The following is a 68,736-nucleotide window of genomic DNA, read 5'->3' on the forward strand; positions in this document are numbered from 1 at the left end:
GGGTGCCATGCCGTCTCCAGGGTGACAAGAGTGTGCATCCAGAGTTATCCCGGTGGGTGCTTCAAGGAGGTCGATTTCAGAGTCGTCAGCTACAACTACCGTCCCAGCTAGGTGGCTATCTAGCTGCTTAAGAGCTGGCCGATAAAAGTATAGGATTTAATAGGATCAATGGCTGGGTCGTCCACAGTCCCATAATATATCAACCACCTTAGATTATCCTTACTTTTTTCTCTGGCTTCTAGAAGCGGTAATCTTACTGGCACTCGTTAGATCACCAATATACTTCTGCAGGAACTTGTTGTTAGTATGGAGCTTATCGTGTTCTTCGTGTAGCACCTCGATGCGGTTAAAAATTATGAGGAGGGAGTCCTGAAGCGCGTCTACGTATCTAATCCTAAGTCGGTGGTCGGTTAGCGAGGACCAACCCGTTGATGCTTGTGACCCACCTTCTTATCTCTTCTCGCGCCTCCTTGCCAATCTTATCAAGCTCCTCGCTGGTTCTCCTTGGGCTTATTGCCCTGATGTCATCTGGCCCAAAGTTAGGTTCGATAGGGCCAACAGCCGAGCTATCACGGGGTACCACCAGAGAGCCACTGCTCTTTCGAGTAGGCAATGGTGGCCGTTGGGAGATAGGCTGGTGAATGATGGGTTTGTTATAGTCTGAAGGGCTCGTAGAAGTGGAGGAATTAGAGCGCGCAATGGGATGAAGTTGATCGGAAGGGCCAATAGACTGGGTTTCGCCTTCGTTGGCCATGGTGGAGGTAGATTTGTGGTTGTAGGCGGTGATAAGGTCGAAGTCGTAAATCTCTAGGGAGGAATGAAGAGGGTCGCGCAGGCCGAGCTATATCGTCACCGTTAGATAGTGCCTATGAGATTGTTGAAACATACAGTGACCCCGTCCGAACAAGTATTAGGAGTCAGATATCAAGCGAGGGTTAGGGATTCAGGCGCGGAGGGGCTAGTGCCCTGAAGAGGGAGAAAGCGATGAAGGCAGTCGAGCCGAATAGGGTCGCGTGCAGCGATGCGACGAGGGTAAGGCACCAATGAGGGAGACTCGAGGGAACTGAAGAGGGGCGGAGCGATTCTCAATGTCAACAGCTCCTCGAGGGTCTCGATCCCGTAGTGCGGCGTCCGAGGGGGTTGCTTTTTTGGGTCTTGGTCAAGGAGTCCACACCACACTTCAGCACAGGTCGAATGTGTGTGGAGTTTTGGGTTGGAAAGGAGATTCGCGGCGACGTGGAGATTCCGGGAATATAAAGCTAAGCGGAATCGAAATCGGAAAAAGGGTCGCTGGTATACAGTATCATCGAGATTCACAGGTTTCGATAACTTCAATCGGAAGCTAAAAGAGATTATGAGTGAAATAGGTTTTGGGTAAGAGAAGCAGAGAAAAGAAATGGATCAAATGAGTGTCCTGTCTCTTTATTTGGTTTTGTGGGGGGGCGTCTCAGGGGGGAAGCTCGTGTGGCATAAGCCTGAGAAGTGCTGGTAAACTTACCTGGTCTAGTTTAGCTGGTACGGTGGGCGATGAACAATTAAGTAGGGGCTTTGGAGAATATGGGCAACGGAAACACAGCTACGGCTAAGGTAGGCAGGCCTGGCAGGGTGCACTGGGTAGGGGAGGCGCCTGCTATTGTGGAGAGGCGGGGTGGTGTGCCTATATCGTCAGAGAATGGGGAAGGAAAGAAGGCCAAAATCGAGGAGAAGTGGGAGAGGAGAAGGGCGGAAAGAAAAAAAGGTGGAACGCGACTGCACCACCTATTATCCCGTTCATTCACTGAGAGTTACAACATTTCGCACCGTCTCGGGGTTTCCAAAGGATTCCCTCGACGGATGCCTTCGGCCGAACCGATGTCATGGATCGGTAACGCCCTCCGCGTCAACGAAGGACAAGGCCAGACCCAGACAGGGGCCGGGTCAACCGTTTCCAAGTCTGTTATAGCGGTGGCCTTTGTCAAGATCCAATCAATGGGTCTTTCATCCGTCAACCCAGTCCAATACGGTGACTGTCTTCTGTAACCAAGTGTTCCCAAGCACAGTGAGTGATCAACGCATCGCCTCAATACCATTCCTCGTTGCTGAGGCATGGATTTACGTAGTAATTACTGAGCAGTGTACGGCGTAGAGGATGGGAGTAGGGAGGTCCTCCGTAGCGTACTTGTACGTTGATGCTATGGTTTGGATATCTAGAATCATCGATGAGCAGGACATGGCGCGGGGTCAGTGGTGAAGTGCTGTTTAATGTTCATTGAAGCACCGAATAAATAAAGCCACGTAAGTTGAAGGCCTGAATGAATGAAATATTCCGCTTGGGAGGACAAGCCTCATAGGACCCAGAGGTACGCTAGGCTATTTACAGTTCAAACGATTTGGCACCCATCAACCAACCAAAGCCCCACATTTCTCCACTTACAACTCCTTGCTCCCACCTTGATTTGACTTTGCTTGGCCGGCCAGCTTGAAGGCCAATTTCTCCAAGTGTTCAGCGTCCTATCTTGAGCAGCTGAAGCATGGTCTGCCAGATTGAGGCTGTCTGGTGTTAGTTCCCCTCAGTTGAATCGCTAAATGTGGATGGTTAGTAAGTTGTCTAGCCTGGTTTGCTGTGTCGACGTCAGCATGGGTCTTGGTCCCTGCCTGGATGGAGGGGCCGCCTGGTTCAGGTTAGGTTCAACTTGGGCAAGGGGCTAAGACGGCTTGGAAGACGGAGTGCTTGGCAGGCAGACTGGCGGACTAGCCAACGGTGTCACGAACCACATGATGTCACCTCTACGTCATCATGAAGGTCATTCAACAAACAGGCGAGGGACCAATGCGGGCCGCTGACAAGTCTGACCACCCAGTAGATTCGCGGGACCCTATGGCAAAGACGATAACAACAGAGTATGTGACAATGTGACAATTAAATGGACACTGCCCCCTGTGGCCATCCGTGGAGCCCCACTTCGCTGCAGATCTGTGCCCTCTTTGTTCGTTCTGCCAGGTAGCTAAAGAGCATGTTGCACCGGGCCTGCGAGATAGTCGATCCGTGTTAATATACAACAGACTTCTCACGATATCACTAGAGAATTATGTACACTAGACAAGGAAAGATTATAGCTTAGGCTATTGGTATGTCATATGCCTGAGTGTGCCTTCCACTGCGTCATAGTGCAGCTACAAGTACCACTCTCGCCCGCCTTCCATGCAATACCCCTGATTTATACCTTTCTTAGCTTCGCCTGTCTCACAGCCACCAATCCACGCCGTATCTCACCTCATCGATATCTGTAAAACCGAGGGTTTGCGAGATTGTTCCTTCAATGGTTGTTTGCCTTCCTGACGACAGGCCTCGATCACATTGCCGATGTCTGACATAGTGCTGGGTGGCACCCAGGAGGGCGGGAACGGCGCGAGCGAATTTGTGAGTAGGAATGCTAATGCATTAATATAGACCTATGTTAACATCCGCTTCCAGGTGCGCAAGCTCCTTAGGTAGCGCGTCTATTCCGCCGTCGATGGACGCTGGTTAATATAGATCCAGAATGCTTAAAGACGTATCACATCAGGATGTTGTCAGATGGGGAGAAGACGGTGAGACATTCGTTGTGTTGGACGTATACCACCCAGTCGAATTTTGACCCCGGCCATGACCAACGGCCCTAACCTCGGGGCCAGGTCGAGAAGTTCACCAGATTGGTCCTGCCGAAGCATTTCAACCACCGCAACCTCTCGAGCTTCACTCGACAATTGAGCAAATATGACTTTCACAGGGTGAGGCCATTGAGCGACAATGAATCTTCGCCCAACGCAAATGTGAGTTCAGCACACTTTGTGTGACGGATCTGAGTTAAAGAAGCATCAGTTGCTGAAATTCAAACACCCATATTTCCTGGTCGACAGTAAAGATGATATTAGTAAGATTCGCCGGAAAGCATCTGCGCCGAGGAAACCACAGGTGACGGGGGATATCACTGCCAACCACCACATCGGTGTCATATCTGAACAGCTGGCGGCCACACAGCAGCAGATGCAACAGCTCCAAGAGCTACTCGCTGCTGTGTCACAGACTAATAGACTTCTTATCCATGAAGTCTTGACTTTACGAAAGATGCTCAACACCCAGAAGCAAGCACAGCACGAGATGTTGAACTATCTCGCCCAGTGGAGTGAGGCTCATAACAGCGGACTTTTGGGCAAGTCGATAAATTGGCACGGTGCAGTGTCAACCGCCGAGGAAGATGGCCCGGTACCCGAGTTGCGAAGAGCGAGGGAGCTCCTTTCCAGCGTGACGGTCAACTCGATTGCCGACCGCGAGCTCGGTTGTCTTCACGACGTGCATGTATCCGCGGCCGAATCCGCGGCCGACCCGACTCCCATGATTATGCTGGCCTCTGTGGTGATGATGTATGATCCCATGAGTAATGGCACCGTCATCTCACAGCAGCAGCAGCCCTCGACGACTTTGGTCAACCCGCCAACTTCGCCGACGACAGACAACAATGGATAAACTATGTCACAAGGCAGGGTGGGAAAAGGATACGGGAAAACTCTTGATTTTCTACCTAGTGAATGTTTTAGGATCAGCCTTTTATAGATATAGTTTATCCTAGTATAGGAGTTATGTTGAGGAGGATATGATCCTTTTAATGGTATAGGATTGATCCCCTATTCCTTCTGATCCTTTGAGAGTATGGATAGGAGTAGTAATGGTGATGAGGAGGAGCGGGATGATGAGGAAAAGACGAAGGTTGAAGACTGAGAACGGGAGGGAGGTAGATCCATAGCGAGGCAGCGTTATTGTCCTTCCTGCCACTAGGTCGCTAGCAGGCCAGGACTTACCGGTCGAGGAAAAAAAAAAGGACGGAATGAGCCACGAGGGCAGAACCTAGATAGTAAAGGGACGGAGCGGAGGGGGAGGTAGAGAGGCCCGAGCGATTGCTGGGCGAGCGCGCGCAACCAAAATCAGTGTAAACTTCCAGGTAATGTTACGGCGGTTGGATGATGGTGTTGATGCATTGGGCGCACATTGACCGCTGTCGCGCGCACGTCGACAGCCAGCGAGATCCAGTAGTCTGGAGCACGCCACATCGTCATCGGTCCTTCTGTAGATCTTGTTGGGCGGCTCTGTCGTAGCATAGCTGACGAGGTCGCGCCAAGTTTGTCACACAGCCAAGCCTGGGCATGGAAAATGCGCTTTATGCAGTCGGGATTTCGGCATCGTCGAGGCTGATCTTGGTGTAGCAAAACTTGCAACCAAGGTCGTCGCCAAGGAATTTGCGAAACCGACTCCGACTTTTCCGGCTTGGCGTCAATTATCAAACTCTTCACCAAGCCCTAAACGCCAGGCCATTTGCCATCAAACCCAGCTCCTTAACGTTCGTTCCCTTTTGAATGTTTCGCTGCAGCAGAAGTAACTAGTCGTGGTCTCGTCCCTACCTAGCCGGACTGTACTTGTCACCAACCTATGTGTAGCAAGAGCTGCTTTGGTTCAATGGACACATGGTAGTTCTCTGTTTGTCACTTCCTGCAATTCGCCATCTCCGACATGCTGGCTTTCAGCCCCTCTCAGTGCACTGTTTATCTTATCTCTAATGAGGATAGGGTGCAACCCATGACTGGGCCAAAGCATCCCTTGACGGCTTGACCTCCCTTGTCGTCTCTGTCACAGGTCATCCCTCGGAGGTCCCAATGTGCGGGAATATGCGAAAGAGGGTTTAGCACAGGTACATCGACACAGTATTGTAACAGAAAAGACTCACCGCTTTGAAGTTTACGGACCTGTTTCCTGCGGGTAGCACCAAGACCGAGTCCTTTGACAGCGAAATCAAGTGTTGAAGCCATGCTAGAAGCGGGGTCACCTTGGCGAAGCTCTTGGCAGTCAACACAGTGCTGTAATATCAGCTCGTTCGCCTCCCCCTCTCAGTGGATATTACCAGGCAGGGTAAGAGGAATCTGGTTGGCGGTCAATTCTGCATTGAGAAAAGCAGTATACCTTCACCACCAGCAACTACAGGCCCCAGGAGTTCGAACCACCTTTACTGTCGAAAAGAACCTGAAATTGCGGTCATTTATCTCGTCCGCGAGCTGTTCGGTTATGTCGTTACAGAGATTTACCGTTCTGCCAGAACCTCCAAGCGGCCATGAGCACCACATAGACTCCAGCCATTCGAAGGGACGCGCATCAAGGAAGTGGATTAATCTATCGAGCATATGGCGAGGGCAGGCATGCATGCCGTGGCTGGTATCGAATCAGGCGAACTCTAACAAGCAAGAGACGGCACAGCTTACGTCCGAAAGGGAAGGAAGGCGCGACTCGTCAGCAACATTGGTAGAGAAATACGGCAAGTGCCGGGAAGTAGTGGGCCGTGGGAAGTTCGGCATCGTCCTCGTCTCGCTCAAGAAAAAGGAGAATGGAGTGGGCGAGGAATTATATGCGGTTAAGAAGTTCCAGCGACAGCCGAAGGAGACAGAGCGGATATACGTGAGACGGTCGATGTCAGAGTTCTGTATCTCAAGCGCCCTATTACATCTAAATGTAGTACGCACGCTTGACTTACTCACAGATGCGAAGGGTAACTACTGCGAGATTATGGAGTTCTGCACCGGTGGTGATTTGCATAGCTTGGTACGTTCGGTGGGCAAGTTGAAGTGGCAGGAAGCGGACTGCTTTTTTAAACAGTTGATGCGCGGCGTTGAGTACATACACGAGATGGGGGTGGCACATCTCGACCTCAAGCCTAAGAACCTCTTACTCACTTACGATGGCTTGCTCAAGATCAGCGACTTTGGCCATAGTGAGTGTGTCCGCTTCGCTTGGGAGAAGGATGTACATAGGGTTTCTGGGATCCCTAACCCGGATCCATACGTCGCTCCTGAAGAGTACACCGGTGGGGGGTTTGACGGTTATGCAGTCGACATTTGGGCTTGCGGCGTTATCTACATGTCCATGATCACAGGTCGTTGCCTTTGGCGCACCGCGAAGACAAGCGAGGACGCTTCCTATTCACAATACCTTGAGGCACGCCGTCATCAGGAAGGTTTTGAGCCTATCGAGTCGTTGCCCCGAGTAAGTTCTGCAACATGCCATTTGCGATTTTATCCTAGATGCTAAAATTTACATGTTTCTAGTTACACTGTCGAGATATGATATACTGCATCTTGGATCCCAACCCATCCCGCCGGATTACGGCCTCACATGTTTTGAGATCCGAATGGGGACGGGCGATCAAACTTTGCAAGGTCAGCGAGGGCTCTTGACTGTGAAAATAGATCATGCTAGACGAGCTATAAACTATATCCCTATGGCAAGGAGACGACACGGTCTGATGGCGACTAATGACGCCACATCGACAAGTCCGTTTCCGACATCTTAGAGACGGTGGAGTGTGGGGGCTGAATTGTATATAACCAAGGAGTACGCTCCAATGATCCTTTCTCTGCCCAATTGTACGTCGAGTAGGTCGACCTTAGAAGCCGTCACTTGGAAAGCCGGATAGGTCCTCACATTCATTGTCGAGGTGCAACCTAGTCCCCTGGCCTTGCTGTACTCGACCACCGTTAACCTGGCTTCAAGACAGTTGCGAACTGCCTTGATCACTCTGAGCATCCTAGCTCCCTATTGATAAGACAAGGGATAAATATATGGCTATGGAGTGGGATGATGCGACAAAGATGTCGACCAAGTCTCTTTCTAACTTTTCTAGCTTTTTTCGGGCCTGGAGATAGGTGGCGCCGCCATCGACCTATGCCAGCGCTAGAAGGCCGCCTGACAAAGTCGTATTTCTCGACCCCATTCGGACCGCAAGACTTGTGATGCCGTGATGCGGCGAGACGAATTCGGATCTAACATGCAGTAAATAACATCCCGGCAGCTTAACTAATTGATCCGTCAGCCAGTAATCTGACCGTGAAAAGGCAGACACGCTAGAGCGGAACTTACTAGGCTTAACGACTCAATTAGGCTAAACCCCTCCTTCTGACGACGATCTTTGAGATATTGTGCAAATATCTCATCCTTATCTTTCTCTGCTTTTTGCCAGAGGAAACTACCCGTGCGCATTGCCATATAAACGACACCGCATGCCCAGACATCGACTGCTCGGCCATCGTACTCCTGGTCTATGTATACTTCTGGAGCTATATATGGCCCTGAGCCGCATAGCCCAGACATCATATGGACTTCGTTCTCCCAGGCCGTGCGAAAGCAGTCGCTGTTGCCGAAATCACTGATCTTGAGTCCGCCGTGCCTGGTAAGCAGCAAGTTCTCTGGCTTGAGATCGCGGTGCACTACACCCATCTCGTGCATATACTCGACGCCGCGCATCAACTGCTTGAAGAGGCAATCCGCCTCCTGTGTCTCTAACTTCCCTGACGAGCGCACCAGTGTGAATAGGTCACCACCTTCGCAGTATTCCATCACCTCGCAGTAATTCCCCTTCGCATCCGTTAGTAGTTCGAGCGTGCGGATCACGTTGGGATGGCGCAGCTCGCTGAGGACGCAGAACTCAGCCGTCAAGCGCCTAACGTACTTATCCTCCGCCTCCCTTGACCGACGCCGGAACTCCTTCACCGCGTATAGTTCTTCGCCGGTTCCATCCTCTTTTTTCTTGTGCGAGACATGCACGATGCCAGATGTCCCGTATCCAACCACTTCCTGGCACTTGCCGTACTTCGCCAACAAAGTAAGCCCCTTCTTATCCTCCGGCGGCTGCTTCTTGCTCAGTAGTTTCCTCCACAGATCGGACAGCGGCTCTTTGCGCGGCTTTCGTTCAAGATGGTGCTCATGCCCTCCTTGCAGCGCGATGAACCGCTGAAGCGGCGCGACGTTGCCGCCGTCAAAATTAGTTAATTTTGGAACTAGGGGCGCTTCATCCGGGCTTTTGTTGGTTGGTAACGCTTTTTGAGTACGAGGTGCTAGGTTTGCAGCGGAGGTCGGCATAGGGCTATGTGCAACATCGAGGCTACTAGTAGCAGTCGGCTCGTTCTGCAGCAATGTCGGCTCGATGATGTCTTTATTGGAGAATATCCGCCTAGGTGTCTCTTTAGCGGAGGCTTTGCCCGCTCGTTGAAGCATAGTGGGCGGTGAGCGCTCCCCTAGATAGCCGCCCATCATGACCTGGGAATGGTTGCGAATATGATGCGGCGGCAGCGAAGTTCGTCCCGGCGTGCAAGCTAAGAACGCAAAAATCGGGGTGTCAGGAAGCCAAACCGAAGCGTGGTGGTGTTCGGATCGATATAAGCTTGTCAGCCATAACCTCAACTTCCTCGGTGGCAAGAAAGATGGGCCAAGGTAGAAAACTAACGTCTCTGCTCTTAAATGAGGTAGATACTTCCGTTGTTTACGCGGCGCCTCCGCCAAGAGTGGCGTCGGAAGGGTGGGCTCGACCTTTGTGCTAAAAGAAAGCTCTTTATAATACGGAGTAGGTTATATCTCTTTGACTGCGCGAAGGCTCCCATTGGGTATCTTACAGGGATCTTAACCAATTACGATCAGTATCTCTCTACCCTCACCCAAATCGAGATACAGGACTAACACATTGCCACCAAGCTAGCGAGCGACTTAGATAGTGACCTAGTAGTGGAGACTGGTACCGTGTGGGAGCCTTCGCGCAGTCAAAGAGATACAGTACAGTCCGCAGCATCTTGCTCCGCCCCGAGTGAAACCCCCCCCCGCATATGCTGTGCTGGCAGTAAAGCGGCCAACAACAATCTACTGCGTGCATCTACACTTCAGGAAAAAGCTAGTTTGCTACTTAATGGCTGCAACAAGGATGTGCGTATCGGACAGTCACTTACGACTCTCTGTGACGCCAGACGACTCTTGGCAAAAATCAATTTGAAATACTAATGCCATTGTCAAAGGGCAACGAGCCTTTGGAGACGCGAATCACTGGCTCGCGCGGGTTCTGCTTCCCACACCCGAGATCAGGTGAGAAAACTGACAAAGCCACAGCCAAAGAACTTAGTTGGCCAATGGTCGGGGAGCAATTGACCGTCAGATGACGTCATCAACTGAGTGAACTTGGCAGTGCTGGTGCGAGATAAAACATTCGAGGTATTTTTCGGTTGCCAAGGTTCTGCCAAGAACTTGGCGTATCGGTGATCACCACTACCTCTGCCAGTAGCATATTATGCGTCGAATCAAGGTATTACTGCAACTGAGTACTTCCATGCCAAGGCAAGATCAACTTCGCCAAAAAGGCCCGAGATATCGGTGAGTGCGTACTCCCACCCTGAACAGCGCGTTCCAAAATTGCATCGCATTTCTCGGCTGTCTCTCCAACGTCCCAGCTACGCAGCCTATCCCCCCCCCCAAACCTCAGTAAGGCAAGCTTTAACTCCCTTCCTAGCGTCTTCATTACCCAAACTCTTCAACAACCGCGGATCTCCCTACGATCGTGTGCTGGAGCGCATGCCAGCTAGCCGACGATACTCCCAGGCTGGTCGTCATGTCCCTCGCAGTTGCGAGACAGCAGCAGTCATCAGCATTCCTGCCATCCAGTACCAGGGACAGCCCCGAGGACCGCAAGTGGACGATGCCGCCCATGTCTACGCCCGGCGTCAATTCTAGTCGTAGCACGTCACCTTCGGCATTCTCTAATGATAATCTTTCATGTAGCTGGAACTCCTGCAAACAAAAGTTTAGCACCCCAGAGTTGCTTTATGTGAGTCTCGTCGCAGATATAGACGTGTTTTTGACCAGAGTTCTAGATCGCTTACTTTGTTAATATAGGACCACCTTTGTGAGTGGCACGTTGGCCGCAAAAATACTAGCAACCTTAACTTGACTTGCCGGTGGGTCAGATGCCCTGCTACCGCATCGAAGAGAGAGCATATGGTGTCGCACATGCGTGTTCATGTGCCGCTGAGACCTCATGAGTGCAAAAACTGCGGCAAGTGCTTCAAGCGCCCCCAGGATCTGAAGAAACACGTCAAAGTAAGAGGACTCTCTTGTTCACCGGCTGCCGCACGTCTGCTTACGCTATCCCCCGGTCCCATGCCAATAGCCCGACCCTGACCGAGCCGCTTAAGGAACCCCAAGGGGGACATAATTTCAGGCCACTGCCTCGCAATAGTATGTCCTATTTCGACTTTACCTCAGACGGGCCATTGCTGGCCTTTCCACGAGACTAATACGCGCTCAGGTCCCGCTCCCTATTATGGTCAGGGTAACCAGCTACATTGCAACGACACCGTATCCCCTCACCAAGCTGGACGTCCTGGCAACCATTACTTTCCCCAGCCCACCTCCACTAGCTGTGGTCTACACTTCATCCCGCCTGCCGTGAACAACGCCCACGCCGAGCACTTCAGAAATAGCCGCACGCCTGAAAGCTATGAGCATATGCGTACTATTGAACGGGTTGATGACTTCTTTGACAAAGTCAAGCGCCGCGAGGTTGATCCATCGTCCTATGCCGAAATCGACCGCTTCCTGATGCCTCTACGTGGATCCCTCGCCGTTCCGAGCGCTTCCGCGACCACCCCGAACCGGCACACTCCTCAGCCAGCAAACCTAACTGTCGTTTGCGGGGATACTAGCCCACGCCAGAACTCGCTGAGACAGTAATACTATATGCCCGTGTCTTACGCTCATACTCAGGAAGCTTCCACACACATTGATCACCTTAGCTAGATACAGACCTGACCTAGCGTGAGCGGAGCTACTCTCACAAAGAATAGTAGAGAAGGTAGCAGAAGGATAAGACTAGATGGCAAGGCTTAGAAGGCGACGCTGGTACGACGGTAGGTGGATCTTTCTCAGTGAAGTCTATTAGTAGAGGTTCGCCAAATGACTAACGAGAGGGTAAAAGCAGTGCGAAGTAGTTCAGGGAATCCAGAGAAGTGGCTTATTCCCTTAATGACGGTAAATATCCTAAGATCTCGTCTGTTTCTCGAGGAAATACCAAGCGAGCCGATATTGAAGGCCCTATCTTAGTTATCAAACCACCCAGCAAATTCTAGTCCAGTTAGCGAAATTTGATCTCCAGGGGATGGAAACCGGAACCCATTTCGTTAATTTGTGCTAGGCATCCCCTGGTGGAATTTGATGATGTAATCTTTAAGCTCCTTCAAGTTATTGTTAGATCCTATCTTATTCATCCCGAACTATTGTTTGGTAACGCTGTCTAGAGATGTGGAGCGGATTTAGAAAGAGTAAAGCGCTAGTACTGGGTCATCTAATCTATTAATCCCCGCTTGTTTCACCCCCAGCCTCCGTTATAATCTCTGCCACTCACTCTTTTTTTCTTTAATTTTTTTTTTCTTTTTCTAGCCATGAATTCTGGGTGGCTCCAAAGTTACATTTCTAACCCTAGGCTTTAGGGGGCCGCGTGCCACCCCATCGTGGCTCAAGATTGGTGTTGGAAAGGCTCAGCCACCAATGCCAGGCCACAGAACCCCACCCAAACGAGCCCTCAGCGCGCACCGTGCAAGTGGCCTATAATAACTGCTGCACCCCTAACTGTCCCCTGTCTTGTTTTCTCCCTGCCCCAAATAATCAGGTCTTGGGACTGTTTGCTTCTTGACGGTTCCCCTTGTCAAACCCTTGTGCTTGAGGATATCAAGCCTGCCACACGACTTGTTTTACCGCTATGTGGAAACCTTCCATAAATTTCTTCACACTACACTGTGGGTTTGCCATGCCGCATGAAGCTCACAGGCAGGCTGACAAGGGCTAATCCGCATTCCAGATGCCTATATTTTCCTGGTTGGCCTAGTCGGCTTTGCGGTGATCTTACCCTACGGTAATGTCGCTGCTATAGATGCTTTCTTCTTCGGCACCAGCGCGTCTACGGAATCCGGTCTCAACACTTTTGACGTGAAAAATCTCAAGACATACCAACAACTTGTCATCTACGTTATTCCCACCATTGCCCATATGGCTGTGATCAATATCGTGGTCATCGCAACTCGACTCTACTGGTTCGAACGGCGTCTCAAGCAAGTTGGTATTGCTATCAATGCCCGCCATAGTTTGCTTATGACACTGATGCACGCACAGCTCCGTCTATGCTCCGCTGGAAATCTTATCCAGCGCAAGGCGATCGTCCAGGTGGACCGCTCACTGCCGACTCCGAGATCCCGCTTCCCGATCGGCCTAACCCCGTCTCTTTTTCTCCAGCTCTAGAGAATACGGGGCATAACGGGGACTACCCCAATAAGAACAGCGAGGGTCCTGCAAACCCAGATTCAGCTTTGCCCTCCGAAAATCACACAGCCAAACTAAGGGAGCCGCTAGATGGCGCGTGCTCTGGACTTATCCACAAGCAGGTCGCTTTGCCACTACCAGAACAACATGCGAATCCCGATCAGAGCCTTCGCATCACTTTTGATTCGACGTTGCAAGGCCATCGGAGAGATTCCGTAACCATCTACAGCCCACCCCTTGCCGGGCGCGACCGTAGTAAGATGCATCAACTCATTAACTATTTTACCGAATTGAGAATAATCTGGGGTAGGATGCTCGTCCCCCACCGCCCGGGAAGGCCAGCGCGGCTCCATGAGACATATGGAGGATAGTACGGTAGACATGTCGGGATCGCAACCTATCTCGACAGACATTCCTGTCAGTACAGATGAAGGATCCATCCAAAAGCCTATTACCCCAACGACTAGCAGAGTGAGCAGAGACTCCCGCTGGCGCAGTCGTGAGCGCCTTAGTCTGGAGCGAGCCACCTCGATTGAGCGTGTCGCATCGTCTATTTTTGTTCTAGGCCAAACACGTAACCGCAGTCGCGAGTTAAGCAAGAGTGACCGCGATGCTTCGCGGCCCTCAGCACCACATACTCGAGTGTCTGACCTACCCCAGTTGTCTTCACAGGTCACTATTGGAAGAAACTCGCAATTTCATGGACTGTCCGCTGAGGAACGGGAGCTTTTGGGTGGCATTGAATATCGCAGCTTGAAACTGCTACTCTGGATTTGTATTGGTGAGTCTCAGACGGAAGGGATCACCCCTTCTGTAAGTTTATTCACGTGGGTGCCGAAGCTGATTCGATGGAAGGATACTTTGTGGGTTTGCACGTTTTGGGAGTCATCTGTCTCGTGCCTTGGATTCAGCATGCCCCTTCCAAGTACACCGACTACCTCGACGAGGTAGGCCAGAACAAGATTTGGTGGTGAGTCCGTTCCTCTCGCTCTAGCCCGTTCTGCGTTGCTCTGCTTTACTCATTGCAATAGGGCTTTCTATTCTGCGCAAACCATGGCGAATAATCTCGGTTTCACTTTAACACCGGATTCCATGGTCCATTTTCGCGACGCGACTTTTCCGATGCTAGTCATGACTTTTCTGGCCTATACCGGGTATAACTTCTATCCCATCTTTCTACGTCTCCTCATTTGGAGCTTCTACAAGCTTGTACCCAAGAATTCGGCCCTACGAGGACCACTAGCTTTCCTTCTAGAGCACCCACGCCGATGTTGTATGCTCCTGTTCTCAAGTCGCCCAACGTGGATTCTCTTCGGTATCCTCTTCGGCCTAAACTTTTTGGATGTACTGCTCCTTATCGTCCTAGACCTTGACAACCCATCCGTCACGGAGCTACCCCTCGCCCAGCGCATTTTAGCTGCCATCTTTCAAGCCGCTTCATCACGTCATACAGGAACGTCCACCTTCGATCTCTCCGGACTGAACCCGGCCGCACAGTTTAGCCTGCTGGTGATGATGTACATTTCTGTTTATCCTATTGCCTTGACTATACGTGCCTCCAACACGTACGAAGAGCGGGCGCTGGGAAAATACGCCCCTGAGCAGATTGACCCGGAAGAGGCGAAGACAGGCGGCAAGTACGTCATGGCGCACATGCGAAACCAGCTCAGTTTCGATCTTTGGTATATATTTCTGGGGATCTTTCTTATTTGTATTGCCGAGTCAGATAAGATCATGGATACCTCACAACCTGTGAGCATCTCACCTCTACCAACTTGCCCTATGCTTCGCCTTGAAAATATGATATTAATAGCTCTAATCGCAGGAATTTTCTGTGTTTCCTATCTTCTTCGAGGTAACCTCGGCATAGTAAGTCTTGTTCCATCCCTCCCTCATCATGTAGCCAAGGTCTGAGACTTATCTTCCCGCAGTGGTAACGTTGGCCTCAGTCTCGGCCACCCGGACGTTCAGACGTCTTTGTCTGGCCAGTTCTCCGTCTGCAGCAAGCTTGTCATATGCGCGATGATGATTCGAGGCCGTCATCGCGGCTTACCTTACGAAGTTGACCGCGCCATCCAGTTGCCAAGCGAACGCCTTGTCGATGATAACACCGAGCCACTCCCGTCTCGCAGGCCTCTATTGACTAGCGAAGTTGACGGTGAAGCCATGTAGAAAGTGGAGTTTGCAAAGGCATCTAGATGGTACATTAGAAATAGGCGGCTGCTCAAGCATATGAAGCCATAGGGTCAGTGGGCCTCCTATCGCCTGGCCATCGGTTTTCTTAGTCTCACGGAAATACATGGCTATGAAGATAGCCTTTGGGCCTTAGATAACCTTGTCTGATCGAATTTACGTTACTAGTACATGCCTCTAGCGGGAAACGGTCCTTTTTTACTTCGCCCCCCAAGTCTATGACTAGAAGATGCAAAAAATGGATTCAGCCGTACGACTGGCTGCTGCTGGGCGGATTACGGAATTCTTCACTTCTCAGCTACCATATGATGATCAGGCTGGCGACCCGTTCCACGTCCACCATCCACGCATCCAAGCCGTGGAAATGGATGGACCGTGCATCCATTTCCATCCATTCCATGGCGCTGGGCATGACATCATACATCCATCCACTCCGTATAGGGTTACGTGGAATGGGTCCGTGGAAATGGAAGCCGGGGGTGTTACCTCCTTAGGCTCCCTGGCGCTGGAGCATCGAAATCCCGCTCGATTTCCTAAGAGATGTAATGCGGCAAGACTTCTGTCACCATTAGTTGGGTGGCCAGCACCCCTGTCGTCGCACAGTTAGAAATTGACAGCTAACGGGTTAGTGGCCATGCGCAGCACCTGTGAGGCATGCCGAGCAGCTGCGAATGTCTTTTGACAACGGTGGGGACGAACACTCATGCGGTCATATTATGCTGCTATTGCCCCTGAGACCAGGCCATACATGGTATAGTCACTGGGTACAGTAGGGAACTTAGCTAGCCAATGGTAGAGGAGCAAATTAATTTGACTGTCAGATGGTGCTGCGAACCAATTCCCAAACCTTCCGGGGACCCCAGAATACTCAGTGACAACAAAGGAATCCCACCAGGCCTGCGTGTCAGCGGCGTTGCAGAGAGTGTCATGCCATCAGGTTTCCTGAGACTTTGGCGAGTCTTAGAAGGCACTTGGCGGTCTTGAAGAGGAAAGTTTGCGGAAGATCTGGCGTCTAGTTCAAATGGGATATATCCAATTACAGCATGTCATTTTGTATGGCGTCGGCGTGGTTCGGGGAGTGGAAGCTTCCCATTATTTCTGAGAGTGGTTTAAAAATCGCGCACTTCAGTGCTCCAGTCTGTTGTGTAAAAGTTCGCTGAATGTCCTGTCGTCCCCTGAGTAACTGCTGGCCTGTATATCTACTTAGAGTCAACCTAACTTATATGCCATAAAGTCTATTCACTAGGCCACCTTAACCCGTGTCGTTTGGATGCCTAGCTGGAGTCTCTCAGAGAAGGGAGAGAAGAAAACGGGGTGGGGAGCAGAAGGGAGGGACACATTTGTTTGATGATGACAGGACGGGGGGCCCCATGAGACCTCCGAAAGTCCGCTCACTACCCAAGCCGTCTTGGCAAGTCTGGGCATTTCTCGACCACGAAGATCCTGCGGCCGCAACCTTGGCAAGCAGAGTGCCCAGTGTCGATCCTAAGGAATTACGGCAAGATTAAGCCCGCCAAGAAGGCCAGCTGTCTCTGGTGTAAATTAGCCGACTTCGGAATATTCTTGGCGTCGAACATGCCGTCATATGAACATACCTTTATTTTTGTCACACCCCTTCGAACGTGCGACCATGCGACCGACCTTTCATGCATCTTTTCGACTCAGTTGAATTCCTTATCCAGCGGGTTGCGACTCGCCTCTAACAAGCGCCAGCTCCATTGTAAGCGTCGCGCGCTGGGTCAGTTGCCAGCCATCAGATGATACTCCTCGCAGCTAGAGCCAGAAATCATGCGCCGCACAGTTGCGGAGCGTCAGCAGCAGTCATCTGGGTTTCTGTCATACGTTAATGGCGAGAGAGTTGAGGATCCGAAGTTCGTCATGCCGGCCACAGCTCAACTTGGCATGATCTCCAGGAGTACTGCAACGCCCTCGGCAGTATCTAACAATGACCTTACCTGCTGCTGGAACGCCTGTAGGCAACAGTTCAACACCCCAGAGTTGCTTTTTGTAAGTCTCACTGGAGAGACAAGTGTGAAACTTGATCACGGCTCTAGACTGCTAACGTTCTATTGCAGGAGCACCTTTGTGAGTGGCATGTTGGCCGCAAAACTACCAATAACCTCAACTTGACCTGCCAGTGGGGTGTATGCCACACTGCCACAGTGAAGAGAGACCGCATGATATCGCATATGCGTGTTCACGTACCGCTGAAGCCCTATAAATGTAAAGTCTGTGGGAAGTGCATCAAGCGCCCCCAGGATCTAAAGAAACATATCAAGGTAAAGAGGACTTCCTGATACACCAGCTACCGCCATGTGTGCTTACACTAACCTTCTAGTCCCATGCCGATCCAATGGCCCTAGCCCAACCGCGCAAAGAGCCCTCGGGAGGACGTAATGATAGGCAGCTGTCAAGGAATGGTATGTATAAGCTCCTGTCTCCATTCCTGACAGACTATTTGCTCGCCCTGTTCGCGAGGCTAATATTCCTTCAGGATCAGCTACCCATCATGACCAGGGCAACCAGATGCAAATTAACACCGTATCCCTTCACCAGGCAGCATATCCCAGCGGCCACTACGCTCCCCAGGCCTTGACTAGCTGTGGTCTATACTTGATCCGCCCTCCAGTGAATAGTGCCCGCGTCGAATATTCCGGATATAGCACCGAGCCTAGGAGCTCTGACCATATCCGCACTCTTGGATTGCTTGATGACTCCGGCAATTCCAAGTGCCATCAAGTTGACTCACCGTCCCATGCTCAAATCGACCGCTTTTCGTTGCCTCTACATTACTCCTTCTCAGATCCCGACGGTCCCACGGCCCCAAGCATTCCTCAGCCAGCGAATCTAGCTGTCGCTCACGGGGATCCTATTGAGAGCTATAATTCAATGAGGCAGCAGTATCACTCGCCAGCACCTTACATACAAGAAGGCCTCAACCGCATCAACTACCTTGGCTAGGTACAAGGCATTACCTATAAAAACCACAATTAAACCACCTTTCAACAACCTCAGCGTCCTCATTCAAGGTGAACACAACCATCTGCAATTGATAGCGTAGGGATCTATGGCGTCCTTTACCACAACGCTTTCCTCACAGCATCCTAGTCACTACGTGTTAGAATGAGACAAGGATCACGATCATCGTAACCGAGTTCATGGGTATAAGAGACCGAATTTGGTCGGCCCTTTAGAAAAAAAGCAGCGTAATTTAATCATCTCTTCTGACTGCACTTATGTTGCATCAGTCTAACTTCTGATGCTATGATTGAAAAGTATTAGCGTAGACCTACTGGTATAGCTAATATAACGTCGAATTTGGCAGCCACTGGCGGCACTTGGACGTGGTTTTCCACTGATGGTGGCTTTTGTAATGACCGGGCGAGAGAGCTGGTCTAACTTGACCGGGCCGGGATTGGGTTATTCAACTGACCTGATGATCACCTCAATTCGACGGAGAGTTTCTTGGCTGATGTAAAAGGCTGCACTCACAGGCGCCATAATGGTTGTGAGGGCCAAACGCTGTTTATTATTAAGCTAAAGAGAAAGATAAGGCAACTATCACTGGAAGGGAAATGCTGCAGCTTGAAAGGACCAAGTCGTGTGGGCTCGCTTCAGTCACGAGCCGAGTCGTTCCGGCCTTTACCGCTGAAGGCCCCCGGCCAGTCATAGCCACAATCCAAAATCATCCCGCCAACTCTGATGGCGCAGAAGAGCCACGCGCAACAGAATTTGTAGCGTCTAGCTCTGGTTTCTCATATGGAGTACCGCATTGTCCAGTACCAACTAGCGCTTGACTTCCCTGAAGCTCCGCTGTCGTGACCGCATCTTTGACACTGCTCACAGGCTCAGGGTCTTGGTTTAGACCTTGCCCATTATCCGTTAACCGTTTTCTTCGCCTGAAAATAAAGCACAGTGCTACTATAACGAGTAGAACCGTTAGCGGTATAGCAGTCCCAATCGCTATTGTACTGTCTCTGGACAAACCAGAGGTGGAGCCTCGGTTGGCAGTGTCGCCCCCAGTGTCACCCGAAGTGGATGTAGAAGTAAGCCCATTTGACTAAATCAAAACTATGCGCGGAGCGGTGACTGAAATCGATTGATCGGAGGCTAAAGATGTTATGATAGTTAAAGACTCGCAAGTGTTATACGTAGAATCATACGAGACACCCGTGATGGTGACTTCTCCTCCGGTGACTTTCCGTGCGCAACCCGAGGGATATCCACCACGACAGGTATAGCCCCTAGTGATTTGGTTAGTTGATGGCTACATAATAGCAGGATCCCGCCCAGAGTTGGTAATAGTGGTAGTATGAGATAAGGGGTTTCTTAGTCGGTAGGACTAGCATAATCGATGCTCATCCATTGTAGGTTGTTAGAGGTTAGGAAAAGTGTTACTAACGAAGCACAGCACCCTATGGCTGTCTCTCCATCCTGTAAAAAGTCCCAGATAGACGTGGTCATGGAAATCCCCCTCCTCTCCCATTTCGAGTCAGACCACGGTGGGGATCCTTCCTGGCGTTCATAGGTGCAAGCAGATGTAAATCCGGCAGGGCAGAACAACCCGGGCGAATACAATGCCGGGGTGTAGGCAATTGCAGTTGGAAATCCATCGCCATAAAGATCAGCAAACGTTCCAGGATAACACGACCGCGCCAAGACTCCCTCGTCGCAGACCACTCCAAAGTACCCTCTAGTGAAGAAGTTTGCAATGTGAAGGCTGAGCGTGCTGCAGTCGGTCGGCTGGCTGAATGTGGTCGTTAGGGGACCGAGATTTACGCGAGAGCTAGCGAGGTTTGTACGGCTTGTCGTCGTCATTGCGATATCTCAAGGTGTGGCAAGAACCGCCGGAAGAGGAATGAATATATATTCTATTCAGAAAGTCGTAAGAGGCAAGAACACGGGTCCAAACCTAAAAAAGGTCTATGTCTTGGCTCTGGAGGCTTTGGACTGGATGCACACCGAACTTTATATGAACGGCTTGGGCAAGTGCGCCTTGGACGTCGAGGGATTTGCCTGTCTGTAGGACTTCATTGCAGCTGAGCATCGCACCGCATTCATTGGTTGATCACCACCTCCCCTTGACCACGCGAATGACTGTGGGAACATTTCGACAGGGGCATAAACCAATCAGATTTCAAACCCAAAGGCACACACGGATTCACGCCCAAATTGGCTAATGAGACGTATACCAAAAATAGATCGATACAAATTGCTACCTTAAGTTTATCGCAACTATCTCCTGTGCTGTGCGAAGACTACAGCAGGTCACTCGTCCCACAGTTAGAATCTTAACTGATCTTACGGGGGCACTGCATGAGATGGAGATAGAATCTTAACTTCATGAGACTTGCCACTTCACCAAAGCATAAAGTCACGAGAAATACGCTTATCTTCATTGGGTTAGATCCCTGCGAGTGACTCAGCTGTAGTCTTCGCACAGCACAGGAGATAATGCAGTCTATGCTTTTCATGATCAAGGTGATGTCGCCCGGCGGTTTTTCGCACGACCGGGCAGCGCTGTGGAGCTAGAGGACCCACACAGTCCTTTGGGGATAGTTAAGGTTACGCATTGGCCTCAGCAATTCCCCTCTGGGGTGCCTTGCTGGGTGTGTACACAGCCACCTATGCTTGCTCTGCCTTGGCTCATCACAACACGGCTTGGATGTATCTCCTCCGCCGGCTTGATCGCAACGTTAGCCAAGGTTTAGGGTAGATACTCTACTACAGAATGATGGATAAAATATGTTATATTATTCAGAGAGATTGGTTTTCCGCTCTTGAGGAATCCTCAACACAACACCAACACAACGCGTTCTGGCCTCTTTTTAACTGCGTTTTCACTATGCTTCTTGTTAAGACCTCGAGCTATAGCTACATATCTTTGCCTTACACTATCCCTTCAATTATCGAGGACCTCCCGCCAGGTCACGGCAGGGGAGAGCAGCCAATTAAAATGCATCGGATCAAAGGTACCTAATCCCTCACGTATTTAATCCTATGATAGAAGTACCAGCAATCTTTCGAGCTACAAATCGCTACATTACACCGCTCATTTTGTGGTGATAAATGACGCAACGTGTGGTTCCCGTCATGCACCTTCTTGTGTTGCATATGCCTCTACCCAGATTGTCACACGAAGTGCAACACAAGAGTCAGAGTGGTGTTACAGATCTGTTGCAGGTCCGACAGGTCTCGTATCACAGCCTCGTCTCGTCGAATATAATGAGGACGAGGAAGGACGAAGACGCCAGGAGAGAGTGGAATCAATCACTAATCTATTCTCCATCTTGAGATCATCATTCATCTTGACTGACCACCCTCGTATCCGACATCTTGATGACAGGGGTGTTATGGGGCACGGTACGGCCGGGAGGTCCTCGACAATTGAAGATCTCCTTGCCTGCGCGAAGACTGCCAACGGGTACTCGCCCCACTGCTAAGGCACTATCTAAGCGTCTCAAAAATGCTTGAGACGGCTGATATTGTTATATTGCTGCCAGAGTGGGCTAATTAAGCTACTAACCATAATTGGTTTAGATCCTTGCAAAGTACCCGTTGGCAGTCTTCGCGCAGGCAAGGAGATAGCAAGTCGAGAGTACAGCTACAACTTCCGCTACACCTTGTTGTCTCTCTAGCTGTCCTCCCCTACTTATAAATGCCTAAGTTAAAGAATCAATCGAGTTCATCTGTGCCTCTCGGCATGGTCAGTAGGTGGCTTACAAGTAGCTGCCGCAGGCACAGTTGATGCTGTAAAGAATACGAACATCAAGAGTAAGGGTCACGACCATCGAGAATAGCTTTCACGGTCAGCATGAACGTCCCACAGCAGGCAATAACCTGCTGCTTCGGAGATCGGCAGATCGAATACAAGTTTAAGAGACCGCCCTTCGTCCCTCGTTTAGAAAAAAAAACCAAGCGCTCATTTGATCGTCGTTTCCATCTATGCCTGCGATGGACCCAAAGGGCGTTCTGGATCACAAGGAAGCTAACAGCGACGGACGCGACTGGACTCCGGCAGTGCGTCTTGTCGATGGATGAGCGAAGGAGGCCTCCAACAGTCGCTTATCTTTGACAGTGGAAAGGCTCCAGTGGGCCACTTGCCCCACATGACCCCTGTAAATTTATTGGCTTGTGAGCGGAGGCAAGAATCCTACCTGCGAAAACTGGACACCCTTGGCCGCTTTGGTGCAAGGTGGTTATTTCAATACTTCCCCGTCACCTGTTTGTTGAGTGGCCATAATGATAACGTCGAGGTGACATCATGTGCCCGTTGGCTTGTCCACCAGTCTGCCTGCCAAGCGCTGCGTGCCAAGCACTGCGCCTTCTAAGCGGTCTTGCCCTGGTCAAGATGAACTAAACCTGAACCAGGCGGCTGCCCCTCCATCCAGGCTGAGACGAAGACCCATGCTGCATCGACACATCAAACCAGGCTGGACAACTTAACCATCCACATTTAGCGATCTAAGGAAGGGGAACTCACACCAAACAGTCTCAATTTGGCAGACCATGCTTCAGCTGCTCCAGATAGGGTGCTGAGCACACGGAGAAATTGGCCTTCAAACTGGCCCGTCAAGCAAAGCAAAAGCGAGGTGGGAGTAAGGAGTGCCGGTGGGGGAATATGGGGCTGTTGTTGGGTGATGGGCACCAAATCGTTTGAACTGTAAGTAGCTTGGCCTTTGAGGCTTGTCCTCCCGTGCGGAAAAAATTTCATTCAGTCAGGCCTTTTAACTAACGTGGCAGGTGTTGCTTTGTTTTGTTTGATGCCTCAACGAACATCGAACAGCACTTCACCACCGACGCCGCGCCACATCTTGCTCATCGATTATTCTAGATATCCAAACCATAGCATTAATGTGCAAGTACGCTACGGGGTGCCTCCTTGCTCCCGTCCTCTACGCCGTACACTGCTCAGCAATTACTGCGTAAACCCATGCATCAGTAACGAGGAATGGTTTTGCGTTGATCACTCACTGTGCTTGGGAACATTTAGTTACAGTAGACGGACACCGTTTTGGACTGTGTTGACGGCCATTGTTTTGGATCTTGGCAAAGGCCATCGCGACAACAGACTTCGAAACAGTTGACCTGGTCCCTCCCTGTCTGGGTCGGACCTTGTCCTTCCTTGACGCTGAGGGCGTTGCCGATCCATGACATCAGTTCGGCCGAAGGAACTTACAGTGAATGAACGGGATGACATGTGGCCCACTGAAGGGGCAATCACATTCCACTCTTTTCTTTTTCCCCCTTCTCCTCTCTTCCTTTCCTTACCCCTTGCCAGGCTCATGCCTCACGAGCTTCCTCTCAAACACCTCCCCTCGGGCGGAGAAAGAGACAGGATACTCATTTGATTCTCTGCTTCTCCTTGCGCAAAACCTATTTCACTAACAAACTCGTTTAGCTTTTGATTGAAGCCATCGAAACTGTGGGTCTCGATGATACAGCATACCAGCGACCCTTTTTCCGATTTCGATTCAGCCTTAGCTTCATTCTCCCGGAATCTCTGCGTCGCCGCGGATCTCCTTGCTAGCCCAAAATTCCACGCACATTCGACCTAGGCTGAAGTGTGGTGTGGACTCCTTGACCAAGACCCCAAAAAGCGTCTCCCTCGGACGCCTCACTATGAGATCGAGACCCTCGAGGAGCTGTTGGCATTGGGAATCGCTTCGGCCCTCTTGAGTCCCCTTGAGTCTCCCTCACTGGTGCCTTACCCTCGTCGCATCGCTGCACGCGACCCTGTTCGGCCCGACAACCGTCATCGCTTTTTCCCCGACCTAGCTCGGCCTGCGCAGCCCTCTCTTCATTCCTCCCCAGAGATTTACAACTTCGACCCCTATCACCGCTTACAACCACCTACCTCCGCCATGGCCAACGAAGGCGAAACCCAGTCTGTTGGCCATTCCGATCAACCCCATCCCATTGCGCGCTCCGATTCCTCCACTTCTACAAGCCCTTCAGACCACAACGAGCCCATTATTCACCAGCGTATCCCTCAACGGCCACCGTTGCCCACTCGAAAGAGCAGTGGCCCTCTAGTGGTACCCCGTGACAGCTCGGCTGTTGGCCCTATCGAACCTAACTTTGGGCCGGATGATGTCAGGGCCGTGAGCCCCAGGAGAACTAGCGAGGAACTTGATAAGATTGGCAAGGAGGCGCGAGAAGAGATGAGAAGGTGAGCCACAAACATCAATGGGTTGGTCCTCGCCGACCAGCCACTGACTTAGGGGTAGACACGCAGACGCGCTTCAGGACTCTCTCCTCGCAATTTTCAGCCGCATCGAGGCGGTGCGCGAAGAACACGACAAGCTCGATAACAACAACAAGGTCTTGCAGAAGTATATTAGTGATCTGACGAGTACCAGTGAGATCACAGCTTCTGGAAGCCAGAGAAAATAGTGAGGGCGATCTAAGGAGGCTGATATTGCATGGGACTGTGGACGTCCCCAGTAATCAATCCTGCCAACCCTACAGTTTCATCGGCTAGCTCTCAAACAGCTAGATGGCCACCCAGCTGGGACGGTGGTTACAGCCGACGACTCCAGAATCGCCCCCTTTGAAGCACGCACCAGCATAACCCTGGTTTCACACTGTTGACACCCTGAAGAGGGCATGGTACCCACGCCATTTGCGCAGCTACTTTTCTTCCAACACCCACACACCACACTAACCCAGCCCGTACAAGACACTATGAATGGAGAGAGCTTGTCAATGCAGACTGGGGGAGGCCTTTCGCCGCAAGTGGCGAGGGCAAATCTTCTCGAAGAAGGCGCTTGTCTTGGCAGCTCAACAAGTTATTCGAAGTCTTGGCCTATATCGAAGTTGATTGCCGTAGTCGGCGAGGGGGCGAGCCTCATCCGGTGACGCGGCGATATCTTCCTTGGAGCAGAACATATGATCCAGCGCTTTGCGTCGCTCGTACGAGCAGATTACTCTCGCGTTTTATCACGGTTGAATCTTTCGTGGTAAGCAGCGAAGTCCCCGAGATTGGGATCTTGCTTCGAGCAGATGGTGCAAGGCTGTCCAAAGGAGCGAGAGTTCAGATAGCAGCCAGTTATCGCCTCGAGGTCTAATCTTCTGCACCGTTCAGAAGTGGAGGTCTCTTATTAACTTCGAACTCGTCTTTTAGCTTTTATTTAGCGATCTTCTGTAAGGATGTGAGCGTTAGCAGGGCATCTACCGGTGTAGGCTGTATGCTATCTTCGCTAGAGCGTCGGCTTGCTCGTTGCCAGGGATGGTCGTGTGGCCCATATACCTAGCGCACCTGGGTGGTTCCGTGTGACGCGGGCAGAGCCTGAAATTCGAGGAAGACTTATTGAGAAGAGTCAGAGGGCGTGCCCCGCAGACATGTGGCCGCTGCCGGATTGTCGAGGCAGATGACAGTGTCCTGCGTCGTTATATCAGGGAGGCTGAGAGCGGCCAATATATACCCTTTCGAGCTCCTGTTGCCTTGGCATTGAAGACCTCGGTCCGGACCGAGGCGGCCTGAGCCGTTAAGGACCGATTGGCCTTTTTGGTGGATCGTGAAGCCGGATCCCGCAGCCTCCTTGGGCAGATAAGGAGCCGTCTGACTATACAACCGGGGCGAGTGGAGATGTTGACTGGAGCCATCGATGGAAGGCTATCGCTGATATTTCCTTGTATACTGTCTTATAGCGTTGCGGGATGTGGGTCGGTCACGCGCATGCTGCAAAGAGCTTATCAGTCTGTCGAAGTCGGGTTCTGACACTGTTCCGCGGTATCTGTTACCTGTGTTTAATTGCATTGTTATGGGCCGAAGGGGCTGGCGAGGCCGATTTGAGGCGAGAAGTGAAGCAGATGCGGCGAGCTTCGCGTGCTTCGAGTGGCTTGGGATCTGGTGGGTATGTTGTCGCATGACCGAGCAGCTGAGGCAAAAGGGAATGCGCACTCCACCAGTGCGGTCGCTAATAATGCCTTATGGCCTGAATGTGATATACTCTCGTAGATGTTGAAGTGGCATGCATCATGATGTTACACAGGCATGCTACTACGCTGATACCAGAAGTGTCAGAACGGCGTTACAGCTCTGCTGCAGGATCAGCAGGTCTAGTATCTTGGCCCGCCTCCTCAGATAAAGAGACGAGGAGGGAGAGCGAAGAAGGACACAACGCGTCCACAGATCAATCGAAAGACATCATGATGACCCTCAATCAGTCATTCTTGGTTCTCTATACTCCATATACACTTCTCCATCTTCTGATCATCTATCTCCGCCATTAAATAAATAAGCGTGTCTGACAGGTTGTTGGCATGGTGTTACAAAGCCAGGGTACCCGTGATTATTACTATGCCAACCATTTTATTTTGGATATTTCTGATCAATTTACTAGCGAGATCCAGATCAATACGTCCAAGTCATTAACCCACGAATGCCCGTCGTGGATTGATTTTTGATCTTAGATTGCAGTCTGGACTATTAGGAGCGCTGCCAAAAACAATGGTTCAAGAAGGATTTCCTAGCTAAGCACCCTGGCTAGCATGTTACCTTTTCGGAGAACGGGTGGACAAGCAATGATATTTCTGTCGAGTGGCGAGAGAAAGTGTTTTTACCCCAAACACAACCTGAGAATCTAGCCGATGCTCGCCTACCCATCGTCGACGGTCACGGCAGTCTTTGCCTAAGACAAATGTATGACTTCATGTTACCTAAACAACGTATACTTACTCTTTTTCCCTGCTCATGCTTCCTATATCCTCTAGCGCTTGGATCTTGGCTGCTTTCTAGTTTAAAAACGGCCTATCGTAGGCGAGCTGGCAAGCATACGCCTTTGACAGATACGACAAAGGTTGGAAAGGCAAAACTTCTCGAATTTTTTGCGAAAGCTTGACCGGGGGATATATCGGACCGTTTCAAATGTTAGAACGAGTGGAAATTGACTCCCCAGATGAGGGATTAATGTGATACAATTATGTGACTAAAGTCCGCCCCCACCTGACGCGTCCCGCATCTCCTCTCGTGATGATGCCGACTCACCCTGCCTTTTCAAATACGCATAATTCATCATAGCAATGTCTGATCCTCGTAAATTCGGTACCATTCTATCCGCAAATCATCAGAAAGGTCAAGAATGGAGTCCCATGGAGAAAGGCGCAATGATCGGTGTGCGATTTGCCGGTATGTCTCAGCGCCAAGTCGCGATGACGATGGGGACCGACCACAAGACTGCCGGGGCCATTGAGAAACGCTTTGCAGAGACAGGAAGCGTCGAAAATAAACCCCGGTCTGGGCGGCCCTGGGCACTCAATGCGGTCGAAAGGCGATACATCTTACGTCTTATTCGCAAAGACCGGGCTATCTCGTGGGCCGCGTTGTCTTCTTCAATCAATGATCGAGCATGCCTCCGGAAAATCTGGCGCATCGTTTCCTTCCATTACAAGCGCAAATGGAAAGCAATGGAGAGGCCAAGAATAACGTCTAAACAAGCGAAAGAGAGACATCAATTTGTGCGCAATTGATTGCCCTATGTCGAAGAATTGAATGAGGTATAACATCGCGAAGTCGATAGGGGTGTCGGACTGATCAACAACTCAGATGATTTGCTCCGACGAGTCTACAATCAACAACACCGCGCGCAACCCACACTCCTTTGTCTTCCTGGCGCTTCATGAAAAGTATGAACCGGATCTTCTAAATACGACGGACCATGTGAAGCCTACGATTTCGAGAATGTTTTGGGCAGGAATCTGGCGCAAATGAAGAACACGATTAATCCCGATGAAGCGCGAACCAGTAGTTCCAAAACAAGGATATTCGTCTTGGAGCTATGAAATCGCACTTCGCGATGGCCTCCTACCTTCGTACGATGGGACCAGAAGGTTTCAGCAAGATAATGCTAGTATTCATACAGTAAAGAGGATTTCCACCTGGCTCCTGAACTATCACATCGAGTTGGTCGATTGGCCAGCGAATTCGCTGGACATGAGCCCAATTGAGAACCTATGGAATATTTTGAAGAATACGTCAAAGAAGTTATTCCCAAATCTCAAAAATCTGAAGGATAACATAGCCGACAGGGCAGAATTTGATCGATGAGTATTGATCGCGTGGGAAGCTATCCCGCAATCAACGAATTCGAAGCTTATGTGGTCACTCGAGCGCCGACTGCGCGCTGTTGAAGTTGCACGTGGATGGTATACGAGATATTGAATGGCATAATCAGGGCTTCATTTCGACGTAAATAATTATTTTATTGATAATTAATTGATGATGCTATCGCGATGCAAAGATGCGTGGTTACAATGCAGATCTGGGGTCTAGGCAGGGGTGGGGATAGACTTTAGTCACATAATTGTACCGTAGAAACTCGAAAAACCTGCCTTCTTGGCATTTCCACTTTTTACTCCACTATGCACGTTAAACAGCCTGGCGGTCAGCCCCGCCCTAGGTTGCTCAAATCAGAGACACGGACGCTGTTGCTGTCTCCCTCTAATATCCAGACCAGCCATTGGCTGATCGTGAATTTGATGAGGTCCACTTTGCCAAGAAGGCAGATTTTTCGAGTTTCTATCCGTACGGTATCCGATTCATGATGAGCCTCATTGCGCTTGGCCCTAGAGGGCATAGCGAGCGGGGTGGGCGACCCAGATCCACTTTGCCAAGCCCCTGAATCTCTTGAGTTTCTACGGTATACTATTGGAGCTGTCAAAATGTCGTCAGTGGTTGTCATTCTCTACTATTAGGCTGCGATGGCTTCCGTCCAGCGCTTGCTGCATAGAAAGTCTTGCCACATATCGCTCCTGCGCCAATTCACCTCCATATTATTCCCCTCAGACTCTGTATGCACGATCAAACGCGCCACCTTTCCATACAAAACGATCCATAGAAAGACTGAAATCTTTTCGACCCCGACCGTACTATCGAGGTCGCTATGATGGATTACACGTCGGGTCTCATACCCTTGAAGCAGGTACATAAGCCACCATTCACCATCGAAGCTCCCGGATACGCGAAGGTCCCTGGTGAGACCGTCCCGCGTCGCCATCCCCGAGCCAAGGACGGTCTTATCAACCGTCCCGTCAACGACGTCTACACCGTATTCGATATCGTCCGCCGTAGCGCGCGCGTCTACCCCAACCACCGCGCCGTCGGCTCCCGGAAGCTCGTTAAGTTGCACAAGGAGAGGAGGAAGGTCCAGAAGATCGTTGACGGCGAGATCCAGGAGCTCGAAAAGGAGTGGCAGTTATTTGAGCTCTCAAAATTCTCTTACTTGACGTTCAAGGAGTACGAGCAGCTTGCACTTCAGGTCGGCTATGGCTTGCGCAAATTAGGCCTGACATCGAAGCACAAGCTTCACCTCTTCGGCACCACAAGGTATGTTTCTCCTGTGGTTAACCCACGTCGGGTTGCGCTCACAATCTCCTTAGCATAAGCTGGATCTCTATGTCCCACGGTTGCGCCTCCCAGTCTATCTCTATAGTCACCGCCTACGATACACTCGGCGAGAGCGGCCTTGAACACACCCTCCTCCAGACTAAGGCCGACGCTATGTACGTCGACCCTCATCTCCTCCAGATTGCTGCCCGACCCCTTAAGAAGTCTAACGTCAAGACCATCATTGTCAACGAGCGCTGCGTATTCGCGACTGGGGATGAGATAGAAGAGTTCAAGCAGGCCCACCCCGAGTTCAAGGTTGTGACATTCGAGGAGCTGCGAAAGATGGGCGAGGATAACCCGGTCGATCCGGTGCCGGCCAAAGGCCCCAGCCTCTACTGCGTTATGTACACCTCCGGCTCTACCGGTCCTCCCAAGGGGGTCTGCATCACGCACGAGGCGCTCGTTGCTGGAGGTATATTCGCAATCCTATCCTTACACACTACTTGTCCTATCTACGAGCTTGACTGAATCCCTTGGCTATAGTTACAGGCCTCTATACCTGTGTTGAAGAATGCGTTAGCGACAAGGAGGACGTGCTTGCCTACCTACCTTTAGCCCACATCTTCGAGATGGCACTCGAGAATCTCGTCTTGTTCATTGGCGGAACCCTCGGATATGGTAACCCCAGAACGCTCGCCGACTCCTCAGTGAAGAACTGCGCTGGTGATATGCGGGAGTTCAGGCCCACTGTCATGGTCGGGGTTCCTCAGATCTGGGAAACCGTCAAGAAGGGCGTCATAGCCAAGCTTGGCGCCTCTAGCCCTGTCGTCAAGGCGCTCTTCTGGAGCGCCTTCCGCTTTAAGACCTTCATGTCTAAAAACAAACTCCCCGGAGCTGGGATATTTGACAACATCGTCTTTAGTAAAGTTCGAGAACTGACTGGTGGCCGCCTTCGATTCACCATGAACGGTGCTAGCGGCATCTCCGATGACACCAGGCACTTCCTGTCCATGGTCCTCGCCCCTATGCTGGCTGGTTATGGCCTCACGGAAACTTGCGCCAACGGCGCCTTAGGTTGCCCACTCGAGTACTCACCCAATGCAATTGGCCCTGTCCCTGCTGCTGTTGATGTGAAATTGGTATCCATTCCCGATATTGGATACTCGACGGACGCAGAGGTTCCTCAGGGTGAGATATGGCTTAAGGGTGTTCCGATCATAAAAGAGTACTATGACAACCCTGAGGAGACGAACATGGCCCTTACTCGCGATGGTTGGTTCAAGTCTGGTGATATCGGCGAGTTCGACGACAACGGCCATCTGCGAGTCATCGACCGTGTCAAGAATCTTGTCAAGACGCAGGGCGGTGAGTATATCGCCCTAGAGAAGCTCGAGTCTGTCTACCGAGGCACCCAAACCATAATAAACGTTATGGTACACGCCGACTCTCAACACTCCCGCCCCATTGCAGTCATCATGCCCAACGAGACCGTTCTCGTTGAGAAGACAAAGGGCCTAGGCGTAGATGAGCACAGCATGCACTACGATCCTAAGGTCCGCAGCCTCATCCTCAAGGATCTTCAAAGCACCGGCAAGCGCTCTGGCCTAGCTGGCATGGAAATTGTGTCCGGCGTCGTCATCACCGATGAGGAGTGGACCCCACCAAGCGTAAGTCTCAAACAACCCAGAGCTATCTAGGTGCAGCCATATTGACCGATACCCAGGGACTTGTCACTGCCACGCATAAGCTGAACCGGAAAGTTATTCGTGAGAAGTTCAAGAAGGAAATCGACGAGTGTCTGAAGAATTCGCCCTAAAGATGAGAGATGATGAAAGATGGAGACGCGCAAAGGAGAGAAGAACAAAGACACCACCATTGTGATTCGTATCCTAGCACGGATGCTTTATGTGCGTATTGTAGCTTTAGGTGTTCGCTCGACGAGGCATGTATTAGTAACAACATGGTTCGAAGTAATAGTCCAATGAAGGACTTTCTCGCCCCATAGTCACACGTATAACGTGAGCAGAGTTGCATGACGGGATCAAGATCCATGAACACCTTAGCCACATGGATTCGCGGGATGTCGCATAACATTCGTGTGACCGGATATAACTATCCGGTTTCACATCTGGCCTGTCGCATAATCCTAACGACATGAGCTTAAATAGCTGTGCCCGAACACATGGCTGTTTGATTTCTTTTGTTCTTTAGATAATTCTCATCAATTGACTGGTGCCATCAATGATCCCTGTGGAGCCAATTGTCTGACACGGGATCCACGATCAGAGCATTTAGCGCTGGGCGATCAGGATAATCCAACGACGCTCTGTGTCACATGAATACACTACAAAATACAGAGCCTCTCTCCAAAATGTGAGATTTTGCATGGAGTATGGGGGATACCCTAAAACCAGAACTATCATGAGTACTTGAGGGGGCCTGGGGACCGACCCGGCAATTCCATGCTTGGTCTCCTAACTGCGTTGTGCCTGGATGACCAAGCACGGGGGGCACGTTGATAGGAAAAGGCCGGTTGATTAAGGGGGAAAAAAAAATAAATATAAAAATAAAAATAATACTTTTAATTACGCGGGCTTTGCATGTAATCAGAAGTCACTCGGTTATTAAGATAATCTCGTATTCTGCACTGATGATGCTGGTGATATGTCATTACCCGCTCGTCCACCTCAACGTAACTCAACCACAATAATTGCAATTCTTCATCAATTACGAATATGACTATACAATTCGAAAGCCACGAATCTGAATCTACTATATCCGAAAGGTGGATTAGTCCAGATACCGGCTTGCCCAAATTTCATCGCTTTAACTCTGAGAACCTCGAAGAACGTACGGTCGCCGCAGCAGTTCTCTTTAAGTCAGGGTTTTTCCCCCTCTGTCGCGGCTGCTGCCCGTCCCTTCCAAGTCTCATACAAGAGGCTTCTTGCGAGGGTGAAAGGAGCGAATCCACGCAGCAAAAATGGCGGCAACAACATTCTTTTTACACTAGAAGAGGAACAAGCTATCATTATATGGTGTTGGCGGCGTGTTACTCAGGGACATCACATACAATATCGTACTCTTCGTCAACATGCGAATGCGGTCCTTAGGGCCGCCGGCAGGAAGTCCACAGCTTCTCGATTCTGGGCTCGCCGCTTCATGAGAAGGCATCGTGTCACATTTGACGAGGGATTTTGACTGTGCGTTGAAGCTCTTGATTTCTAACTGAATGAGTGACTGAAGTTAGTCCGTTTTATCCTTCCTTGGATCGGGTCGTATTCATCAGCTATGACGAAGTGTTCCTTACGATCTGTTTCATCCAAGTTTTGATCCTGCTTGGTCATATAGCCCGTGTGTCAGCGGCCTTGGTGATATGATGTGACATCCATCTACTGAAGCCAAGATGTAGGGCTCTACAGGATGTTTACTGCAAACAAACCACAGTTCTCGCAAGAAGCATTGGAGGCATTGCCGCACGCCTCTTCATATGCTCCTTCAAAACGGGCCGTATCGCCTTCAGGAATCCTGGCCCGCTATGGCGTCTAGCTAACTGAGCATCAACCACGAGGCTGCAGTCTTCCCCATGTAGAATTCGAAGCGAACTGGGCAGCTGGCCATTATAGATGCTTGATTCTGCAGATGCAAGGTTGCGTCTCCATTGTACGACATTTTCAATCTTGCATTGTCATGACCCCTCACTTCCTACATCACCTCTATGATCCTGCCAGGATTACCCCTGAGAGGGCACCAGTCTCCCCGCCTCCATATTTATGACCAACACAACTCAAAACCAATATTTGCCGCAAAAGTTCCCTACTTTCGCTATGAAATTGACAGGGGTTCAGACTGGGACCAATCATGGGAGAGAGAGTGGTAGGCTGTCGAAGACACCATGCGTGGCATGGTCTCTGACCCTGGTCTTTATGGTTCCCAAGGTGTTGTCTCGGGATCGGTGAAGACATTACCATTAGGAACCTTTTCAAGTCGTTGGCGCTTTGACGGACACGACATGGAATAGCTGATGGATCTACATTTTGTCTTCCGTGTGGGCGGCGGGATTGCTCGTCGTGACATCGGTCATGACACGTTCAATATCGGCCCTCCCGGCCATATCAGCTAACTCCAACTCAGTCTGACTCACACCACCTCCGCTCCAAGCTGACGCTGACGCTGTCCTTCCCACTTCGTGGGCGTTCCTAACGATAACCGACTCTTTGGTTGTCCCCAAAGTGTCTTAAGGATTACCAATAACTTCCTCCATCGTGATTAGTTCTTATGGCTGTTTCGACCTTTCCATTCTTCAGATCTCACTTATTAACCACACCAAGATCGATGAGACTGCCCCTTTTCCGAATGTATTCCAAGCTGCTGAAGAGTGGTCTGATCATATACAGGCTGTGTCTGCAGAGATCTTCCTTCCGGGCTCTCATTTGGCTGTGGATGAGTGTATGATCCGCTATATCGGCAGATCGAAGGAGACAATGGTTGTCAAGGGCAAGCCGCCCCCCCTAGGGTTCAAGATCTGGGTTATCGCTCAACAAGGCTTCTTTATCCGCTGGCCATGGCACATCAAGGATGCAAAATACGGTACCTTTGGCGTTGAACTTCCCCCACCGAAGTCATCTACACAAGGTCGGGGAGGGCGAAGAGACGGCCGAGGCAGGGGCGCAGCCAAGGCCGCAGGGGAGAAGCCTGCCAACGAAGCTACTACAGAAGACACCACAGAAGACAAGCCTATCGCCTTGAACTCGACCCAGAGCGTCGTTGTTGCCCTAGCAAATCTACTGCCAAAAGCGACATATCATGTCTTTGTGGATAACCTCTTCTCGTCGTCCGATCTCTTCCGCAGCCTCCGCAAGCATGGCCACGGAGCTACAGCAGGATAAGGAGGCTGATGGGGGGGTGGGCTTCAAGACCACCTACGAATTCAACCAGGTCAAGAAAATCCCGACCCCTGATAATTCGGTACCAGCTTAAGACACTTCTTATATATGAAATCCTTACTAATTTATCTATGTGCCGTGCTTCTAGGTTAACCAAATAGCTTGGAAAGACAACCGGCTTGTATTATTCTTGACTACTGTATTCACCGGCCGATGATGAGCGAGTCGAGCGGAAGAGGAAGAGGCCGTCCTCACGGAAGCCCGAGGTCAAGCCAATACGCCGGTTTTTTTGGTGACGAAGCCGTCAAGGTCATAAAAATCCCGGCAGTTGCTGCTGCTTATAACGACGAGATGAACCATGAGGTCATATTATGCGCATGATCATCCCCTCCGCCGCGACCCTTAGCAGGCACTCTGTTGGACCTTCTTGATGTGGCCCTTGTGAATAGCTACCTTGCTCAACTAAAGGGGGCACAGCCAAATTGGAAGAGATATACAAATCATAGGGAGTGGCGAGAGTGCATTTATAACGAGTTATTCAACGCCTACGGCCAAGAAAGTCAGGCAAAGAAGCTTTACCGGGCCGGAGACGAGCGTGACTTAAAAGACCCTGGATCACAGCGTAAACACGCCAATCGCCAGGTCAATCATATCAACCGGAAGGTAAAATCAGATTGCCTAGCTTGTAAGGGCCTTCGGCAGGGGCAGTTAAGGGCAAAACGCCTGAAAAGAGACCCACTAGGAGAGGTCAGCGGCAACAAGAGAAGGTATCACCGGCGAGGCGGGCAGACTGTGTACGGGTGCAAGTTATGCGATGTTGCGATTTGTAACAATCAAAAGTGCTGGGACTTCTATCATCATATACTTTAGGTGAAGAATTATGTACCCTTGATTTGGCGTATTTTAATTGGACCGAACCCCTCGTCGAGACCTGTGCGGAGGTCCTTGCGCACTGAAGAGATAGGGCCAGGTGCGTTAGGCTGTGTATGGCTCTACGTTTTCGGTTCGCGTCTCCCAGAAGCCCCACATTCTTCCTCATCTGATGGTTGGTCTCGCCTCGCTCGACTCTGTGGCCGCACATAGTTGCCAAGTTGGGGAGCCAATAGTTAACTAGAGAAAAAGACAGCAACAAGGTCTTTAGCGTCAACCCAGCCACAATGCCCCAGAATCAGCTCTAAACACTTAGGTTCCAGTCATTTCATATGCAGTTCTCGAGGGGATTCAGACAGGTTCGTGACTCGCAGGAATGACATACGCGGAGCTCACAATATATCGGCTACTTTGGGATGACGATGGCAATGTCTACCTCTCCACAACGATAAGATATGTCAACTGCAAGGCCCTTAGCTGCTCCTCGAGATATTTTGAGAATCCCTGAACGGCCGAGGGAAGCCTGTTTAGTATGATGGATCAGACGAAGAGGGGCAGATATTGAGTCACTCATTGTATATTCTCTTTGTGCTAGTTGACCTCTCCTTGTTCATTCACGTCGTGAGTTGTGACCCAGGCAATGCCCGCAATACCATTCTGATTTCAACACTGTGGAGAATTCATAAGTGAAACGAAAAAACTTCAAGCTCAAGACCGAAGGAGCGACAAGAAATATACTCAGCCTTCAAATCCGTCTTGGCCTTCACAGCTCCAACCGTCCAAGACTTACCAGAGACTTCCGAGTCTCAGACTCCTCTTCAACACCAACAACCTATCCCCCGTCATGTCTTTTCAAACCCCTCAGTCATAGCCGTGGCCGTGGCCGTAGCCGCCTCGCTTACACTCGTTGGTCTAAGAGTTCCACTTCTTACCGCGGGGACATCGGCATTGCCTCTTCCAGTGATTCCAGACCATATCACCCTTGTATTTGCAGGTCTTAGAGTTCTCATGGAACTCTTGACCTTTCTTCTTGCAGACGCATCCTCCATGCTTCCAGTATGCGTCTGGGCCGCAGCTGCTCTCGCAGCGCCTGCCGTTCCATGTCTTGCCGTGAGGGCATCGGCATTGCTTCTTCCAGTGATCCCAGACCTGGCCATGAGGACAGCGACATTGCTTCTTGCGGTGATACCAGATCTGACCATCGGGGCACTTGCACTTCCTGGAGTAGGGTTCTTGAACTTGTCCGTGTGGGTATTCACACTTCTTGGTCTTGTGGTTGTAGTCGAGGCCATCGGGACAGACGCACTTCATCTTAGCGTCATCGTATTCTAGGGCCGAGTTCGTATAGACACATTTGCCGTACTGCTCTTTGGCGCCCCAGCCACAGTAGTCACCGCGAGCAGCAATGTCCTCTGTCTCCCTCGCCTCGAGACCGATGTCTTCGGCATCAGGCTTGAGAGCGGTTGTAGAGGCAGCGCTCAGGAGCAGGGGCAGGAAGAAGTTTGTGAGGCGCATGGTGGGTAAGTCCAGGGCCGTTTAAAGGCGAAGCTGGAATGATTGGGTAAAACAATTTGTTTGAGGAGTAGCGTATTGTGGTATAAAGACTAGAACGAATGTTGGAGAGCTCCCAGAGGCTGCATGAGGAGTGACGAAGGAGCCTTGATGGAGAGGATGAGGAAGGGGATTATATACAAAATGGAAGCCCTTGGACCCTTGGTTCGTGCTGGTATCTTGTGTTGATTACCAGCCCCATATCTTGGCCGACACCGACCTGAGCCGGCTCCAACCAATAGCAAGCTGCAGTTTCCGTTGATTAAATCATACCCTTCCTACAGGAGAGGCAAACCGGTCGCGGTTTGCGCAAAGGAGCCTAGAGGAACGAAGCTGGCTATGGCTGATTTCGGTTTCCTTCATCACCTCTAATCATATATTCCAGGTTCGAATCTTAGGTATTGTGAAATAGTTTGCAGTGGCGTCGTGCTGGGAAGTGCGTGCTTCGTCAATCAGCACGCGATGTAGCTTAGGATCCTACCCTAGAATATCTTACATTTCGAATCATAAATGGTTACGATCACTGAAGGCCATCCTAGACGAGCAGGCGGGTGCATGGAGACTATGGCCTGTCAGGTTTGTGGGAAAACGGAGGGGATTAAGCGATATATGGGATACAAAGCTATAGGGTACTGTGGGAAAGAGTATCAAAAGGCGGACTAGAAGGTGCACCAAAAGAGGTATGCGGCCGCCAAGGACGGGTAAAAGCGGGGGATTTAAGGTTAATGATAATGAGCTAGTGGGTTAGGCTACGCATTATCATCGACGTAGGCACCAGAGCTTAATTATATATCTTAAATGTGGAATATCCAAAAGGGAGAACGGTTTCCTATTCATATGCGCTCTTTATGGTGACAATAACTTCCCAAATAGCCTTTCAAACTTTGGATACTTCTTCCAAATGTTTATTCTTCGGAGGATAGCGGTTCCGGCTCGGACGGTTAGAGGATTCCGACATAGTAGCCGTGATCGTGTCAAGTGTAGGTGCAGGCAGATAAGTGGCTGGCGCCAGGGGTCTCATGAAGGACGCAGTGGAGGCCTGAGCCCCGGCACAGCTTGGTTCGGGCTCGTTAACAGTTTCCTGTGAGCTCGAGCTGCCGGCAGAAGGATATGTCCCCGAGGAAGGGATAGTGATCGGGGACGTCGGCGACTAGCACGGTCTCTTTATAGGCGGTATATAATCGACGCCTGAAGCTGGTCGCTTCGGCGTCGGCGAGGTGGAGAGGTAATGGTACTATATAGATAGTATAGAGAGGATAGATGGCATTAATTTGCCCGGGGTCGAAGCTAGAGTCGGGGTTACATTATGAAGAGGAGTCAGCGAGGCATATCTGCGGGCCGTAAATTTAGCCTTAATCTCCTTAAACGGCATATAGCCTAAAGATAATAGACGGAGCGTAGATATCGCAGTACCCGGCGGCGGTGTTAGTGAGATAGGCCTAGAAACTCCCTTATCGAGAAAGGTCTAGGAGTCTAGAATAACGATGAAGATATAGTCCTGCTCGAGGGTCGGCGGCTATATTATGAGATAATAGCTAAGCAGGCCGGCCACCTTGCCGGTGCAGGTCAGCAAAGTATTACTCTGGAACTAGGTATCTCGCCTCTCGGCCATCTTCTTGCAAAGCGAGGCCCACGGATTCGCGCGGATGGGGAAGATGACAAAGACCTGGAAGAGATGGAAGCCTCTATACGGCGTCTTGTTAGGATTTCCGGGGGCAAGAAATGCGGTCAGCTGGACGAAGCCGCAGCACTTGAGCTGGATATCGTCCAAGGCGGGCACAGATTCCTTATGCAGGAGGGCGGGGCCTGGGCCTACGACAGGGCCGGTAAAACTGACAATTGGGGATGAAAGAGGAAACTGATCGGTCGCAGATAGACTCCGAGGCAATATCCTACGGGTAGAGAGGTCAGAGAAAATCGGAAGAACGACCGAAAGCGGACGGGACGAATACAACATACGGCTGATAGCCTTGGTCGCGCACGATAAGAGCCGGGATGGTGTATGCAAGGAGACCGCAATCCACAGACTCCTCCAGACCATCTTGACGTTCGACCACCCAGGTCAGCGCAAATGGGTGGACACGACCAGCCATGAAAAACCACTGGTCGAACCAGTCTTCAGGAACAATCTGTTGATTGTATATGGACAAGTTGAGGCTGAAGAAGATGGATGGAGACGGATCGGCAGGATCGGTACGCAAGGATGATTAATCAGGAGCCGTAAGCCATGGAGGGGCCGGGAGGATGACCCTCGCGATGGTCTCTGCATTCAGGCCCCTGACGCGATGCTGGTCTGACGAGGCAAATCTCGAAGGACAGCCGGGTTGAACAAAGAACATGATGGACATATCGCCGCCGGCGCTCCTCTGGCTTGCCAGCGGCTTGCGAGCATGCGGCGGTCCATCGGTCGAGGTAATAGACGCAGACATTCTCGTAGACACTGGCTGGTTGTTCACGTGTCTACTTTACCAGGCATCGAGAGACGTGGGTTGGAATGTCGATAAGTGCAAGGAGAAGAAGAGAGTCGGTGTAGGTCAAAGTCCAGGGGAAAAGAAGACAAGAGAAGACGGAGACGACGGAGACGACTGACAATGTCGGCACAGCGCGCAGAAGTTGAGGCAAAGTCGAGTTGCGGTCAGTCGTCGAAGGGAGATAAAATGAGGGGGGGAATTTCATCTAGCAGGAGAGCTAGAGGGATACCGAAATCTACACGGCGAGGACAAAAGAAAGCTCACCTGTTACAATTTCTGATGGATCTGGATTATCGGGATAAAAGCTCTTGGTTTTTCTATCTAGTGAGTGAAGAAGGGTCGGTTTCTTATACGTAAGATGAATTAGGCCTCCAGGGCCGTTGTGTTAAGAACTTGCTTTTTGGGAGACATAGATGACACCAATCTCTGACTGGAAATCCGGACTTCTGGATTGCCGGTATGAACAGCCTATCTGAACAGCTGGAAGACCTTCCTTCCGGTTTGATCAAGTGTATGACCTTTAGTCTGTTGGATGTGGCATCACATAGGCGAGCCAGTCGGTGAGCTTTTGTCTCTGATGGACCTTCGCTATTGGATGCGAGCTTGGTGATCGGACGCGGGTGCGGCTTCAACGGCCGCACAAACTGTCCCGAGAGGAGTCTGGAAACGCATAAGGACGGTAAGTAGCTGGCGGATATATCCCCGCGTGGATAGGTGCAGATAGATAGAATCCAGGAGAGAGGAACAGATGGAAGAAGGCGGGGTCTAGAAGATGGATGCGATAGTGCGTCTCAGGCCAGAAGGGGGGTGGGTCAAGCATGACATAGGAGTGAGAAGAAATAGAGGTCTGAATGCTGACGGAGGAAGATAGAGTAAACACAGCGCACATATTCGTAGCGGGACAATAGGACAAAAGCAGAGAGCATCAGATTCAGGCAATTGTGAGGTCACAGCAAGTAAGGGGTCCCTTCTCGCCTCGCTGAAAGGATTAGAATTGGAAGAGCAGGGAACGCAATGATGGAACATGATGCAGACAGAGAGACCGGGTTTCTCACACCCGTAGAGCCCCACGCAGACCAGAGGCATCGTATCAGGCCAGGTGATGCAGCCGAGGATGATGAGAGGCAACAGGAGCCTTACACAGCAGTGGCTATCCCAGCTCCGACATTTCGGCCCATTTTGCCAAAGGAAGCGCGGAGGATAGGGGAAGATGAAGGGGGAGGAGCAGCAGCAGGATTAAGTAATCGCTGCGAAGAGTGGTCCAACGGACACAAACGGCAGGCCATACCCGGTCTCGTCCGTCGCACCAGGATCAGGCGAGGTCGTCCAGCGAGGAGGTCCGATGGAGATCGCGCTCCGCTGCGGCCAATCCAGCCGAAACAGTACACAGGGCTCCCCGAATCTGGGGAGCGAGCTTACCCAAGCCCGGGACCGACTCAACAGAGCTTAGGAAGCGAAACGTCCGCGGAGACCTACGAGGTCGGAGGAGGCCCCAGGCTGGAGACAGTGACCCTGCATCGCCAACCGATTGATGGTCCCCCAGCGCCGTTCGGGACTGCACGGCGTGGGTCAAGATGAGATGGCAATGCGCGACGGCCTGGGCGGGCCCAAAGAACACAAGGACGGCAGACATGGAGGCATATCGCCCCGGCTACCGGCGAGATTCCGGTAGTGCCAGAGGCAGGGCCAGAGCCAATGTCGGCCTCAAACGTGACCCGCCGAAAGAGGACAAATCAGGCCAGCAAAGATGACGCGCCCGCAAAACGGGCTCGTTCGGGGATCTATGAGGAAAAAATGGATGAAGAAAGGAGAGAGGATGTCGCCAGCGTCTTGCGCTGGTTGGAAGAAGAATTCGCCGAGAAAGAGCGGCTGTCCTACAGCAAAGAATAGTGTGTGCCCATACCGCAGGAGAGGAAGGCGTCGACCGTGCAGGCTTTTTATAGAGCATTCCATGACGCCGATACTCTGCCCCTGTGGACATGCAAGATGTGCTATCGAAAGTGTGGGAGGGGGGAGTTGAAAGATGTAAGCTGGGACGAATGGGTGTCCAGTTCCGTTGAGAAGCGTGACGACTCTCCTCTTTCCTGTCGTAACTGTTTCCCTGAGGGCAATGGTATTCCGACCTGCATGGAATGCGCAAGCTGCCTGAGGAAAGGTTATTTGTCGACTGCTGCTCAGCTACACGATCGTCTGGGATGCGAGCATATGTTTCCAGAGGAGCTGAAGGGGCTAACCCCAGTCGAGGAGAAGCTCATCGCGCTAAACTCGTGTTACGGCTTCATTACGAAGTATAGCATCGCGGATGGGCAGAGACAGGGCTTGACTTACCCCAAACATGTGAAGGGACACATCACGGTGTTCCCCAACAACGTCCAGGAACTGGCTACCAGAGTCCTGCCTCACCCTCTAGTGAAAGTCATGGAGGAGATACATGTGTCATGGCACGGTACGCAGAAGCCGGGGCCGAGCGATCTGTCGAGACTTTTGTCCGTCCGGCGCCGAGTCGTCGAGAGCGCATTGTCCTGGCTGCAGAGAAATAACCCTCTCTATAAGGATATTGAGATCGATGTGGCCGAGATGAACAGCTGGGGAGCTCCGCCTTGCGATGTGCCGTTGCAGGTCCTTCAACGCATGGAACACAACGAGCCGTCCGCCTGGGAAAAAGGCGCGCACAGCTCAGATTGTGTCGCCTGCGGAGCGCGGGATGGACGATGAGAACGCTCCGGATATCGACGAAGTCATAGCCACACTCAGACGTGGACAACAAGGAGGGGTTGAGCATCAGCCTCAAGAAGCGAGCCGCGGAGACGAAGCGCTCCTCGGTGACGGAGACGCGAATCCTAAAAGACCCGAGGCGGCCGTTCACGAAATAAGCTCCTCTGGGATGTTTGCGCTCGACGCTCATCCGGACGTCGCGGATATCGACAAGCTCCGATTCGTCTGGGAAGCAGTAGGCGAGGAAGAAGAAGAACAAGAAGTAACAGAAGCTGCCAGGGAGCAGAGGAAGAGGAGGACCTGGGCAGGATCGGCAGCTCTGCGGCAAGGATCGGGCCTAGAGCCATACATCTCCGTGTCTCGCGGTGAGGATTTTTCTGACTCCTCCGACCCTTGTTTTTTTGCGAAGACGTTCCCGACTCTGATCCCGTTTGGCTGCGGCGGCCCCCGGCTGGCGGAGGAAAGCATCGCGATCTCAGATGACAGAAGGGGCACGGGAGTGGATGAAGGCGCCGTGGCAGGAGCAGCGACGGCGGCGGAGGTGGCAGCCAGGAGTCTGCTATCGTCGCGGAACATGAGCCTCGCGACATGGGCTGAGGTGGTCCTGAGGCGGCACGGCGGTCGGTTCGCAACCCATCACGTCTTCGCCTTTCTCGTCTTCAACCTGGGCGTCAGGTCGAGGAATCGCCGAGTGAGCATGCTGAGCGTGTCGAGGAAAGAGTTTCCGGCCGTGGAGCGTATCGTACGGTCCCTGAGCAGGGAGAGGCTGGAGTTGGCTCAGAGGGAGCTGGAGCTCTCGGACCAGACCGCGGACGAGGGCATCAAGGAGCTGCTCAGAAGCATTTCCCTGTACGGATTCCGGCAGCCGATGTCGAGGGAGCATCGGCTCAGCCTGCGACGCAAAATCAAGTCCCTCATCATCCGATATGGCATCCCCGCCATCTGGTTCACGCTCAACCCGAACGACATCACCAACCCAGTGAAGCTGCGGCTAGCCGCATACCGAACACACGATCCTGAAGGTGCCGAGGCTTTCTTGAGAAGTCTGGATATGACGTACAAGCGCGCGCGGCTGGCCATATCCGACCCGGTGAGCTCTGCCATCTTCTTCCACAGGGAGATCTCGTTGTTCTTCGAGCATTACGTCAAGGTGGGAGAGGAGTCGGTCTTTGGGCAGATCAGCCAGTGTTTCGGAGCTGTCGAGGCGAACGAACGAGGAGCGCTCCACGTGCATGGGCTGCTGTGGCTGCATGGAAACATGCAGCTGAGTTCGGTCTTGGCCGACGTCCGTGGCGAGGAGGGTGCTTCGTATGGCGACCGCATCGTTGAGTACGTTGACAGTATCTTCTCGGAGGTAGACAAGTCCCTTTCGCGTTTCCAAGGCTCAAGCTGACATTTTTCGATACTGACACGCAGGACCTGGACCAGGAGTCGTTTTGCGCCGTCCGGGCGGAGAGGTCTGTAACTGCGGACATATCACCACTGCTGCAGGACAGCCAACAGTTCGTTGCAGCTTTTGACGAAGAAGCCAACTTCTGCGCCGGAGCGACGCAGATACACACGCACAGTCCGACCTGCGTGAAATACTCCCTGGGGAGGCCTGAAGGCAAGCGAGACCTTTGCCGCTTCAAGGCTCCATGGAAGCTAGTCGAGAAGACCGGGTTCGATGCAGACGGGGTGTTGCAGATCCGACGCACGCATAGCATGGTGAACAGGTGGAACAAGGCGATTGCCGTGGGCCTTCGGCACAACCATGATATCTCGTTCATTGCGACGCAATGTATGACCATGGCACTTGTATACTACCTGACGAACTACGCAACTAAGGTTGAGGATCCAATGTGGAAGCGCGTAGCCGCGGCGGCAGAGGTGCTGGGCTCGTTAGACGGTGGTGAGCCAAGGCAGGACTGTGTGGCAGCGGCGGCTGCGACTGCGACTGCGACTGCGAGGGATGTGAGCGACCGAGATGGTATCGGGCAAAACAAGACACGGCAATTCCTGATGAAAGTGGCAAATCGCGTCTTCACCGAACGACCTCTGTCGCAGGTCGAGGTCGCCGCGCATCTGTTGGGATACGAGACCGAGTTTTCTAACAGCGCGGTCTGGACGTTCTTAAACGTATCTGTGCTGTACTGGCACATCTTCCGGCGATGGCATCATCTTCGCTGTGCGAGCGGTGCCGAGGCCTTAGATCAGCCGACTGATGACTCCGTCCTCGTGGAGCAGACTGGCCGGAGAATTTCGTTCTTTGAGGCATACCATCACCGTGGTGAGGCCCTTCGTGACCTCTGTCTATATGACTACGTGTCGTTGGTCAAGCTGAAACGAAAGAGCAGTGGCAGACGGGGAGGAGCCGCCACCTGGGGGGAGGTTCCTTTTCAGGGTGGCACGCCGTTTGCGGACACGTGGGTGCAGGTATTGCGCCGTCCAGGTGAGCACGCTGTCGTCTGTCTGGACGGATACCTAAGCATGGATTTCTCTCAGGATGACGATGACGACGGCCGGGGCCATGAGAGGTACGTAACGTAAGAGTCTCCTTGCCGCCAAGAAGAATCATCATCCTCAACTTTTGCCCTTCCTTCTCTCCCGCTGACTCTGTCAATCTCGCCAGGGCCGCCGTGCAGCATCTAGCCCTGTTCGTGCCGTGGGAGTGCTTTTTATCCGAGTCTGGGGGTGATATCGGGGAAATATGGGTGAGGCACAAGGAGACTCTGAGCCGGAGGGTCTCGTCCATCCTAGACAATATTCAACTGCTCCGGCGATCGGCGGAAGATGCACAGCGCGATGCTAGACAATGGGCCGCATCGTCAGGAGAGGAGGATCACGTGGCCGGGGAGACCGGGTCGGGCGGTGCGGTCGAGGGAGACGACGAAGCGCAATCTGCGTACCGCTCCGACGACATCGGGGACGCCACGCGGCTTATTGACGTCGTGAGAAACGCGGCAGGGGCAAATCAGATCACGGGCGATTCTAAGGAGCTATCAGCGATGATGCAGCAGCTCTGCCGTTTCCAGCACGCGGCGCTGGGCTCAACGTCCGAGCTGCGGGCCAGGATCGCCGTCGAATCAGAAGGAAGAATGGTAACCTGGCCGGCAGGGCCATTCACGGGAGCCGAAGTCCCAGCACAGAGGCTGCTGAAGTCCATCAAATCACAGCAAACGAGCGCCTCGAGAGAGACGGAGAAGACGATCCAGGGGATCCAGGGCCTGACCGAGCGGAACGCGACCAGCCGCAGCGCAGCCGTAGATGGTGTGCTGAGCGGGTTTGGGGAGCAGGACGTCCAGCTGACGGCTGCAGACCCTGAGGAGAGCACGCTAGGTACTGGCCCGACGGCAGAGGTCCGCTTTGGACCATCCACGTCCTTCCTGGCGGCCGGGAGGAAGCTCGCAGACCTCTTCACGCTGAACAGAAAGCAATCCGTTGCATTTCTACTGATCTGTCAACAGCTCGACCTGATCCTGCGTGGTGAGAGGGCTGCAGGTCTAGCTACTCCTCAGCTCTGCCAGTTTGTCGGCGGAGAAGGTGGGACGGGGAAGTCGCGAGTCATCGAGGTGCTCGTGGAACTTTTTCGCAAGCAAGGGAATCTCGAATCGACTGTTGGTCACGGCGACCTCGGGGACTGCAGCGGCGCGCATCAACGGCATCACGATTCACTCGGCTTGCAACTTCTCTAAGGATGCATCACGCATGAGTGCCAACAGAGACAAAGGTGCCGATGGGATCGGGTCCTCCAACTCGTCCGATCGTTACGTCAACGGACCGTCGCGGATGGACTGGCAGGAAAAGTATCTACTGATTGTCGACGAGGTCAGCATGCTCGGCGCGCGGACGTTGTACATAGTGAACGAGCAGCTATGCAGGCTCCGAGGATCTACAAAGGACTTTGGAGGCATCCCCATAGTCTTCTTCTGCGGCGATTTCCACCGGTTCCGCCCCGTGCAGGAGAGGTCGATCCTGCTTCCCATCGCAGCCGTCGCGTGGGAACAAGATAATTCATTCAGGGCGCAGCAGAGGCACCAGCACGACAAGGCACTGTTGAGATCCGTTGCTTTGACGGATCAATGGCTATTCCGATCCATTGGTGGCTGGGATGTGGATGTCTTCTTGTCTATAGCTTTCGCTGGTTAGCGCTAGTCTTTCTTCTTCTTTAATCAACACAACATGCTCATTTCAACAGGCACATGCCCTCTGGAAGAAATTCACCACCGTCGTCATGCTGGATGAGCAGGTCCGCGCCGCCGGCGACCTGGAACTGCGAAGGCTGCTGACGTGAATCCGTCAGGGCATCCAGGACCAGTCAGACGTCGAACTCCTCAACGCCCGCTGCTACCAGGAAGGCAGGCGGATCCCATGGGAATCGGGTATCACGGTGGTGACGCCACTCAATAGGAACCGGTGGAACCTGAACATGGAAGCCACTCTGGCCTTCCAGCGGCAACACTAGGAAACGCTGCGCATCTTCATATCCAATCACAAGTGGAAGGATGGCCAGCCGACGGAGGAGGAGGCCCTCATGATCCTCAACCACGGCGACGACAGCGCCATCCCGGTGCCGGCCGTCTTCATGTTCGTTCCGGGCATGCCCGTCGTCGTCAACCACAACACGCACCAGGGCCTGAAGCTCGTCAATGGGGCCAGCTACACGGCCTTGGACATCATCGTAGACAGAGCATTTCCGGGCTACCCTGTTTCGGCCGATACCATGCTCCACTTCGGGCCTCCGGCGGGGATCCTGCTCACGGCGGAGACGACTCGGGACTTCCATTTCGTCGGCATGCCGCCCGGGACAATCCTGCTGACGCCGATGAGCATTAAGGTGGAACACCAGCGGAAACGTCCGTGGCAGCAGCACGACGTCACTCGGAAGGGGCTGCCGTGCACACCGGCCTTCGCATGCACCGACTACAAGGTCCAAGGGAGAACACTCATCCGGGCGGCTTTGGAGCTGCGCGGTACCAGGACGACGAACGTCAACGGTGAGATGGTACCCAGCCAGTGCGACCCATATAGCCTATACGTGCAGCTGTCGCGCTGTCCATCGCTCGACGGCATCATGCTCGTATCGAAAGCGCGTGAGAGGGATTTAGTTGGTAATAAGATCCCCGCTGACATGGCGACTGCGGAGGCCAGGCTAGAACTTCTCAGCGAGGAGACTGTCAGGAAAGCTCTGAGCTTGCTAAACGAGTCACCAGGCACCCACGACGAATGCGACGCAGCTTTGTGATTGGATAAGGGGACGGTTGAAGGTAGCCGATAAAATCAGCTGCTTTGATAAATACAAACAAGGCATTGAATTAATCTCTTCGTTCCTCAGAAATATAGAAAGAAAAAAAAATCAAGTGCGAAGGATACGAAACAGAGACATGAGCACATCAGGCCGTAACTTCCTGGAAGGACAGGAAAATCTTGAACGACCAATAGGGAAGCGCGGATATTTCACCAATCACTTTGGAAGACTGGAGGAAAAGGCGGGTCCTCTACCAATCAGAGAGGGGAGGCAAGCCGAGCCAATCGGAAGGGGTCCTAAGCTCAGGGGAAGAGCACAGACCTTTCATTCCTCAAGGCACTGGCAATAGAGTTAGTCAATCGTTTGAGCCAAGGCCGCCACACCGGAACCGTCTGGCATTAAAAAGATCTGCATAAGCAAACCCCCTCTTTAGGCACTTCGCTCGTGAAAATCAGGTCTCCTGACAGTGTGTGCTCTGGGAGGGAGACGAGGAACAGCCTGGGAAGAGAACCTTAAACCTGATGACGTATAGCCCGTTAAAGATAGGGTAACATAGGCGGAAGAGTGAGGTGTCCTTCTAGGCGCGTCTTAGAATAGATATCGTTGAGGTGCGCGAGATGTGGTTAGGTAATGGCGCCAGGGGGTGGCAATGCTGGCTCCACTCCGACCCGGGACCTGGGCAGGGCTGGCCCGATCATATCTGCGCGAAGACTCCCACAGGGTACCAGTCTCCACCACTAGGCCACTATCTAAGCCACTCACTAGTTAGGTGGCGATATGATAGCCTGATATCTCGATTTGGGTGAGGGGAGGAGAGGGATGCTAATCGTAATTGGCTGAGATCCCTGCAATATACCCAATGGGAGTCTTCGCGCAGTCAAGGAGATACAGGACTAACACATTGCCACCAAGCTAGCGAGCGACTTAAATAGTGACCTAGTAGTGGAGACTGGTACCCTGTGGGAGCCTTCGCGCAGTCAAAGAGATGGGAGGGAGATCTCCACGTGTGACTGCGAGCTTGTTAGATGCCTCTCTTGTCAGGTGCGAGTAGCTGATGCTAGTTTCTTTTCAACGGACCCGGTCCAAGGGGAAAAGGGAGGAAGGGGGAAATAAATAAGTTAAATGAATAAATAATTAATTAATCACAATATACGCTCTCTCGTTCGGGTCTTCATATGAGACAGCCATCATGGTGCACCGGTGGCGAGAAATGGCTGGGAATATGAGCTCAGCAGCAAGGGATATCATAGGGCTACATTCAACGTCTTGGCAGCTAAGCTAGAATAAAGTATACAAGGGGAGAGAGCATATAGCCACCAAAAGCTGTTGTAACCTTAATCTAAACCTCCATCTCTGAGCGGGGCAGGAGATAGTACATACCTAGCCATCTTCCGCGTCCCAGATACTGATGGGAAGAATACAAGGCTAGCCGTCCCAATATGTCGTGTCATCATTGTTATTGACGCCATGTGACTAAAAGGGGCGTCATTGTTGGTCAGGTAAAAAGCAAGTTCTCAGTTGTTAACTTCTTGGAGGGTCAGAAACAGTAGTTTGGTCCAACAGAGGCACGACGCGGCCATGGGATAAAACTAAAACAGTGGCATCTGGACATAACCAAAGCAATTGGACGTGCGGGTTGGCCAGCTAATTCAGGATCGGCTATTTCAGGAGGCGTCTGTAATTCAAGGTTTGAAATCCTCGCCTCTCCTCTTCTCTTCTCTTGTCTTGCTCCTTATAACGGCCATTAGAGGGCCGCGATATGCACAGCGTCGGTCGCTTAGGCAGAACTAAATAATCGTGATATGCCTTTCGGTAAGAAAGGTCTTCTTAAGCTCTGGGAGTTTTGACCCTTGAACTTCCACCCCCCTTGGCAAAATTACCGGATTAGTTTACCCGATTCGGAAGCGCAACTGTCACATCTGCCCAGGATCGGCTACCATCCTGAGATGCACCCAGCGACCTTCCTTGCTTTTTAAGATTAAGAGTGAAAACCCTCTTAGTTCGATTGATGACACCAACGAGAAAGCCTTTTTCGTCAACATTATACGTATTTTGAGTGAGGATGTCATATTCTTCGATTTTTTTGCGAATCTTCCCTCTTTAGCCACGAACAGGAGATTTGGGTCATTGACTTATAAGCTCAAAATAGGCCTTATACCTAGAGGTATTATCTGCCCTTTTGCGAGTAACATCAAAACCATTAAACCAGTTATAGCCTAGCCCTTGCCGGTAGCGTTAGACGAAGCTCTATAGCTAGTTCTTTTTAACTTCGGTTTTTGCTATATCCTACGCGAAATTCTTAATCATAGATAGCGTAGGTGGAATACCACGAGATGAAAGCTTATAAATATAAAGTAACAAGCTCAAGTTCCTATTATTTAATAGTTGAGATTTGGATGTCGAGTCGGCATCCCGTCTTGACCGCTGTTTGCTTTGATGGCGCCATCGCAAGGTAGTTTCGTCGCAACTGAATTGTCTAGCAACTTATACATAATTGATTAATCCTGCCAATTTTAGAAAATCAAGAGCTTTGTCAATAGCTTCCATAGTTATTGAGTTATAGTCAATTGAAGTCAAGTGGGTAGGTAGGCGTAAATCCAGCGGATCACCAGGAAATCCCTTATTCGTAAGACTTCGCATCAAATGAATCTATCGATTCGATTCCCATTCATAAGATATCCATCCCTGATGCAAGCTACCGCTTAGTGGAAGCTCTGGCGCAAGAACCACAGGAGGAGCCGCAGATAGCCCTCAACTTCTTCTCCCGGGTAATATCTCGGGCCAGGGCCCATATCCTTGCGACTATGCCACAAGACGTACTAGGCTAGTGCGCGCTAGGGATGAGAAATCGTTCCACAGCTCAGGGGCACTAAGGAACTTCTTTCTTTCTTCTTCATTTTTAATGTAAATAGCATCCTGGACTAGATAGCTAGAGTCCAGCTACTAGAGGCCGTTTATGACTAAAATCTAAACTCGACGCACAGAATATGCCGCCTTTGCTTATCGGTCTAAGCAGTATGGTTTATGATAGCACTCTAGTAACTAATACCAAAAGAGCCAATCTAAGCTTCAAACTCGGCCCCTCCTGATAACTCCCAGAAGGCTTTTCGTCGTCTAGTGTCGGAGTACTATCACCTCTGGCCCCGCTGTTTTGACCTTAGCAAGATAACCAGAACCTTACGAACGACTTAAACACTCACTCCGAACTAGAACTCCCTCCACCATAGTACTTCTTATACATATCCGGCGCCAGAAGCTTCTCGACCTTAGAGCACTTAAGCTCCGCCGTGCAGTATTACATCCACGACGCATTAATCGTCGACCCGGACGTGCCCCAGATCGTATCCTTCGAGTTACAAATGGTCTTACACTGCTGCGTCCCGTCGAAGCCTTCGTTATTGCATATGCACTGGGCGAATTTCGAATCGGTGTCGGCGGCGTCGACGCACCAGTCGAAGACGATATCGAGGCAGGACTAGCAGTCCGCGTCGAAGCCCGACCATAGGACGTTCGACGCCGAAATGGGCAGTACGAGGAGCAGAACGAGAGGCAAGAATCGTCGCATTATAGCGTGTTAAAGGATCAGATGTAGTTTTTGATACAGAGGTGCAAAGAGGATAGACTTCAGGGTTAATTGCAGAATCCCATCGGGCCCATTGCGAGATCTTCCCCCATTTCAATAAACTTGTTTTTGATGCGGGACTTGGTAGTAGAGGCACAGCACTTCAGCCCACCAAGGCCCGCAGCTGAGTCGGCTTGGCAACGCCACAGTGGGAGCCTGCAAAATCTCGTCCTATCATGCCTGCGATGGATAACGCCGCACGGTCTGTGCACCGCGGTGGCTACCCTTAACTTGTCGCCAACGAGTCGAACACCCGTGTGGCGGACAAATAACACCAAATTACCCCTTTATAATGCCTCGTAGTTTCTGCTGCTGCCTAAATGGTGCTGGTGCCTGCCGGCACCTTGAAGTGTCCGCTCCATCTGACCTAAATATCCTCTCCGATGTCTGTGGCCCCTGACCAGCACGTGTTTGCACGAGTCACCGAGCGCTCATACCGAGGGCAACACCTATGACTATCTCCAGGCTAAGACCAGGTATCTCGCGTTATATCAGGTTCAGGTTCAGGTTCTATTCCTACTCGGTTTTAGCCGCCATTTCCTAGCAGCCATGCCCGGTAAGCGGGGTTTAGCCGACAGCCAAAGCGCTCTAAATGTTTATCCGTTGCACCCCACTTCGCCAAACGCCATATGGCGTTTAGCCAGCCGCCTCCAGACTTCCCACTTTTTCTCCTAAAACCTCTATCTACAACCGGCTGCCAACCACTATAGATCGCGGTCATAAATACTAATATACACATCCTTTTAAGATCTTATAGGGTAAGTCATATGCCCCGTGCCTAGGTCCTTCTACCTTCTGTCTCCCCCAGCGCTCAGCTTCGTCTAGTTACGGGCTAGTCCTAAGTTACCCTAGGACCTTAGTTTATTCCATGAACTTAACGACCTTTGCTGCTACTTTGCGCTCGCTCAGTAGTTATCGGAGGTTTTGACGTCCTAGAAATTAGCCTAGCTCCTAGTTTCGAAGTATAGTATGCTTCCTATATTAAAGCAGGATATGGGCTACTATTTGCCGTCCTTCGCCGCAATTGCATCTCAGGTCGGTAACCCCGGGCACTCTTCTTTTAAAGAGGAAGTCATTCATCCCAATCTTTTCCGTTCGAAGTTGGACGTAGATGGCGCTCTGCCTCTTGCTGAAGTGCTTATGTGGCTGCAGTACTTTTGGTGTCGGCTCTGGCGTATACCTAAAGGTTGCCCGGCCCCTGGTTTCCTATTGCTAGTGTGTTTGCCATCTTTCCTTGACAACTCTACATGACCATAGTTTTAACGTGGATTTCAAGGAATGTAGTACCGGGGGTTACTATGCCCTTAGTCCCGGCGGACCTCTTTGTCGCCATCCTGTGGCTTCTTTGGCCGCTCGGTCAGCCGCTTCGTTGCCATATATCCCCTTGTGGGCCGGGATCTATCTGATCTCGACGGTCAAACCTTGTGTTCGCAGTTCCTATATTCGCTATGTAATATCTTGGAGAAGGTATGACCCGGATTTGCCTTTAGGCCTCGCCACCGACCTGATAGCTGCTTAGTTATCTATGTAAATTAAGACTTTCCTTCTACTATTGCCTCTGTCTCTATCCTCCTAGGCGAGCTATAGGGCTAAGGAAATTCCCTATAGTTCGCCGGCGTATACCGTTAATACGGAATCATCGCCCATATAGGCGTTCTTAGTTTGGTTAATAGTAGTACACACGGCAATAGCGCCAATATAGCCATTAATGCTACTTCCATCCGTATATATATATAAGGCATCTGGCTCGTTGCTAGTGCTATACTAGTATCTCGCTTGCGCTTTCTCGACGCTCTCTTCGATAAACATTTCTAGGCCCATCCACCATAGTAGGACGACATATGGGGTAATAGCCTCTATTTTCTCCAAATCAAATCCTCCTTCGTCCTATATGGCCTTTTATATTGCTCTGCGCGGGCTTATGTTTGTCCTTTCTTCCCTCGCTTGACCGGAGTTATACTAGGGTTCTTAATTCTTATTGCTAATTCTTCCCAGGCAGTTAGCATTATGCTTCTAGATTTAATATTCGATGGGGAGGAGGTATATCTCGATGTCTAGAGCGGGGGCTAATATGGCCTTATAGGCGCCAGATATTATCCTAGCTGCCCGCGCCTACAGACTCTGCAGCTATACCAGTGTCTTATTTAGATATAGCCTAGTCCGCGTTCTCTAGTTTGAGTTTAACCAGGCCGAGTATGTATACATAATCTGCGGTATCACTACCCCTCGGTAGATCTTTCGCATATCTTGCATAGTAAGGCCCTAGGTTAAGCTGCCTAGACTACTAAGGGCTAAGATTGTCTTAGTCGCCTTCCGCTATACTTCGTCTACGTATAGCTTCTATTACAGCGCCGAGTCCATAATAAGACCTAGGTATTTACATGTCGGCTTTACTAAGATCTTACCCTAGGCTATTTATAGTAGTTACTGGGTATCTATTCTGGTGTAAGCCCTAGTGAAATATATAAGCTAAAACTTGCTAGGTAAAAAAACCGATATATAGGTTTTCACCTACTGCTCAGCTATCTAAAGAGCCCCTCGAAGCTTAGTGCATGTTTCCGCGGTCGTATCTCCCTATATTAGGATCACCACATCATCGATAAACCCAGTTGCCGAGGTGTCATCTGCTAGGTTGCACTTTTTGATTAGGTCTGCGTTATAGAAGATATAGAGGATTAGTGAAAGTGGCGAGCCTTACATGGTTCCTATGCGTACTTTATATAACTCGGTTTTGAACTCGTCGACGGAGATCCTGGTGTGCCGGTCCTCTAGGAGGCTCGATATCCACCTAACCATCTTCTCATCGATCTTCCTCTTCCGCAGGTTATATAGGAGCCGCTAGTGTGATACGTTGTCGAATACGCCTGAGACGTCGAGTAGGAGTAAGCTAGCCACCTGCCCTCGGCCTCTATTCTAAGCTTCATAAATCTTATCGATGATATGATGCACGGCGTGCTCGGTGGATCTCAACTTTCTGCCTCCCACATAGGTCGAAGGCAGCAGGTTGCATGTCTCTGCCACGTAGCTCAGGCGGTATACTATTATAGCGTCCATAATCTTACCCATAGTATTTAGTAGCCCGATCGGCCGGTAAGACCCCGGGATAGTATAGTTATCTTTTCCTAGCTTCCTTAGTACCACTGTTATTAATTCCCTGAAGTACTGCGGGCAGTAGCCGAGATTGAGGCTCTGATTGAAGATTACCGATAGGTAAGGCTTAATCTATATCGCTGCTAGCTACAATGCTCTGTTCGGGACGCCATCGGGACCGGGGGCCTTAAGCGGCGAGGCTTCTTATATAGCCCTCTCTACTTCTTGTTCTGTAATAGGTGGCATCGTTATTTGGTCTGGGTAAGTCGCGTTTTCGATGTCGCTAATCTCTGCCTCCGGTGGGGAGGGAAAGAATGCTCTCTTGAAGATTTCTGCCTTTTCCGCTGGATCTGAGACCATCTGAGAGGTGTCTAGGTGCTCCAGTATAGGCGTTATCTCTGGTGCCTAAATGGTCCTGTTCCTAGCCCATTTCGCCATTTTCTAGAGAGCCTCTGGTGACTCTGAAGCTCTCTCTACCTTTTCTCGGTGCGCCCTTCTCAGTGCTTTCTTAATTACCCTGCCCTTGTGGTTTCTGGCTGCTCGGTATGCCTCCTATGTTTCTTCCGTTTGGTAGAGATTGTGGAGTCGCCTGAGGCGCTTGGCCTCAGCCAGCACATGCGTATACTCCTCATCCCAGCCGTGTCGGGATTGGGGTGACTATGTCCTTCGTGGTACTGCTGTCTCTATTGCACTCTTCAGCGCTGCGACTATTTCCCCCATATACCGATCCAGTGCGTTTCGGGTTCTCGGTCTCCGCTGCGGCGGCAGCTTGTTCAGGATCGCAGACCTGAATTTCTTTTCATCTATCGACTTCTAGTTTCTGCTAGGCTCTCTGCTGAGCTGTTTGACTGACACATCGAGGAAGGTTACAACCGGCAGATGGTCTAAATCGTGATCGAGATCACGGTCTACTTCACATCTGATAACTCGGTCGACTAGGCCAAGGGTTACCAGACAGAGATCAATCGTTGTCCGCCTGTTGTTCTCTTCGTATGTGATGGTGCCTAGTGCCAGAGTGTTTGTGAGGTTATAGTCTTCCATAATCTCGACAAGGTCTTCTGCCTCTGCCTCTATTCGAGGAATATAGGTGCCTCCCCACATCTCATGGTGTAGATTAAAGTCTCCGATCAGTATCTGATCTGCTTGCTGAGCTGAGTCGAGCACCCTTCGCAGTTGGGGTAATACGCTCCGCCTATTTTCCGCTATTTGATTGGGGTTGTAGATGTTGTGCAGCTTGATCTCTCTCATCTCATCCCTATGTCCGAATGTTATCGTGACTATGCATAGATCCCGACTGTGCGATTCGAATTGCCATTTTGAATGGTCGAGGCGTTTGTTGATGTACAGACATACCCTTGCTGGGTCGCTGCCTTCATTTTGGGGGTAGCATAGATGGAACTGGTCTTTTGCCGGGTGGTGTGTGGTATACATAAAGGGATTGGCCCATGGTTCTTGAATGGCCAGGATGTCGAATTTCATTACCCTTGGATCCCGTAGGAGGGTAGCTATGACGATGTCTCTCGATTTTCTGACGTTGTATTGTAGTATTGAGAGTGATTCCATGTGTCTTATTCGCGGTTGTCGATGTCTATGTTATCCGCTTGGTAGGTGCTGTGTAGTCGTGCCGAGTTCGCATCGAGGGCTTCCAGTGCCCTTCTAGATGGCGTTATGGTTCTTTGGGGCCGCTGACTGCCCGTATTGACTGTGATTACGTTTTCGACCTCGTTCGGGGCGGCTGTGTTGGCTCTAGGATTGGCTCTCTTTTGCCCTCTCTTTATCGGTGACCTACTTCTTCCTTGCCCACTCTGCTGGTTGCGGTCACGTATGAGAGATAGTGCTCCCTCCCGGATGGTTCGTCCGGTTGGTTCCTCCTGGACTCTCACGCGTGGGTTCGCCTGGCTAGCTGCCATGCTGCCTTGCGGCTCCAGGTGGTACCTAGGACGTGCGGCGTAGGCGGCCTTGACCTTGGCCATTTCCTCCTTCCTGACTGCACACTGGTTACTCCAGGCCTCGTGTTGACCTTTGCAGTTGGCGCACTTTCTGGGTACGCTCTTATCAGACTTGACAGGGCAATCGCGGGACGCATGTTCCTGAGCGCAGTAGCCGCATCTCATCGTTGCCTTGCACTGGGTTCCTATGTGGCCATATCCTTGACAGCCGAAGCATTGCCTCAGTCGGCACGACCTGTCGTACAGCTCGCACTGAAAGACCTCCCCTTGCCAGATCAGTCCCTCGTCGATAATTTTGTTGGCGTCTTGGGGTCTTGTGAACTCAATGATGATCGAGGAAGCATTCTTTGCCGCAGACTTCCTCGTGAGCCAGCCAATATATTTTATCCCGGCGCTCGGGATAAACGGTCTGTTCTCCTGGAGAATGATGTCTCTGATGTCCTCAAATTGGCTCACATCCATCGAGTTGGTACGGATGCCATATACAAGCACTCCGTATGTTGGAATGCGCACTGCGGCTCCATTGCCAAGCCTGCGCTCCCAGTCCTCAGCGAACTGTCGGAGCACCTCCATGTCGGAGGTCGTAGCCGTCTTGATGCTAAGGTCACCGCTTTTGAGTTGGTTAGTTGACACCGTCTTGATGTTCTCTATGTGCTCGTTGCCGCTTTGTTCTATAGCACGGTCTACGTGTGCTTTCAGGCTACGGGGGTTCATCGCCCGTAGGCCAGCTATTGTGAGTGGGTTCCGAATGTTCACGATGATCTCACGGAGCACTTGCGCGGGCGGCGCCTTGAGCTGGTTTAATGGGTTATATATGCTAGTGGCTAGCCCATTCCTAGCTGCTACAGACGCGTAGGTCCGTAGCGAGCTCGGGCGGTTACGCTGGTCCGCGTTCTTGATATCTCTCACCATCGTGATGACTATTCTGCTAATATCGGTCGATTCTCTGGCTGCCGCCTTCGTCTCGTTCTGTGCTTCATGGCTCTCGCGTATTCCTTTCAATGCCTATTGGCTTGTGTTCGCTACCTGTTTGAGTTCCGTCTTGATGTCGTTAAGAGCCTGCGTCGTGCTCTCCGCCGCGATCTTCGATTCGGTTCTTGCCATTTGGAGCGCGTCGCGTACGGTGTCGAGGTCTGGGATATTGTGGATCTTGTTGACGAGGGATAGTGCGCCCATGGCCATGACTTTGACCAGGCCTTGGGGAACGGGCTGGTCTTTCGCGCGTTCGATGCACAGGAGGGCGTCCCTGAGGTATTTGCCAAGTTGTGTGGCGTGCTCGCGGAATTCGGCGGGCCAGGCCACCTCTTGGGGCCACGAGGTCGCCATGATGGTCTAAAAACGCACTGGGCGATGCGCTAGACTTCAGGCTATTCAATTGACCCGTTAGAGAGGCGTGTGAGTTCTGTTTTGGGGCTGTTGTTTCAAAAATTCGTTCTCGCTGTTGTCCCCGTCTATCTCGCGTTATATGAGGGATCTCAAGATGTCAGGGATCTTACTCGGGATGTCTGCTGAGATTTCTCGTGCATGACTGTCTCTAAAATTAGTGAACCCGAACTAAGGTGCTAGCAACCAGGTTCTTCTTGTCTAAGGTCATTCTAAAATTAGAAAACCGGGGCAGTGAGGCAGTTCAGGCTCCTCGGATTGACGCATCTTCTGTCGGATACGGGGGTGGTAAGTCAAGATGAATGATAATTTCAAGAAAGAAAACAGATCAGTGATTGATTCAACTTCCTCTCGTCTTCGTCCTTCCTCATCCTCATTATATTCGACGAGACGAGGCCAAGATACTAGACCTGCTGATCCTGCAACAGATCTGTAACGCTGTTCTGACAATTAAGGTATCATGGGGTGGCATCCTCCCTTGAGGTGGCTGCCTGTGTAACACCATCATGCATGCCACTTCTCCAACAATACTTGTCTGTGACACATGCTTATCATGTACGTTACTGAAGATCCGTCGCCAGACTGCCAGCGCTTTGGCGGTTCCAACGACCGCTTTAGCTGCGCCCAGTGTGAGAACGGCGGCTTCGTCGGCCCAATAGACTGTGGTACTGCCAACTGGAACCCGAGGTCGGTGGCATACGAAGGCGCCACAACTGCCAATGACGTGGAATCCTGCTACTCGTGCGAGTTTTATAGCGATACGACATGTGAAAACGAGTGGAAGTCCACGCAGAACTCGGACGATATTTGCTTCGACTTGGGCTATGGGGCAAAGTCTTTTATTTGCGTACGGTTTACCTTGTCGTTTTGCGCTGGTACTAATAGCTTGCAGAAGGCGGATGACTAGTCGTGCTAATGGTGTCACTTTCCGTGGGACACTCCGAGAAAGTAGAGACATTGATAGACCCCAAAAAGGGATTACGGGCCTTAGCAAAGATAGTATCGAATATCAATCACTCATCGTAAATTGGAGGAATGTTTCCGCGAACCCATTGTATTTTTTGTAATTTGCTCATACTCGACTAAATTAACCCGATTAAAGCTATCAAATGAGAGTGGGTGGTAACGGTCGAGGCTAGCTTGGCTAGAGCCATCCTCTAACCAGAACCGAAGAAGATAATCACTCCGTCATCCAAATCCTCATATCAATTTGAACCCCTGTTTGTACCATCGTGGTCGTGAAGAACCGTGAATGTCGATGTAGGTTATTAGTCCGCTAGCCACTCCAGTCCCAGAGCGGTGCGATGATCGACCTCGTCTTCTGTGTTGTCCATTTACCAGCCCTTCTTGCCGTCTCCGACGATGATGACGCCACCGCCGGCGGCGAAGCTGCAGCCCTGAGAACCTTCCTGTATTGAAGTGCTTAGAGGTCGGAAGTGTCCTGTCTGGTTTGGCTTCACTTACGTTGTTGTTGCAGCACATCTGGATACCGTTGCAGATGCCGCCAACTCCGCCGTTGGAGAAGGACTCGCACTTGACCTCTTCGCCATGACCATCGCTATTGCAGCAGTAGAGAGACTGCGTGTTGCCGCAGGTCTGGACGTTGATTTGGGTGGGAGGAGCGGGCTTGTGGGGCTTATGGGGCTTAGGAGGTTTGCCGGGAACAGCAAGAGCACCGGTGGCAACGGCGAGGAGAGCGATGATGGAGAACTGCATTTTGATGAGTTGGGAGAGTTGGTCTCGAAAAGAGAGTAGTGAAGAGTAGATTGGGTTGTTGAGCTGAGAAGTGAAGAGTGAATGAGTGATGAGATAAGATGGTTGAGGGGAGGAGAAGGCCACCCTTATATACATTTTGCCCTGATAGTTTCGAGGAGTCTGTCGTTTTTGCTTCAGGAAGACTACCACAGTATCCCCTCTGTACGCCTCGACCAGCCTTTCCCAGATGAACTTAGAGCCATTGAACTCTTTTCCTGCCCCTTACACTATCATGAGCACCAAGATGATGCTGCCGAAAGCCCGATTTAAAGCCATTAAACTCAACAACTATACAAGGATTGCAAGATGGTTTGAGGAGAAGCCAAGAGGCTGGATCGAGACGCGGCCCAGGTGAGCCCAGGCCGATAACCCAGGAGAACGGAACCGGGTCTGGTTGCGAGGTGGGTGGTAAGACGGCAGTGATGGCCCGATGGGGCAAACAGCTGAAAGAGTGAATCTGGGTATTAGACTTTAACCTAATGGTAACAAATTAGGGAGATCTGGTTGTTCCGAGGGTCGAGATCGGCAGGTGCAGGAGCGTAGCGCCATCAAGATGAGCCAGGGGCACGACGCATGTAACGGCACGGATGTTGCAATACGAATCACAATCAAAGACACGAGTCTATGTGTGGGACTTTAGAGTGAGAGATAGAAGATATCCAACTACGTTCTGACTATTTCAAGACCGACATACCGAAACCCCCAAGGTCATCAAGACGATATTGGATCGAAATTACTACGTGTAACGGAACAGATGGTCCGACGGGGCGATGGCCAACTCAACGAAACCGGCAAGGGAATCTAGGCTTTTGTGTGTAGTTGGAAACAGCTGGGGCTGAGCGACTTACGCCCTGACTACTACAAGACGGCAAGAGCCAGGAACTCGTGGCCACCAAGATGAGGTAAGAACACAAACGCCTACAAGGCATGTAGCCGCAAAAATCTTCCGATGCATAAGCACTCATATGCATGTACACATTAGACTTCCAATTGTAACTGAGAATGCCCGAGCGTGTCAGGGCGGTCCGAGCCCGCACGGCGATGGAGTTCGGACCTCATAACATCAATATGAGGTAAGGACACATGCAGCGAGGTTGCATGTAACGGCACAAATGTCCGAATACGAACGCAGCTGAACTATTAAGTTGCTGCGTAAATATCTCAGCACTAAATTTGGCTAAAGCACGGCGAATAGACTCTGGGCAGCTCCAGTGCTCGATGGAGGGCCCGCCAAGGTCATGGGGCAATTACCTTATGTTCGGGTCACCGCGCATGCTCATCTTGCAGAATACGGGCCGTCGCCGTCCAAATTCGGAAGCGAACAGCTAGCCACGTTGTTTGGGGTGCCGAGTTCCAAACCTAAGCACGGATGAGTAATTATGTCATGTAGTCATACACAAAAATGGGAGATACCCAGCGTTTCAAGGGGGGCTGATGTACCTTTCCCGCCCACGCATTCCCAGGCCTGAATACGAGGACGAAGTAAGAGGCTCTACACAAATACTGGCCATCGTCTCCTTCGTCCTATCCGCTTTTTAACCATCTCGGTCACTCTAGATCTCGCCACCCCGGTCGTTACTGAGGCACTCTCAAGTCTTTTGCACTCCATCTTTTGTACTACTAGCTCAACGCTCAAGCTAGATAACGCGATCATGCACTTTTCGACTGTCCTCTACGGGTTTGCCCTCCTGCAGGGCACTATGGCGTCTCCCATCAACGAGCCCGTTGCCGAAGTTGAGGCTCGCGACATCGAGCCCCGAACTCCGCAGCTTGGGGATATCCCCTGGCCAAATATGCCAGCTCTAAAGAAAAGTACGTAGTTGAAAACCTCAAGGCGATTACTCTAACCGGAGATTACTTTACAGAGGCTCGCAAGGGTGGCAAGGGCGGCAAGGGCGGCAAGGGTGGCAAGGATGGCGGCGACGAGTGCGCTTCGACCGGCGGGGGGGACTCGAACAGTCAGGGGAACTACTGCTCTAGCGGCACCCAGTATTGCTGCACCACCGATGCCAATGGCGGTATGTACTCCCACTGCTCCTTAATCGCACTGAAGATCTGACGTCCCGTAGTTCAAACCTGCGACAACTCGGATGTCTGCAACGCAAAGATCATTTGCTGCAACAACAACTCCGGTGTAAGTGATTCAACTTGCTCGTCCAGTTCCAGAATTCATGAGGTTTCTAGTTCCAAATGTGCATTGGTGATATCGACTTCAACATGCCCGTCACCATCAACATCAACATCTACCACCGCAAGCGAGGCTATAAGCAGATCGAATCGTGATTCCTGGAAGAGGATGCCCCCGTGTCCCAAATGGCTATGGCGGTGCGGCGACGTCGCGCTAGGGTGCGGCTTACCTTCGTTTCTTAACACTCATTTACACTGTGTGAAAAACACTCCTTTCGGATGCCTTAACTATGTAGCTTATGTAGTACTGAATGAGACCTTCATGTGTCTTGTTCATCAAGTTCAATTACCTCAATCATGCAGAGCTGAGAAGCCCAACTTTTCCGATTCATGAGCGATACTGCAGACCGATGGATCTCGGCCAGGAGGAAGCTGGCGGAACTCGCCCTCCAAAGCAGGCCGACGAGACTCGGGCATAGAATTTCAACAGCCGAGCTTTGCGACCTCATCTTGAATGGAGATGTTGGTGGCGGCTGGGACTTAAAGGCTCAAGCTTGCTGAGGTTAAAAATTTAACTGCCTCTTTGTAACTGTGATATCAACTAAAGCCGGATCTGACTCCCCGAGGTGGGCTCGGGCCACCAACCTCCTGATTAACAGCCAGACGGGCTAGCCAACTACGCCATTAGGGAGATGCTTAATGTTATGATTGGATGACACTGAAGGTTACAATTAGTGGCTATGAGCCTCGTTTCATGATGGCAAACCATGCGTCATGGTCCGTTGAGGCTCGGGGGGATTCAGAGAACGATGGGTTAAAACACGGAAGCCAGTTGCTAATTATGGCAATTGATTCCTAAGGAATGATTGGGCCGCGACAAGTGGCTGGCCGTGATGATGTCAGTCAGCCGTAGTTATACATATCCCTTGCTGACGCGTCAGTGTGCATTTCATCAGTGCCGCTCCAAGAATACGACCCCACTCGTCGACCTTAGTCGCCCATTATTTTGCGAATGCCTAATGCCAAGAGTAACAATTATCACCATTTTCCCCAGGGCTACCATGTTACATTGACATCCACAAGGCCAAAACGCCCCCAACAACTCCGGCCATCAGACCGGGAACCTTTTCCATGATGGATCCATTGCCTGTCTCGGCAGGACTGGCGCCTGAACTCGTTGAACCCTCCTGATCATTTGCGCCCTCAGTGCTGGTGCCCTCAGTGTCGGTTTCCTCGGTGCTGGTCGCCAACGGCATGGAACTTTCACCCGTAGATGACGGCTCAGCCTCACCACTGGCCTTCAAGTACCGGGAGCTCGCACTCTCAATCAGGGAGGAGTAGTCGCTCGCCGTCAGAGGGATCTTGGTAGCGCAGCTGATAGAGGTCGGCTCGGGAGCTGCAGTCTGACGGCCACTGCAGAGTGGCCAGCCCTTGCAGGTGCTGAGGTTCAAAGTCCCGCCGACGCAGCAGTGACCGTCATTGTCGCCAGTAACTTGCAGCACGCCTGGGCATTTCGTGCCGATAAGTCTGTTTTTACCGCTTTCAGCCTGGGCGTTGCCGGTGAGGGTGGCGCCATTGACTATGACTACCGTGTCCGCCATGGATTGGCTGGCAAGGGAGAGGGCCAGAGCAGAAAGAAGAAGAGTGGAAGTGGGCATATTGAAAATGTTGATGGTCTTGGGGTTGGCTTGGAAAAGTCCAAGGTGGGAATTTTCCACTGGAGAATATTGTTGTCGGGGAAGGGAATCAATCCACGAAGGGCGTTCGTGGATTGACGACTAGGATGGCACGTCCCTTTAAGGCCGGTTTCTGGGGTGGGGGCTTCTTACCACTGGCTTCTCGGTTAGGTGACATTCTCTGGCCAGAATATGATCATGCCAGAGACATCTGGGCATTCTCTTTCGCTCATCTACCCGTTGGCTCATGGTGTACGGTGGCACCTTAGTGGGGAATCTGCAAACACCGCAAATGACCAAAATCCACAACTCCACAACACCACATCGCTGTAAGAGCAGTTCACATCGTACGCAAATGATCACAAAAAGGGTATCTATTAAATTATCTACTTAGCTGGTCTTTGCTTCACTATGTCGCCTGCATATAAGCGACTTAGTTACTGACCCAGAACACCACGTGAAGGTGCCAGCCATCGTCCTGGTGCCTCCACGCAAGGTTATTGACCAAGGCTTCATCGGCTCAATCTATCTACTTTGTGTACGAGAAAAGAAAAGCAGTACGTACCAAGGAGCTAATCAAGCCGATGAGGGTCTTCGGCGGTGCCATCGCCAGCGAGTCCGTCATCAACGACGGGGACCAGGTCCATCTCATTGTCGTCGTCGTCGTCGGGTTCGGGCTTGGGATCCTGGTCACCACCCCCATTATCATCAGGGAGGATAACCTCCCCATTATCGTACGGAGCAAGCTCCGACACAATAGAGGACTCATCCTCACTGATGATAATGGGATCGTCATCTCGAGACCCGGCGGCAGGGAGGGCCAAAGGCTGCGCGGCTGCGTACGAGACGCGCTGGGGAGCCGGCAACCACACATTCTCGACTTCATCCCGTTTGGAGCACCCAGCAGCGCGATCCGGCCATTTGCAATTACCGCAGCAGCCACCGAAGTGACCCGGAAGACGAATGCAATGGGGGAAGGGACTTGCGTACGAGGATGGGTCCCTTGACATCTTGTGCAAGCACGAAGAGCAGGGCTCAATCCTCACGCCGCGACTCTGGATGAGAAAGGCGTTCACGTACGAGTCCCGCATGCTCGTAACCTGCTCCAGCTGGATCCGATCCCTCAGAAAGGTCACGGGCCGACCAGGCAAGGCAAGAACAGCGCGCTGGAGTGCGTTTTTGGCGTACGGAGCGAGCTGCTGACCTGAGATGTCAGCCCAGAGGAGGCGAGTGCCTTCTGGCCGTACTAGAGGAACGAGATGCTATCTTGATGTTAGTGACGTCTGCGTACGATCGAAAGAGGGGATACTTACTGGCCCGCCCTGCTGCTGCTGGGCATTGTTGGTGTTGTTGTTTCTGCGGAGCTGTGAGCCTGCAGTCTGAAAAGCGGGGACGGCGCGGTCGCAAAGGTAAAAGCGGAAATGGGGGGAAAAGGCTCGTACGTATTCATCTTGGCTCTATTAAGAAGAAGTCAGTATTAGATCAATAAGAGGCGATCTCGTACGTACTGGGGCGGCGGCGGCGCGGTGGTGGTGATAATGATGATGAAGAAGTAAGGAAGAAGAGAGAAGGCCTCGCCATTTTGGAAGGGCCCTAGCTAAGGTGAATGCACAGAGAGCCAGCAGTGACAGTCACTGTCAGGCAGTGCCGTACGGATTTACACCATTCAATTGATGCTACCGTACATGATAAGCATGCGACGCATCCAAGTATGCGACGCACTTTTCTTAAACCTTACTACTATAAACTAAGATAAAAACACAACAAATCAATTGATCAATTAAAACTACTCACTATACTCTTCCCCAGACGTCTCAATCACTACCTGACAGGTCCTTGCATTATGACCGGGCTTGCCGCAGACACCACAATGCCGAACCCCCGGTCGCGCCGACCTTCCTTGACCACCACTTCTCGATGATTCCGCCACTACCTGCGCATTAACATCCATCTGATCAATTGTTGCCTTCCCTCCTCCTACTGTCATTACCCCTCTTTTCTATAGTCTAGTCCTTTTTTGCCCTCCGGCGCCGGCTTAGTATCTCATTTGCCTCTCGAAGGTCTTTATTCTCAGACCTCAATAAGGCATTCTCATGCATCATTGCCTTAGTCCCCTTAGTAAGCGACTTAAGAGCTCCTAAAATTGACTCTGGGGAGCTACTTTGATGCCTTCTGATTCGTCTATCGAGGTATTCAGACTGAGATTGGGCCTTAAGGACGGTCTTTGGAGTCTTTGACGCCCAAGGGGTCGAAGGGCTAGCTACCTCCTCGGCAGGCGTTGGAGTCCGTAGCTACACATCAAGCTTCGAGACCACACTTTCCGGGTCAAGAGGAACAAGCCCGGCTCCTCTAAAAGCCGCCTTGATATTTCTTTCCGTCATAGTGGCCTGATATGCGGCGTAGAAGGCCGGAAAGAACTCAGTCTTTGAAACGTGGGTTATAGAGCATCTGATCAGATGCTCTATTTCTCGACCGTAAGCCTGCTTGAGCAGGTTAAAGTACCCGATATCAAGAGGCTGAAGTAGATGAGACGAATGAGGTGGCATACAAAGCGTGATGATCTTATTTTCCTCGCAATATCTCTCAAAGTCAACGGAGTGGTGACTTTCGTGGCCATCTAGGATCAGAAGACGATAGGAACCAATTGATCAATTGCTTATACACCGGTCAAAGTATTTTAGCCACTCGAGACCGATCTCATTATTAGTCCAGCCATTTTGGGTCGTCGCAATAGCCCAATCGCCCGGGAGGTTACTTTCTCGGTACCAGTTGGCGAGGTGATATTGGCCCGCACCGATGATGAACGGCGGGATCGCCCAGCCTTCCGCATTAATCGCTTAGATCACTATAATCCATTCCCGGTTTCTAGGCTATACTGATTTTGGCTTTCCACGCCTATCTATGCCTATGACGACCATTCCGCTTGTAATTAGACCCATCATAAAGCCAGTCTCATCAAAGTTGTAGATATCAGCGAGGTCGATACCATATTTCGCGATTATGCTCTCCACGAGCCTAAACCAATCGCGAATAATGGTTAGATCTTCGCATTTGGCTCTCTGGTAGTCGTATTTACGAAAAAAACGCGTCTTAACCTCTTCGTGTCGCCTAACGAAGTTATGAGCCCAGCGCTTACCGACGGGTGACGCGTCGCGGTCGGCGAGCAGTCAGTTAGCCATTTCTTCAACAGCACGCAGTCGGGGGGGGAATCCTCGCGAATCTAGGTCGAGAATGAACTGAACTATGATCTGTTCCTCTAGATCAGATAGTCGGCGTGATTTTGGAATCCAATCGCATCGCGATTGGATTCCCTGTCTGCGACGACGCAGCCTTGGCTCGGAGACCTTATAGATCTTTGCAGCGCGTCGGACGCTTAGTTTTGGGTCATTTTGAAGGGCTTGAAGGGCAAGAAGGGTTTTAGCCTCAGTATTTAGGTCTGACATATTTAGTGGTGGAAAAATCAATTGATCAATTGAAAAGTTAGGTGTAGGAGGGAAAAGTGCGTCGCATACTTGGATGCGTCGCATGCTTATCATGTACGTTATTGATAGTTAATTGGGGGGCTAATCAGAGGCCTCAGCCTTATACCAGGCCTCAGCCTTACTACCTTGATTACATATGATATAATTGCTTTTACTTAAAATTCTCCCTCGCACAATTTCTCTCGCTAACCCCCTTTCTATTGCTTTTCCTCTTTTATAATGATTGTGATCCCATTTACGCGTACGATAGTTTCCCATGTCGCTGCAAAGATATGCCCAAAAGAGCGGCGCCTCCACGTCAGTATCCAACAAGAATCCCCTGCCAGCTCCTTCTGTTGTTATTGCGGTCAACAATGGCCACAGCCAATCGAGGTCGAGTCTTCTGATGATGAGGCCTCATCGCGTACGACTTCCATATCCCAGACCTACGGCCCCCTCCCATCTTCATCATCATCATCTATCCATCCGCCACGACATCAACGAGATCGTACGAGTAACTTCCAAAAGCGCTTCAAAGCCGCTACGAATTCTGCCCTCAAGGAGTTTCGCCCACCGAAAGACCTTGACCCATACTCACACCCACTTGGCCTCCCGATCAGACTTGTGACCCTCTTGGTTATTGGGGAGCGAAAAAGTACTTTTTTTATCCCTCGGAAGACTGAAAAGCTTAGTGCGTACGATATTCTTATTTCTAGCGATTACTGACTTTCTCTCTAGGTACAATTAATCTAAACCCCCTCCCTTTCCAAGATATCCATTCCCTCGACGAGACGATGACCGAAGAATAATGGGTTGATATGTATATACGACCGAACTATGAAGAATACTTCGCCAAACAACCCCAGTGGAAGCTTAGCAGGTCATGGAGCAAAGAGGGGGGCATCTATTACCTCCCAAGGCCAATAAATAGCCAGGCTCGTACGATTTCAGACCTCTTTGAACGGCCAGATGATGAATTTGGCCGCGGGATTACATAGGAGATCCAAGATAGCCGGATCATTATTTACTTTGCCTTCCAAGATGAGTCTGGCCAGACTCGTACGGATGAGAAGAAGACAAAAAGGGCTTTGCCTATAAAGGCAAAAGCAATCAAAGTCAAGCAAGAGGTTCTCCCAATCGACCCAGCAGGCTTTGATTTATCTCTACCGCCAATGACTCGTACGGATAAGACTCTTATGAAGGAAGAGAGGTTTGATATGATTGATACTAGGGCATTTGAGTCTGCATCACAGCTTGATAAGGCATCTGATGTCTTTGACGAGGATGATGATGATGATGAGCCATTAGTCAATCGTACGAGAACCCCCTTAATACAGCCTTTAAAACGAAGTCGACCTGAGAGCCAGGCCTCGGATGATCTTGACCAGAGACCGCCAAGGAAAATAAATCGCACTAGGGGCAAAAGAACTCATACGAAGGCTGGCAATATTATTATTCAGACTAATGATATACGAGGAGAAGGTATTGAAGAAGAAGATACCCTTGATGAGACCCCAGAGCCTGGGCCAGCCATGCGGACCCGTCATATTCAGAGAAGACGGCCAGCTCGTAAGTGAGCTCATACGAGACCTATGTCTCTATCTCTATTTCATCGTCGAAATCATCTAGTCGCTCCCAGACTTCATCTGGAAGCATGTCTCCATGGAGAGAGGCTTAGTCCTGGAAGGTAGAGTGGTTCTGTTGGAGAAGCTTGTGCTGTATTTTATTAATCGTACGATTCTAATTTACTTCCCTTCTTATACTTATATATTCTTTTACGCCGCCTTTAGGCGCGCTTGTTAATGCTAGTACTGGCCTAGTATTGCCTTGATTAATATGTTCTCGTATGCGCTCCCGCATCTGTAGATATACCTGGAAGAATAGTCTCATTGGGTCGAGCTCAGTTGATTGGTCGCCAGTAAAGCCAAGGTCGAGTAATTGTTGCTAGCACTAGTTGAAGGTATCGGGAGTAAGGAAGCTATCGATATCAAGGTCTTCAAGAGGTTTAAGCATCGTACGCAACGCATTAGTATTAGACCCCTCACCCTCGCCATCAATTGGCACGCCCCAATTTCGGACTTCTGTTATATTATAGAGGTCTATTGGAATGCCTGAAATGACATGGGCGCGGTTTGTTTGCGTACGAATCCGGTGGCCATTCCATAAGTTTATAAAGTCTGCAAACTCATCTTGGATCTGCGGTGCATAAACAGCATAGAGGGCAATCTGATCAGTAAGATTACCCTCAATAAAGAAGGCTGTAGATGCTAGCTCATTAAAGAAAGCCTAGGTATATTAGTAT

At 51.2% G+C, this 68,736-nt stretch overlaps 15 protein-coding genes and 1 pseudogene across 16 annotated transcripts, besides 1 other annotated feature; 9 read left to right on the forward strand and 7 right to left on the reverse strand.

Moving 5' to 3' along the window:
- Positions 1–219: 219 nt before the first annotated feature.
- Positions 220–754, reverse strand: NCS57_00508800 (uncharacterized protein; the record flags this gene model as incomplete). The annotated part of the gene is made up of 2 exons (XM_053055027.1): positions 220–394; positions 447–754. The coding sequence occupies 2 exons, from the start codon at positions 752–754 to the stop codon at positions 220–222; spliced, it is 483 nt and encodes a 160-aa protein (XP_052917187.1).
- Positions 755–3,343: 2,589 nt separating this feature from the next.
- Positions 3,344–4,486, forward strand: NCS57_00508900 (Stress response regulator; the record flags this gene model as incomplete). Its single annotated transcript, XM_053055028.1, has 5 exons — positions 3,344–3,400; positions 3,455–3,471; positions 3,521–3,593; positions 3,655–3,792; positions 3,842–4,486. 5 exons carry the CDS (start codon positions 3,344–3,346, stop codon positions 4,484–4,486), a joined length of 930 nt encoding a protein of 309 aa, XP_052917188.1.
- A 1,722-nt stretch (positions 4,487–6,208) lies between these two features.
- Positions 6,209–7,736, forward strand: NCS57_00509000 (HAL protein kinase; the record flags this gene model as incomplete). The annotated part of the gene is made up of 4 exons (XM_053055029.1): positions 6,209–6,460; positions 6,551–6,604; positions 6,659–7,045; positions 7,683–7,736. The coding sequence occupies 4 exons, from the start codon at positions 6,209–6,211 to the stop codon at positions 7,734–7,736; spliced, it is 747 nt and encodes a 248-aa protein (XP_052917189.1).
- On the reverse strand, positions 7,733–9,052 carry NCS57_00509100 (HAL protein kinase; the record flags this gene model as incomplete). The annotated part of the gene is made up of 2 exons (XM_053055030.1): positions 7,733–7,855; positions 7,919–9,052. The coding sequence occupies 2 exons, from the start codon at positions 9,050–9,052 to the stop codon at positions 7,733–7,735; spliced, it is 1,257 nt and encodes a 418-aa protein (XP_052917190.1).
- Positions 9,053–10,427: 1,375 nt separating this feature from the next.
- On the forward strand, positions 10,428–11,548 carry NCS57_00509200 (uncharacterized protein; the record flags this gene model as incomplete). Its single annotated transcript, XM_053055031.1, has 3 exons — positions 10,428–10,643; positions 10,712–10,721; positions 11,124–11,548. The coding sequence occupies 3 exons, from the start codon at positions 10,428–10,430 to the stop codon at positions 11,546–11,548; spliced, it is 651 nt and encodes a 216-aa protein (XP_052917191.1).
- Positions 11,549–12,572: 1,024 nt separating this feature from the next.
- Positions 12,573–15,301, forward strand: NCS57_00509300 (Potassium transport protein; the record flags this gene model as incomplete). The annotated part of the gene is made up of 8 exons (XM_053055032.1): positions 12,573–12,609; positions 12,672–12,929; positions 12,983–13,384; positions 13,440–13,910; positions 13,985–14,099; positions 14,161–14,881; positions 14,955–14,998; positions 15,061–15,301. 8 exons carry the CDS (start codon positions 12,573–12,575, stop codon positions 15,299–15,301), a joined length of 2,289 nt encoding a protein of 762 aa, XP_052917192.1.
- A 1,809-nt stretch (positions 15,302–17,110) lies between these two features.
- On the forward strand, positions 17,111–18,283 carry NCS57_00509400 (uncharacterized protein; the record flags this gene model as incomplete). The annotated part of the gene is made up of 4 exons (XM_053055033.1): positions 17,111–17,329; positions 17,398–17,601; positions 17,661–17,742; positions 17,817–18,283. 4 exons carry the CDS (start codon positions 17,111–17,113, stop codon positions 18,281–18,283), a joined length of 972 nt encoding a protein of 323 aa, XP_052917193.1.
- A 5,903-nt stretch (positions 18,284–24,186) lies between these two features.
- Positions 24,187–24,718, forward strand: NCS57_00509500 (uncharacterized protein; the record flags this gene model as incomplete). Its single annotated transcript, XM_053055034.1, has 2 exons — positions 24,187–24,494; positions 24,553–24,718. The coding sequence occupies 2 exons, from the start codon at positions 24,187–24,189 to the stop codon at positions 24,716–24,718; spliced, it is 474 nt and encodes a 157-aa protein (XP_052917194.1).
- Positions 24,719–29,208: 4,490 nt separating this feature from the next.
- NCS57_00509600 (Long-chain acyl-coa synthetase) lies at positions 29,209–31,470 on the forward strand (the record flags this gene model as incomplete). The annotated part of the gene is made up of 4 exons (XM_053055035.1): positions 29,209–29,651; positions 29,705–30,126; positions 30,198–31,321; positions 31,378–31,470. The coding sequence occupies 4 exons, from the start codon at positions 29,209–29,211 to the stop codon at positions 31,468–31,470; spliced, it is 2,082 nt and encodes a 693-aa protein (XP_052917195.1).
- A 7,076-nt stretch (positions 31,471–38,546) lies between these two features.
- On the reverse strand, positions 38,547–39,051 carry NCS57_00509700 (uncharacterized protein; the record flags this gene model as incomplete). The annotated part of the gene is made up of 2 exons (XM_053055036.1): positions 38,547–38,850; positions 38,918–39,051. The coding sequence occupies 2 exons, from the start codon at positions 39,049–39,051 to the stop codon at positions 38,547–38,549; spliced, it is 438 nt and encodes a 145-aa protein (XP_052917196.1).
- A 2,983-nt stretch (positions 39,052–42,034) lies between these two features.
- Positions 42,035–45,613, forward strand: NCS57_00509800 (ATP-dependent DNA helicase; the record flags this gene model as incomplete). Its single annotated transcript, XM_053055037.1, has 4 exons — positions 42,035–43,473; positions 43,527–44,660; positions 44,756–45,462; positions 45,591–45,613. The coding sequence occupies 4 exons, from the start codon at positions 42,035–42,037 to the stop codon at positions 45,611–45,613; spliced, it is 3,303 nt and encodes a 1,100-aa protein (XP_052917197.1).
- Positions 45,614–55,873: 10,260 nt separating this feature from the next.
- On the reverse strand, positions 55,874–57,358 carry NCS57_00509900 (annotated as a pseudogene). Its single transcript has 2 exons — positions 57,059–57,358; positions 55,874–57,001 (listed from the first exon to the last, which is right to left on the reverse strand).
- Positions 55,874–57,358: a sequence feature.
- Positions 57,359–58,749: 1,391 nt separating this feature from the next.
- On the reverse strand, positions 58,750–59,266 carry NCS57_00510000 (uncharacterized protein; the record flags this gene model as incomplete). Its single annotated transcript, XM_053055038.1, has 2 exons — positions 58,750–58,824; positions 58,880–59,266. 2 exons carry the CDS (start codon positions 59,264–59,266, stop codon positions 58,750–58,752), a joined length of 462 nt encoding a protein of 153 aa, XP_052917198.1.
- Positions 59,267–60,708: 1,442 nt separating this feature from the next.
- NCS57_00510100 (uncharacterized protein) lies at positions 60,709–61,453 on the forward strand (the record flags this gene model as incomplete). Its single annotated transcript, XM_053055039.1, has 4 exons — positions 60,709–60,982; positions 61,036–61,188; positions 61,240–61,304; positions 61,355–61,453. The coding sequence occupies exons 1-4, from the start codon at positions 60,823–60,825 to the stop codon at positions 61,451–61,453; spliced, it is 477 nt and encodes a 158-aa protein (XP_052917199.1). The 5' UTR covers positions 60,709–60,822.
- A 908-nt stretch (positions 61,454–62,361) lies between these two features.
- NCS57_00510200 (uncharacterized protein) lies at positions 62,362–63,048 on the reverse strand (the record flags this gene model as incomplete). The annotated part of the gene is made up of 1 exon (XM_053055040.1): positions 62,362–63,048. The coding sequence occupies exon 1, from the start codon at positions 62,953–62,955 to the stop codon at positions 62,362–62,364; it is 594 nt and encodes a 197-aa protein (XP_052917200.1). The 5' UTR covers positions 62,956–63,048.
- A 497-nt stretch (positions 63,049–63,545) lies between these two features.
- NCS57_00510300 (uncharacterized protein) lies at positions 63,546–64,554 on the reverse strand (the record flags this gene model as incomplete). Its single annotated transcript, XM_053055041.1, has 3 exons — positions 63,546–64,235; positions 64,287–64,423; positions 64,482–64,554. The coding sequence occupies 3 exons, from the start codon at positions 64,552–64,554 to the stop codon at positions 63,546–63,548; spliced, it is 900 nt and encodes a 299-aa protein (XP_052917201.1).
- Between the last annotated feature and the right edge of the window lie 4,182 nt (positions 64,555–68,736).

The sequence above is a fragment of the Fusarium keratoplasticum genome, chromosome 3 (genome assembly GCF_025433545.1).
Source record: "Fusarium keratoplasticum isolate Fu6.1 chromosome 3, whole genome shotgun sequence".
NCBI lineage: Eukaryota > Fungi > Ascomycota > Sordariomycetes > Hypocreales > Nectriaceae > Fusarium > Fusarium keratoplasticum.